The sequence below is a fragment of the Labeo rohita genome, chromosome 15 (assembly GCF_022985175.1).
Source record: "Labeo rohita strain BAU-BD-2019 chromosome 15, IGBB_LRoh.1.0, whole genome shotgun sequence".
In the NCBI taxonomy this organism is placed as follows: domain Eukaryota; kingdom Metazoa; phylum Chordata; class Actinopteri; order Cypriniformes; family Cyprinidae; genus Labeo; species Labeo rohita.
In genome coordinates, this window is record NC_066883.1 from 1841038 (window position 1) to 1913126 (window position 72089).

The window sequence follows — 72089 nt, forward strand, 5'->3', positions numbered from 1 at the left end:
TACAAATGTACCTGTGCTACTCAAGACTGGTTTTGTGGTCCAGGGTCACATATCCTACTGGATTGATTATTCTAAATGGATTCTAAATTCTGAATGGATTTTCTTAAGTAGTCCACATTAGCCATTCTGACTATAAATAATTTTGCCACTACATGTAAACTAACTCTCAGTAGAGTATTAGTAGACTGTTAGGTTAAGTTAGGGCTAGTAGAATAAGTTGACGTACATGCAAAGTGATGTATAGTCAGTAGAATGTGGACTATCAAAATAAAGTGTCACCTTCTAGACTAATAGTCATCATTGGTAAAACTACAGGACATTTAAGACATTTCAATTAATTTGAATTCACTTTCCCAACCACCAGAGGGCATCAATAGCAGACAGCTGACAGCTTGACTAAAAACGACAAGGTGTTCTGTGTATCAGTCCAACCCAAAATAAATTATATTGCTGTAAGTATGTAAATATGCAAGGAATATAAATCATTTGTGTTTATGGTTATGATTATGAGGAGAAATGATTTGAATACAATATGTAGCAAATACCAGAATAAGAGCTCGTGATACTATATTGCATTAAAATTTGAGGTTGTATAGCGTGCATCATTTTACAAAGAGCAACATCATAAATGCATGGAAAAACTCATCATATCTTCAATTCAATACACAACGCTGTATCTTTTTATTGACTGGTGTCCACTTCGGACTCATGCCAAGATTTTTTGGCCACAGTTTATTTTAAGCTCCAGTTCTCACTATTAACAAACCATTGACTATGACTTTTGCCTCAATAAACTACCAATTTGATGCTTATTAATAATTAGTAAGGTAGTTGTTAGGTTCAGATACTGGGTAGGATTAGGGATGTAGAATATGGTCATGCAGAATATGTGCTTTATAAGTAATAATACATAGGCAATATGTTAATAATGGGCATGCTAATAAGCAACTATTTAATAGTGAGAATTGTTCCTCATACTAAAGTGTTACCATTTGCTTTTTTTTTTTGCTTTTTTTAAAATAATTGATTCATATGCCTTAAGACACTGTTTAATAAAAATCAATAACATCATAACAGAATTGCACGGACCTCTATGAATAACTGTACATAGATTTGCATTCGAAAGCTCTGTTTGGTTGGGTGGTGTTTACTCAGTAAAAACTTCAGTGTTATCATATCATGAGCAATCAAGATCTTAAAGTCAAAATGGACAATTCTTCTTCTCCTTTATTGTATTTTTTATTTTTTTTTTTCCTCGTTTGAAAAGCTATTTCACTTTCACTTATGCAGTTGAGAAGTTTCATACAGACTTTAATTATCGATCCACATATTGATCTTCTGGGACCAACATTTCTGACTATTAAATCCTGGAGCTTTCAAGCTACATCCACTAAACTTTGTACAGACCTGTTTTCTAACTGATCTTTTGTCATGTAAATTGCATTCATGTCCAACTACAACTGTCCAACAAATTTTCTATTCTTGTTTCCTGGTACTATGTACTGTGTGTTCTTGCCTGTTTAGACAGTACACTGTTGTTTTGCTGGAGACATACTGACATACTGAAGCTGGTTGAGAGAGAAGGGGAATGGGATCGGGACACGGCCAGCGTCCCATGAGCACAGCTGCTTTTATGTGCACTACAGTATCCAGTAGATTGACGCTGTTATTCGCTGGGAGATGAATCAATCAACATGATGTTTTTCCGTTTCTGTGGTTTGTGACCGTCTGACCTGCCCCGCTGACCTCTCGCCTGTCCACTCACCGCTCTGTTTTTTTGTTCCTCTAGAAGAAATGTCTCTCGCGGAGCAGGTGAGGAGGATAAAGGACATCGAGGCCATTGAGAGCGACTCCTTTGTTCCTCAAGCTTTCAAATCATCTCGGGATGGCACCAAGGTACATCTCTGTCTCTCTCCTTCTCTATTCTCTTTGCCTTCCTTCTCATATATATATATTCTTTTATTTGATTTCTATTCGCCGAGTTACTTTCCGTTTGTCTGCAAATGAAATGATTGCCATTAAATTCCGTTTGGTCTGCGGCACCTGTCCGCTTGAGCTCGGGCTCTTGAAAAGCGTCCGGCTGTCGGTGGGCCGTCAGCGGGCCACGTTCACTGTCTCCACAGAGAACATTGCTGAATCCGGTCCCGCCAGCATTCGCATTCAGCGCTCAAATTAGATTACTAACAAATGCTCACAGATCTCTGTGGTCTGAGACAAAAGGTGACAGTTGAAATGAGTCCGTATGATAGATTACGGCCCAGAAGGGCCGGGCCGATCTCCCGTGCTGATCTCAGGTCTGTCTGTACGGACTGCAGCACTGCACTGGGAACTGCTGAACTGACACTAGACCAGCACTTAACATCACTATGTTTTTTTTCTGAATGACGTAGGAATAGCTCTATAGATGGAGCAATAAAAGCATACATGGAGGAAATTCTTTGGACACCAAACACAAATGCATACATTAGATTTTTTTAGTAATTTCCATTCCATGTACAGTAATTGGATCTCACTGAGCAGAGCATGGTCTTGACATTAAAATAGGGGTCTGCTAGACCTGGATACAGATGTTATAAAGGACTAGGGAGAGTTGATGTGTCCTGCAAGAGTGAGCACAGTTATGATTATACTATACAAGGCTCTATGGGTTCTGTTGAATCTTTTAAAATTTAAATTTTTGTGGTATTTGTACAGTTAGTACTTTTTGTTTTGGTTATATTTTATTGTAAAGCACTTTGTGACTCCTCCTTGTCTGTGAAAGGTGCTACATAAGTAAATTTTACTTACTTAATTACTAAAAAGAACAGCAGAACGTCTATTTAAATCAAAGGGATGGTTCACCCAGAAAGGAAATCTCATGTACACATCTCTGTCTTCTGTGGAACACAAAAGAAAATATTTTGAAAAATGGTGGTAAACAAACATTTTTGGCTTCTCTAAATATCTTCTTTTATGTACCACAAAAAAAAGGAAAGTCATACAGATTTTGAGTAACATGAGGTAAGTCACCCAAAAATGAAAGTTAGTCCATTATTTACTCACCCTCCAGGCATCCTAGGTGTGTATGACTTCCTTCTTTTTCAGACAAATGCAATCGGAGTTTTATTAAAAAAATAAAATAAAATTATCCTGCCACTTCCAAGCTTTAGAATGGCATAGATGGGTATTTCTTTTCATCAATCCAAAACAAGTCAAATAAAGTGCATACATCCATAATAAAGAGTGCCTCACACGGCTCCAGGGGGTCAATAAAAGCCTCCTGCAGCAAATCAATGCGTTTTTGTGAAAAATATCCATATCTAAAATGGAATAATCACTTTAATCTAGCTTGTGCTCACAGTTGTACATTGAAACAGCACCGGGCGGGTGGCGTAATAGGTCGGCATTGTGCCGCTCAGACTTCACAAACGCGAACGCGCCTTGGAGAAACCAAAACAAAACAACGGTCACAAATTAGAAGTACCAAATGAGGATTGGTAAAGAAACTTGTCAAGAGTATTTCGATACAGGAGACCTTTATTCACCCCCCAGAGCCATGTGAGGCACTTTTTATTATGGATGGATGGACTTATGATGGACTTGTTTTGAACTGTTGAAAAGAAACACCCACCTGTTGCTATGATAGAGCTTGGAAGTACCAGGATAATTCTTTAATATAGCTCCAGTTGGATTCATCTGAAAGAAGAAAGTCATATATACCTAGGATGCCTGGAAAGTAGGAAAATAATGGGCTAATTTTCATTTTTGAGTCAACTATCCCTTTAAGGCAGAGGCTCTTCAGCCCAGTCCTGGAAGGTTAATGTTTTGCTGAGTTTAGCTCTAACCCTAATACCTCAAACAAGCTAATCACAGTGTTTAGAGTTACGTGCAAATTACAGACAGGTGTATTTAATTATGGTTGAAACTAAAGTCTACAGGACGCTGGAGCTGAAGAGCCCTGCTTTAAGGGCTCTAAATTGTGACTATTTATGGCACCAAAACAGAGTGGATCTCCAGTGAATAATACTGCATTCAAGACTAGGTCGGAAGTGGGAACGTCTGAGTTGAAATGTCCCACTTCAAACTTCAGTGAATTCCAGTCACACGTCATGCTAACATATTGATCTCATGATGTTGCCTTGACTTCTTTTTTTTTTTTTTTTTGCTTAAAAAACTAACATAAAATGCTGCCATTCATTTTGAAAAAGAAAAAAATTAAGGTATCATTTTATAAGCTACAACAACGTTTAAGTGTCACGTTAAAAAATAGATTAAAGTCATAATATTTCAAGAATAAAGTCAACATTTTTTGAGAATTTAAACTGTAGATATTAAAGTTAGAATATTTTGATAGTATAGCCTATCAACCTTATTTTTCCCATAAGATTGGGTGCAGCTGTTCGTACATTTCTTTGTGTCTGGCCTCCGGTCTCATCCACTTTCAGCTATTTTTAGCTGCACAAAAAGCTCGTTTTGCTGCTTGATACTGCAAACTGGTGTGTCTTAACATTTAATATTTGATTGCATTATCTTAATTATGAACACACTGGTTTGTAGTGCAAACTGTTTTACCGTTTACTGCACTTCGATATTCTTCTTGTTATTTCCCTATGGCAGATTATGAAGCGGACGTCTAACACATTACCAGAAAACAGCGTACTTCCGCATTGTAAAATAAGGTGGATATTGCACATGCAAAGGCCCAGATTGAGAGCACCGGGAGAAGTTGCCAGGCCACCAGAACATATTTGAATATTGTGTGTCTGAGCGGCCACATCATTTTACTGGGATGAGGAAGAGTCAATTTTAAGGACTTGCGGAAATGGTTTAATAAGAGTTCATCAAGAGAATGATATTTAATAACAGACTGAACAGGAACAACTTTTTATCAGTTCATTAAATTATACTGTTTTCTTTGTGAAAATTCCAGCACCTACTCCACAAAAGGCTTCCACTCTTTCACTCCTCACATGTATTTAATTAAAAAACAATGAATGTTCTAAAGGTTGAAGTGGGCTTGTTATATATAACATACGTTATATTGTTGTCTTTTCTGAGGTATATAACATTAAGTGACTGAATTCCGTCATAATTTATTATTATCAGTGACTTTAATTTTCATATTTTAATTATAATAACACATTTAATTGCTTTTATTTTTGTCCACATTTTTATTTTTAATCATGAACCTACAGGACGATATATGCATTTATTTTGAAGAGCACAGATGAACAGAGACTGTGCGTCACTTTTCATGTTCAACACCACACCCACTAAAAACAACAAAATACGCTATTGCTGAGTTGAAAAAAAGATTTCTCGATTTTAATAGATTCTTTTAATAGACATTTTAATGAACCAATATCGATACTTAAATTCCAATCGATCTTTTGGTCTATGCTGTTTTCAGCTGATGAATGAACAGTAGGCTACATAGTGTGCTTCCCTTCCAATAAATCACAATATGCTAAGCTTTGTGCTTTGTTACTTTTGATATGAAACAAAGTCTTAGATTTCAAATTCTGTCCATTTCATTAGGAAATTCAAGCAATAAATACCGTTTGGCACTCTTTAATGTGGCGTGATAGATCACCTGTGCATAATCAAATGCATAGCACAATTGAGTTTCATTTTTGTTGTGGATCCAGTGCTCTGCTGACACACTGGAGCGCACTCGCCACCAACTGAATGGACAGCCTTTTTCCATCACTAATAAAAAAATTAGTGATGGAAAAAGATTTTTCCATCACTAATAAAAAAAAAAATCCATAAATGACGTACAATTTTCGGTTAAAGGAGAAGTCCACTTCCAAAACAAAGATTCACATATAATGTACTCACCCACCTGTCATCCAAGATGTTCATGTCTTTCTTTCTTCAGTCGAAAAGAAATTATGTTTTTTGAGGAAATTATTTCAGGATTTTTCTCCATATAATGGACTGATATGGTGCCCCAATTTTGAACTTCCAAAATGTAGTTTAAACGCGGGTTCAAACGATCACAAATGCGGTTGTAAACGATACCAACCGAGAAAGAAGGGACAAATGCTCGTCTTGTCTTGCTCTCCATGAACTCTGTGTATTCTGGTTCAAGACAGTTAGGGTATGTAAAAAAACTCCAATCGTATTTTCTCCTTCAACTTCAAAAATGATTTCAAAATCATCCTACATCGCTGCAGAAGTACCGACTCAGTCTTTGCAAAGTGAACGTGCAAAGAAGATCAAACACCCTTAACAAAAAAGGTAAAACAGCGATATAGGACCATTTTGAAGTTGAGGGAGAACATGAGATGGGAGTTTTTCCACATACACTAACTGTCATGAACCACAACAAAAACAGTCCAAGCAGAGTAAGGCAAGACGAGCGTTTGGCATTAAAAAGTATATAAATTGTATTATTTTTATTAAAATAACCGATCAATCTGCCCTGAGTTCACGGGTCGAATGTCCAAGTGCTGATCTAGAAGTTATTTCCAAGTTGTCTGGAATGTATCATAAGACATGATAGTAAAAAAGTTAAGGAATGGGGCGTTTCTCTTTAATTAAACACCTCATCATGCAAAGTGGGGGTGGATTTGAGTATTATGAATAAGATAAATGTTTGAAATAAGGGGCAAATGAGCACGCTGTGTGATTTCTTATGTTTTTGTAAATAACACAGCCTTTTATTTGTAGGTGACTGAAGCTTCAGAGATCAAGAAAGAGGCAGAGACTATAAAAGAGGAAGTCACCCTTTTGCCCACCGCCATCATGTACAATGACAGCAACACCCTGGCTCACCCTAACGTAAGACTGTTTTGTGTGTGTGTACCTACTTGCATGTGAGCTGACAAAACCTTCCAAAACCTTGCTTTGGAGACATCTCTATTTGTAAAAACAAAGTACCATTAACATTTTAGTCTAGCATGCGTATTATTCTGCTTTATTCTGCATGAGCATATTTCAAGTATGGTAGCCCATACCTAAACTTAACAGCTGCCTTACTAACTATTAATAAATCAGGAGTTTGAGACAAAGGTCGTAGTTTATAGTTAGTGAATAGTGAGAACCGGTCCCCAAACTAAAGTGTGACCAAAAACAGTATAAAAGTAAAGTATTTTTGTAGAAATAGAGCATTAGATTCTAGTATTTATACCTGGCTGTATATGAAACAATAGAGGTCTATTGAATGCCCCTATCTAGATAACAAAGTATTCTATAAAGTATAGTAATTTTTTAATGTTGTGGGGCCAAAGTTTCAGTCCCCATGAGGAAAACAGTTTAGAAATCATACTAAATTGGAGAATCCTCGCTGGTGTGTGTTTTAAAATCAGAAGGTAATCTCTCCTCCTCATGAACCTCTCTAATTCTTTTAAAGAAAAAACAATGTTATTCACAACATACATCAAATAAGGCTTTGGCGTCGCAGGCCCAGCATCCGAAGTTACACTTAAGCTTCCCAAAAGGCCTCCAATCGATATTTCTCCGCTCCCAAGGCTTCTTTTCCCCCACCCTAGTAGAAATTGCCTATTTCTGAAGCTCCACTTCTTGACAACCCACTCAGGGCCCTTCTTATGCACCCTCAGTAATATTGGCAGACAGAATTTCCTATGAAAGCGCGCTCCGTCTCTCTCACTCTGCAAACTGGGTTATGTGTGACTGATGCAGATGAGCTCGACAGGCTGATCTATTGCAGCAATATGCCCAAGGCGAGGGAGCCCTGATCACCAGTAATGATTCAATCATTTAGCCACCACCACTTACTGTATCTACTGTAATTTCAAACTCGTTAGCCGCGCTTCGCTAGGTGCGTTAAGAGTCAGAGGAGGCTCGTCGTCGTGTCGCGGAATCGCCTACAAAAAGATAAGGCGCGGGGAAGCGGGCGACGTACACCCTCAAGTCTATTAGCGCTACACGTGCACGTGTTTCCCAAGCAAACGGAGAGCCCGAACGAGCGCTACGGGCGGACCCTAACCCGATGTAAATGACACGCTTATAATGCGCACGCACATCCGCGCACGGCGGCGGCGGGATGGAAGCGATCAGTCTTTCCGAAGCGCAGATTTGATTTGGTGCCTCTCGTGTTTTTTGGATGAAGGAAATGAGTGATGAGTGTTGGAGAAGAATCCGGAACTTCCAAACTTAAGGAACTCATAAGCACAACTAATGTGGGAATCACTCAAATTCTCCCTTTACGCTGACATCCGAATCAACCGCGCGTATTACCATGTCTGATGTGTTTATGATGCAATACCATTTACACTTTCTCCAAATCTAATCGCAGCTGTGATTGTCCTATATTAAGCCAACCGAGACAATTAGAGCGCAGACTTGGAATCCATTAGAAACCAATAGGAAAGATTTGTTTCAAAAGGCTTACTTACATTTCAGATCTATAACGTCGGGCCGTTCGTAGACCTCGGCCGAATCCAGGCTTCCTCGTGCCTCTGAGTGGAGTAAACGACGAGGGAATTTTAAATCGCGCACACGCAGACAGTCACAGATTTCCCACTGTGGGCGCAGATTATCTGATCTCAATAACATCTCACTTCTCTCTGTAGGAGGACTCTGTAACGTTCACTTGTGCTGCACAGATAGGGATCACAGTGTTTACTGTAATAATATCCAATGGGTTGTGCATTTCTAATCCAATATACAGCTCTTTCAGTTCTTAAAAAACAACATTGCATTTGTCGTCAGCATATTCTCTCACTAAGACTCGTGGCAAAATAAATTGAACCGAACTGATTCGGTTTTCATCATTTAGCAAAGAAAGAAAAATCATTTGATCAAGTGGTTTTAGACCAAATATGTGTCATCCCAACTAATCATAACAGCATTGACATTTATATTTTCTGCTGTTCTGCCTAATGAAGACATCAGACTTACATCCTTCCCTGTGTATCTGCTCTGTTTTTGTGTCTATGTGAATGTATTTCCTGTATTCACATCAAAATCATCCACTGCACACCTGTGAATAAGGAATAAAAAGCACTGCAGCCTAATGAACATATTCACTATTAACTAGTGCATACTACTAGCATATTGGCTGTTTATTAGTACTTATTCTTGTTTCATACTTACCCATAACAGTCACACTTTATTTTAAGGTCCAGTTCTCGCTATTAACAAACTATTAATGATTTTGCCTCAATTAACCCCTGCTTATTAATAGTTAGTCAGGTAGTTAGAAGTAACGTATTACTTTTTAATTGAGAAGAAAATATCTGAGTTACTCTTTTCAAATAAGTAATGCCAGTTACTTTTCCCCCCATTTATTGATTAAAAGCTCTCCTGTCCACATGTTGAGAGACTTCGGGAGTAAGATGTTAGTTCTAGAATAAATGTGAACATGCATTAATTCATCTCACTAACAGAAAACAGATTCAGTATTCCTCAAAATGAATAAAAACAGTGAAATTCAACTCAGAATATGATGCAAACCTGCAATGTTTAAATATCTTAAATAATACAAATATCCTTTATGCATCCTTTATGTGGTTAATATAACACATTTTATTAACCAATGTCTTTGCTGCCGACCTTCAATGATCCAATTTAACCATACTAATAAGCAAAAATTACTCAAGATAATCTAACATTTGTTTTCCTTTTTTTATTGCTGAAGAGTTGACATGAGGCTTTTGGTGTGAAAAGGCATTACTTTCCATAAAAAGTAACTAAGTAATGTAATTAGTTACTTTTAGGGAGTAACTCGATATTGTAATGCATTACTTTTAAAAGTAACTTTCCCCAACACTGTGTATATATGTATATGTGTGTGTGTGTGTGTATATATATATATATATATATATATATATATGTATGTATGTATGTATGTGTGTGTGTGTGTACTTGTTTTTACTACATTGTAGTCCTACATTGTTTTCTACATTGTAGTTATTATCCAAATGTCCCCACAAGGATAATAAAACCTGTTGTCCCCACAATGTAAAAAAAAAAGATTAAAAATAGTAAGTGATTTTTTCTGAAAATTTAACAATGCAAACATGTTTTCTGTAAGGGGTAGGTTTAGGGTTAGGGTTGGGTTAGGGGATAGACAATATCGTTTGGTCAGTATAGAAAGTATAGGAAGTCCTATAATAAGGAAGTCAGTATAATAAGTCTATGGAAAGTCCCCACAATTCACAAAAACAAACGTGTGTGTGTGTGTGTGTGTGTGTGTGTGTGTGTGTTTTACCACAGCTCTTTTTTTTCACTATTTGTTTCTTTTAAATATTTATCTTGCCACAAAAATAGCCATAGATTGCAACAATGCGTTGCAAGGATTGCAATGATGTAAAGTTTTTGAGTCTATGACAAAAAATGTACGATCAAGGGCAATAAATGTCTGAAATTTCAGTTTTGCACTGTAGCACCCCTTTTAGGCCGATTGGGACGAGACTTTGTGTCTGAGTAGCGAGCCAGACTACTACCTTCTGACCAAGTTTCAGCTCTCTAGGCCTTACAGTTTGGTCTGCATGATCAGTTTTAGCGCAGAATAATAATAATAATAATAAACGTCCTATCAATTACAATTGGGTTTCAGCACTACGTGCTTGAACCCCTAATAAAAAAAGAAAGACACTGAGACAGAGTATAATTGTGCTGAATAAAAAGGCATTGGTATGTTTTATAAGTACTAATAAACAGCCAATTTTTATTAATGATAATAAGCATCTAGTTAATAGTGAATATGTTTCCTGATTGAAAGTGTTACCAACAAGAGAAAAAAGAAAAAAAAAACTACACTATTAAAACAAAATTTTCATTCCTCTGACAAAAATGTGGATGATTCAGAGTTTGGCACAGTGAGGTTTTGGCTGTTCCTGTAGTGATGCTCTGTGATGGACACAGTAGTAAAGTTCTTTGGAAGTTCATTGTAATTTAATAGTCTAAATGAATTGAAGTTAACTGGCTTTCTCACTCTCCTGCAGCTCTTCATGGATAAAGAGGAGGCAGAGCGGTTGTGGTTGAACAGACTGATTTCTCTGCGTCAGGAGAGACTCATGGGGAGTCCAGTATCCTGAACAAATCCAGCTTCCTCAGACCCCCAAACCTGTGCGGATGTGGACTCGCTGTAGTCTTAGCCTCTGTAATTCCAGCAGATCTCAAAAAGGAGCAAGTGCTCCACCTGCTGGTTTCTATCAGAAATGTGATCCAAAATTGAATTTCAGCATGTGCTTATTCTGAATTTTTAAATCTTTATTCTACTTCATACTAACTAATAATGGTAGTATTGAGGTTTTAGAAGTGATTTACACAAAATGTGTCCTTTTTTTTTTTTTTTTTTTTTTTTTTTTTAAGTTTGAGCAGACGTTCTTCTCATTAGCATAGATGACAATTGTATTTAGTGTGTAGTAGGGTTTTGTTGTTTTTCTTTTTTTTTGTTTTCTTTTTTCAAAATAAATGGTTGTAAATCTTGGATAAAACTTATTAGTCATAAACTTTGTATAGTAAAGAATGACAACGTGAAAGCCTATTGAGGAATCACGGTACAGTTTCTGCATGGTACTGTTCATCATTTTTAATGTCTAGAGTGTTTTCATGACCAGTCTTTAGTAAGTGAGGTTGAGGGAGCTGAAGTGAGATTAGCAGTTACTTGTGAAACTTGCTGCATGTCAGATAGCCAAGAACAGAGCTATGAACAGGGGTTTTCAGGGGTGTTCTCTGATTTGTTAATTAGATTTGAGTGAACTAACGTTTAGCCAATCACAGCACGAATCTCTTGGGCGTCTGCCATGAGCTTCAAATCTTGTTGCTCTTGTGAATTTAAAATTTATTATACTGTATGAACACCCTTGGGTCACATCACCATACTGTCCCCCCCACTTTTAAATTGCCTGCTACGCCCCTGCAAACAGCCTTCTTTATTAGTAATCAAGTCTACAGCAGACTACAAAGAGACTTATTTTACTTATGACTATTCAGGGCCATTTCTATATACATACAATGCATATAATACAGTTGAGATGATGACTGATGCATTTGGATAATGAAATATTTATTATGTTTCATGAGAGATCAGGTGGTCTGCATCCCCACATATAGGGGAGACCCGAGATGGTTGTAATACTTTTTTGCTTTAATGTCTGTGCCTCAGCATTTGTGCTGTTTATCTCTCATTACATGAATGTTCTTAAATTTATCTATAAAACGAGGTTCTTTTGTAAACATACCCCAAAATTGTGGAAGTTAATGTTAAGTACAACAAGTGCTTTTGTTACAGCGGGTTGTAATGGACATGGACAGTCTGACCCTTGGTTCACAGGATCCAAAATTCTATCAAATGTTTAACAGGGTTCATACGGGTGCTTGAAAATGCGGTTGAATTGGTTTCATAGTAATTCACTGGATGATACATTTTTTTTTTAACATAAAATAAGCCTAACAGTTCCTCTCGAGTCTGCGCGTGTGGTTATAGTGTGATCAGAGGACGCACATTGAGACTGACAGAACAGAGCGGGAGATAAAACATGCTGGGAGGTTGCCACTTCAGCCAGCGCTGGGTTGAAAATGACAAATACAAATTATGGTTAAAACCGGAGGTCTTCGGCCCTGTTCCTGGGGACCCACTATTCTGAAGAGTTTAGCTACAACCCTAATCAAACACACCTGAAGTGGTCAATCAAGCTCCTCTGCTTGAAAATTGCAGAAATAAACTTTCCAGGAGAGTGGTTCCTCAGGAGCAGGGTTGAAGACCTCTGGTTAAAACTAAATACTTGAGTAGCCTCCTGTAAAATTCCTGATAAAAAAGAGTCTGCATTTCTGAGCCATATAAAAGGTAAACAAAAATGCCTGTGCTCAGTTAAAATAAATCCTTTAAGACTGTCGCGATTAAAGTGAAATTTTAAAATGAATGAAAATGTTTTATTGAGGCATATGTTTAGATATGCTCACAATGCATTTTCTTTATGCTTGTCTTTCCCCAGTGTTGAGCATTATAACAAAACACACACACGCTACAGTTGTGTTCAGTTCATGCGCTCACGGAATGCATTCTGCACTCTCGCGAATGCTGTCATCGTAAACAACAGTGCAGAAAAAAGAAATTCATTTTGTGGTTTAGACAGAAAGATTCAGTGAGCTTGTGCTAGACTGAAAGCATCCGTTTTAGTGAAGGGGAACTTTTGTTGCTCTTTTTCTGTTATGTTTTAATCCCAAATTCAGTGACCATTTTGTTTTTCATGCTACTAAAATAACCAATGAGAAAAATGTCATGAATATGACGTGTCGTTTCCCCCACACAAAAACGTAATCTACATTATTCATCATTGTCACATCAACTTGTATCAAGTTTAAGGAAATAAAAAGACACAAATGCCTTTAAGGTCTTAAAACTTGAGGACGGAAAGACAAGAATCATGATATGGCTTACTGTGATGATTAAACTTCAAAAGGCTATGATTTAATTGAATAAATAAAGTCAAAACGCAGCATAGGTGTTTTGATATGAAATTATGGTAACACTTTATTCTTAACTAGTTATTTATTAGCATAAATATTCCTATAATATTAGCCATTTATTAGTACTAATTAAGCACATATTAATGCCTTATTCTACATGACCTTATTCTACGTCCCTAACCCTATCCAATACCTAAACTTAACTTCCTTACTAACTATTAATTAGCAGCAAATTAGGAATTTATTGAGAGAAAAGTCGTAGTTAATAGTGAATAAGTGTTCCCTATTCTAAAGTGTAGAGAAATGATCTCTGAAGGGAACCGCCTGTTTTGATGGCATTTTCATTTCATTTTGTCTACGTATATAATGTCTGATAATGTATAGTTAATTAGCCTCATTCATGAAATGTGTAAATATATGTATAAATTCTGAGTAAAACGATTACTGAGTAATGTCCAATTTGATAGTTAAACGTGTATGTTAATGAATTCCAATCATTCATAAATAGGGCGCTCATGCACGCTCATTCACAATTAGCATAATCCCCCTCAGTGAATTACAGCTGTGCAAATTGTGTGTCCAGGAATGCAGTGGAATATTCTGGTGTACTTCTTTGGGTTTGGCTCCAGTATATTGCATAAATGCAAAAAAGACTAATAGAACATATGGCTAACGTGTGTCCACCAAAGAGTTGAAAGTCTACATCAAAACGGCTTTACGAACGATTTACACAAAAAGTGTGTGTTTTAAAATTAAGACAGTTAAGAAAGAGTTCGTATTTCAAGGACACGTTTTGTCCTCAGTTGTCTCTAGTTAGTCCCTTGTGGGATCCAGGGAGCAAGGTTAAGTGCCACTCCATAGTCACTGGCTCTGCTTCTGGGTTTCATTGTAAAGAAGAAAGGTGAGGGGGTTACAGCCAATCTTGGATCAACAAGTCTTGAACCGGGCCCTGTACAAGCTCCTGTTCAAGAGGTTGACACACAAATGCATTGAGATACGCGTCCAACCGAAGGTTGGTCGACCTGAAGGACGCATACGTCTATGTCTCGGATTTTTCGCTCTGCTTTTTGAGGTGTACCATTACAAGGTCCCCCCTTCGGGCTGTCTCTGTCTTCCTGCGTTTTCTCAAAGTCACGGAGGGTGCCCTTGCCACATTAAAGGCAGTAAGCATCAGCTTCCTCATCTCGTCAACTGGCTCATTCTAGCACACTCTTAAGATCTGTTGTGTGAGCACAGGGACCTTGTGCTCAGGCATCTGAGGTTTTGGGTAAACCAGTAGCTTGTCTCGGCAAGCTCTTCTCCCTGTGCAGAGCATCTCTTTTCTTGGTATTGGAGTTGGACTTGGTCAACATGATTGCACATCTCATGAATGAGTGCGCCCAGTAGGTGCTGAACTTTCCATTAATTATTTTAAGGGGAAAACAGTGGTTCCACTGAAGCAATTTCAGAGGTTTCTTGGGCATTTGGGATCTGTAGCTGCAGTAACGCCACTACTGGCTACACAGCCGAGTCCTGAGACAAGCATGGTGCCATTGCACGCATCGTGCAGACCTTTTGGCACACTTTCAGCCCATGGTTGGACCTTGCCTTTCTATGGGCAAGAGTGCCCATAGAACAAGTGTTCAGGCCTGTTGTGGTTGCCTCCAGATGACTTGCTGCAACTTGCCCATTGTCTCCTCGTTTGAAGTCAGCAGAATCTCAGGTCGCTCCCTGCCATCCACATTCTGAGTGAGCTTACACACTCGGGAGAGTGGAGACTCTATTACCAGCTAGTTCAGCTGATCAGGAGTTGATTCACAGAGGCCCAGATAAGACCTGTTTACTTTCCAGGAATTCTCCCTTTGCCCACTGTTTTACTCCCTAGCTGAGAGGCTCCTTGGTACAGACACACTGGCACACAGTTGGCCCTGAACCTATGCAAGTATGCGTTTTCCCCAATCTACTTGCACTGTGTCCCCCAGCCACTGTGCAAGGTCAGGAAGGACAAGGAGCAGGTTGCACCGTACTGAATGGCCTAGACCAGTTTCTTGAACCTCATGCTCTTCGAGACAGCCCCTCCCTGGCGAATTCACCAGAAGAAGTATCTTCCTTCTCAGAGATGGATCACTATCTGGCACCCATGTCCAGACATCTGGAACCTCCACATGTGGGTTCTAGACAGGACACGGAGGACTTTAAGCCATTTAAGCCAGAGCTCCCTCTACCAGGCAAACTTAAGTCTTAAATGCTGTCTGTTCCCTGAGTGGTTTTCTTCCACCCAATAATTTTTTTAAGAAATCCATATAAATTATAACCCCTTTTTCAAATCAAGATTCTTGGCTGTGTGACATCACACAGACCATAACCGCTCCCACGATAGTTGATTGACACTGACATGTTACCTTGAACTGTCTGCCATGGGTTTGACGCCATTGCAGGAGTAGACAACAACATCTACGAATGAGCGATTGAGGTGTTCTGTTGTTGGATGTAATAATGATCATAGCAGTCATCATTTACTCCCAACATCTGAGCCGCTACCTAACGTTACTTTCATTTTTGAAGGGAATGTGCCTGGCGATCTACATAAAAGCATCTAAAATCACACAAATCATTCGTGATCCAGCTTCACCTACAAAAGAAGTGAGTAATAAGGGTTTTTTTTAATGAATCTTCACAAATTGCCTTTCTTAATAATGTGCTAGTTAGCAAGGTTCGCGGCTTAAGTTTACGATCTGCTCGTCATGCAAAAAGAGGCAGGGTGAGCAGAGCTCATTAGCATTTAAAGAAGTGGGTTGCTGTAAACAGGAATGATTTTGACAAGGTAAAAAGGGTGTTGTTTTACATTACCATTGAGAAATTTTAACCAAAGTATGTTATGGACTTTTCATTAAGACCCTAAAGAATCATATCAACTTGTGGAAAATGGGCATCTGATGACCCCTTTAAGTGGTAATGCAAATAACAGTCCAACTGAACAACAACAGGACCAGTCAAGTCAGTGATGCTGAATACTCAACAAATAATTCCTGGTAAAATGCCAGTCCAGGGTGTGCCACTAGGTGATGGTGTTGCTCCACAAATGCGACCACAGAAACAAATCAGACTGCCAGAAAGAGATTTACAGACTTTTTTGAGTGTGCACACATATTTGACTGTGTTCTCAAAGTATACTATAAAGAGGCCAACATCAATGTGTTTTCAGGTTAAAGAAGAAGCTATGGGAAGATATTTGTCTATAAAAAGAAGAACAAGAGAAAGTTTATGATCTGAGTTTAGCTCCTTGCATCTTATCTCACACTTGACTGTCAACTGAAGCATCATTCTGAAATTCACACTCAGCAGCTTCTGTGAACAGTAAAGCCAGACTACTTTGATTTGATCTCAAACGTTAGACTGTTAATCTGCTGGGAAACCTCATGAGAAAGTCTGTTAATATAAGGCAAATGAGTTAATGTAAGGCAATTGTTTCATAACTTTCCTTATGTATACCTCTGAAAAAATACAGCGGCCTGAACCTTGGGGATCTCAGTGGTGGGTATGACCATGTTTATAGCAGTCCGACAAGTTATAATAATAGTTTTAGAACTATATGCAATTACCATGACAAGACAAAATGTTGCAACCAAAATGTGGTTGTGTTTGATAAGGTCCCTTCTCTCACGGGTGGGAGACTCAGAAGGTTTTTTTTTTTGTTTGTTTGTTTGATTTCAATTGTCTCCTAGCAAGCTCTGAACCACTCTTCATCTGCTCCAGCTGAAGAAAAAACACCAAACCTGTGAGTACTGGAGATAACAGCTCACAATGATGTGTGGGAGGTCCCTGTTTAACAGCAGTGACATTCACAAAGGTTTCCAGAGTAACTGGGAACACAATGTGTCTTTAGGCCTTCCTATCTAAGTTTTGATAATTAAAGGACAGACAAAGACCTGTACAAATTGTACTATAAATGTATCTGCTACCTATTAGATGTCACAGCAACATTGTTATGAAAACGAAAACAAATCACTTATGAACAAATCATTTTTAGTCGATGTTATCTCTACAAACAGTTTAGTTTTTTATGTTTTAAATGAAATTTGACTAGATGACCGTTTTAAATGAATCCGCCCCTCCAAATTTCACTTTTGTGGGGGTGTGCATAACAAATATCCCTTGGAGATCTCTTATATTTTAGTATTTTGGTATTGTGTAAAACACAAGGCACGCCTTGTGTTTTATTTCTAATTATTTACAGACCATCAAGATACTCTCAAACATTTTTTGATGACTTTACAGAGCTTCTGTCTGCAACTAACACTGAATTTATGTATGTTTATGAATATTTATGAATGTTAATTCAAATTAATTGTTAATTGTATATAATTATTTATAAAAAGTAATTCATTGTAATTACTGGCAATTTTAATATACATATAGATAGCCCTAATAAAACTAGCACCATTTTTTTTTTTTTTTTTTTTATCTCACTCAGCATGTGGAAGGACCCACCCACAGTCATGGACACATTAGATCTGCTTATCCGTAAGAGCCTAAACATCTCAAACACTGTTAGAAAGGATGTAGCTCTGTTTAATTACTTTTGCTTTGTCTTTGATAGAGTATGTTATTCTACATATATGTACGCTAGTGTTTTGTTCTTAAATGTTATCTCTATGATGCTGTATTTGACAAGTTGAACTTCAATTAATGCATCAATTAATAAAATTGCACCTATAAAGATCAGGAAAATGACTGGCAAGTGTAAGGCACTATGGAGAAACAAAAGCAGTGCAATGCATGAAAAGTAATGCAGAAAAACAGAGCTTATGTGGCAGAAAACAAAACTAGAAATCAATTGTAACATCTTCAGAATGTCTTAACACTTACAATGCAGAACTTCACACTTCTATATAAACCTTCTTCAAATGTTATCAACAAGAACATCAATAACACACGTGCACTGCTCGCCATTGCTGACAGGCTAATTAACCCTCTAAACCAGCTAACCAGTGAACTGTTTTCTACTCAGAAATGCAAAGAGTTTGCATAATTTTTTAGTGATAAAATGAATAACACTAGAATAGCGATTGATAGGTCTTCTTGTGGCTATGAAATTAGTCAGACTCACCCCCCACTACAGCAGCACAGGAGGATAGTCACGATGACTAACTAACTAAATGCATAAATGAATCAGAGCAGCACCTTAAAGCATCCGCCTGTTGTCTGGACACTTTAGTATAGACCTATCACGAACCTCCCCGCATTAGAAAATTCCTAACCCCCCCCAGAGCTCCTAACCTCAGTGTTCCTGGAGCCAAGGCCCACTACCTGGTCCTGTCCAGCTTGTTGGTCACTCGTTCTGTTGAGTTTCCTGACCCTTCCTCCTCTGCTCGTACTGTTCGGCTCCCTTGCCCCTTTTGGTGCTACTTGGTCCACCAAGTCCCCTGGCCCTCCTTCATCCTCTTACTCATCTGGCCCTCTCCAGTCCTTCGGCTTCACCAGAACAACCACGGTGTTCTAGCCAGCCACAGCCACCGTGGTCTTCTGTTTTTTACTTTCATAATATTTATATAGTGACTATTTAATAATTCCATATATATTCCATATGTAACAGCATTGTTATCACAACATGCCATTGCATAAATCAAGGGTGGGGAACGTTGATCCTTGAGGGCCGGGGTCCCTGTAGAGTTTAGCTCCAACCCTAATCAAACCTGAACAAGCTAATCAAGGTATTCAGGATACAGGTTGGTATTTTATTTTAATTTTTTTCAGGGTTGGCGCTAAACTCCGCAGAGACACCGGCCCTCCAGGATCAAGGTTCCCCACCCCTGGCATAAATGTAAACAATTCATCTGAATTCATAGCAATAGTTTTATATAGTATGTAAAGTCATTCGTGGGATTTGGTGCTTATGTGTTCCCAGTAAAGATCATGATATTATTGCCTTAAGTTTTTTTTATTTATTTTTTTTAATAATTATAAAAATTTTACAGCATTTTAAACCACTAAATATCATTTGTCCCAGGGCCTGTGTCTGCCCTTTTGACGATGAATACAACATTTAATATGAGCGATTTTTTTTGTTTGTTTGTTTGTTTGTTTTGTTTTTCCCACATTGTTTGGTATATCAGTAATTGTTTTCTCTAATGTATATATATTTTTCAACTATTACATTCATTAAAAACGTAAATTGCATAATAACAATAATAATAATAATAATAATAATAAAGGTTTTTAGCTTGTCCCTCAAAATATTGTCCACCCTGTTATATTTGACTACTGGCCCTTTAAATGAAAGTTGAAAAAAGGAATTACATCATATCAGACGGCTGACATAATTTCATTAGAGGGAAAACATTTTTTCTTTTTTTTTTTTTATTGTTATTGTCTGTTTTTACTTATTTCCTTTCCAATTTGATATGGTCAACTTCAATATGCCCACCCTGTTAAGGGGAATATGAAAAAAAGTAAACAGAAATTCTTATTTGTAAAAGTAGCATTTTAAAAAAAAACATTAAATTTATTTGACAGACCTTGTTAGTGTCCACCCTGTTAAGTCAGACTAACAAGGTAGACACATTTAGTAAATGGATCCTTAAATTTATATACCTAAGATTGTACAAAATTATTTTCATGTTTTACATTACTTTTTAAAGTGTTATGATGTCCAAATGGCAACCGAATACTGGGAATGACCCATTCCCCTTAACAGTGTGGACATGGAAAAATTGTGATATTTGGTGGTTTAAAATGCTGTAAAATGTTTAGAATTGTTAAAAAAAAAAAAATAAATAAATAAAAATTAATAAAGATGATTAACATTTAAAAGGTGTTATTCATGTCAAAGACAACTTTAAAATTGATGTTGTTGAAAATTCTAAGGCAATAAGATCATGATCTTTGCTGGGGACACAAAAGGCACCAAATCCCAGGAATGACCCATATAGTATAATTTAGGTTTAAAGTTGACTGGGATTCTGTCTCATTATCTGTCTCTTAATAGTTATTATTAAATTTTAATGTAGCATATCAACAACCAGTGACAGCTGCACACACATACGAGCAATTTTCTTGTTTCCATCACTGGTGATGTCTTCCTAACACCTCATTTAAATAACTATAATAAGCACAAATAATTCAACATCTTTCCAGGTGGGGATTAAACGTACAGGACAAAGTTCGTGTCAACTTGAGGTTACCTGGATGACACTAAAGGTCAAAAGCTAGTATGTTTGTTATGTTCATTATCTTTTATAAATTCATTGATCTTCATAAACACTGTAAAAAGAGTTTAATGGGTTGATATAAATCTTTCATATTTGTAGTAATATGCTCAAGTCACAATTAAACATTCAGCATGGGAATCACTACAATGGTAACAGTTCAGTTTTATTTATTTGTATTAACTGTAACAAGAACCATATTATTTTGCTCTTTTTATTGTGCTACTACTGACACAAGACAGCAAATAAAATTGGCAAATAAAAACAACAACGGTAAAAAGCAATTGCATCATTTATTCATGCAGCAATGCACTCTGGGAGTCAGTGAGTAGCTATACTGAGTCAAGAGTAAACCTAAAGTAAAAGATCAAGTGCCCCTACAGATCAATTGCACTGTAAAATAACAGTAATTTACTGGCAGCTGTGGTTGCCAGCATTATACTGTTATTTTATAGCTCTCTACCGTTAATTTACAGCTCTTCATTTTTACAGTATGTTACCGTTATTATACCATGTGGTAACTCATTTTATTTTTGAAACCGATTGCTTCAAACCATTTGAGTTTTTAAAAAACTATTGTTTATATGGTGTTAGTACAATGAACTTATTTAATTTGAGTCCACTAAGAAGAATATTTCTTAATATAAACCCACAAACACTTAAAGTGTAATAAAGAAGCAGTTGATTTTTACTCAAATCTTTATAGATTGTAATTAACTAACAAAAGCACAAATTTGTGTAATAAAGTGCTTAGTAAAGAGATTGTCACTATATCAGCAATTCCACAATTACTGTCTCTAAATAAAGCAGCAAAACATCAGTGTTTGTGGCTCATCATTGGCTGAAGCACAAGCTCTACTCTCCAGCACAATGGTGACCCACAAAACTAAATTAAACTGACAGATCTCTCTTGTACAAAAACACATCAGTTAGGCACAATCAAATATTTACTCTCCTTACCAGTTAATGACTTTGCATAATTGTTTTTCTATGAACATTCACTAATATTTTAGTGAAAATAACTTGATTTGCTTGGTAAATCTGACTGTTATGTTTTACAGTATATTACTGTTTTTTCTTGAATTAACAGTAATCTACTGGCAGCTCTTCATTTTTACAGTATGTTACCGTTATGTTACTGCTTACTGTTTTTAGGTTACTGTTACTGTTTTTCTACAGTGTGTTGCCGTAAATTAATTACAGTTTATTATTGTTAAATTACATTTCATGCTGGGGTTTTTTTTCCATCGTACATCTTTAACCCTTTAAAACCCACAGCAAAATCCTCAGTTTTAAATGAACACTTATAATGTGTCAACACTACAGAGTGTTTGAGTAATACTGAATTAGTGCTGAAGTTAATGAGATAATTATATGATTGATCACGTTCTGATTGAGCATTAGTGATGAACACCAGCTGTTAACAAACAAAATTGCTGAATGAAAGAATAACACAAGAACAACTGACTTCAGCCACAGCCTTAGATGACATCAACTGACATAAAAGAAGACATTAAATCTCTCAAGATCTGATTAAACTCCTAAAACAGCATTACCAGCTTCAATTATTACCACACTGACTTTATTTCTGTCAGATGTCTACAGAAGAGAGTTGCAGAGATTTAGGTTGTTTTTTTTTTTTTCTTTACTACCACAGTGGAGAGTGGAGAAAAAAAAAACTTCAACATAATTTAGATACACACATCAAGAATCATGGTATGAATCTCAACAATGGTGAGAACAAGTCATAGGTGAGGTTTTTTTAGTGTGCTGATACCCAGCATGCATTGCAGCATGAAGCTTTCGATTGTCACCATTGTTGAGATTCATATGCTGATTCTTCAAGTCTCTATTTGAGTATAAATGCTGCAGTAGTTTTAAATTTTAACTATTAAATCCTTCTTTTCTGGTTGCCGCATTATCAAAATATCTCATGCTGTAATACACTTGGCAAAAAAAAAAAAAAAACTGCAACAAATAAACACACACTCAAAAACAGACTCTTAACAAGTCTCACAAAACTCAGAACTAGTTCAGTAGATGACATTTATGCCCAACTAGACATAACTGACATCAACTGACCAGCATTGCTGTAACTAATACATCATAAAAACCCAGTTACAACAAATATATATGTGTTTTAATATGAAGAGTCAGGAGCCCAATTAAAGCAAACACTGATCTCCACAATGGTATCGTCAAACAAAACTAAAACATCATCATCTAAACATCTGTTCATTCTCAATAAGATCTTCTATAGACATCTGACAGAAATAAAATCAGTCTGGTTAGAAATGTGTGAAGTTGGTAAAGCTGTGTGTTGAGTTGTTTAAATGTTCAGTTGATTTCATCTAAGGCTGTGGCTGAAGTCAGTTCTATAGTTCTTGTGTTTGTCTTGTTTCTCTTTCAATCAGTGATTCTGCTCATTAACAGCAGCTGTTCGTCAGTGTCTGAAGTCACTCATTAGTTTTCATTATCTCTGTAAGGTGGACTATATTAGTAAACTCATGTAGGGAATAGTGAATGAGGGTGTAGAGTTTGATTTTAAACACAGTCTCTGAGTGTCGATTTTGAACGCTGTTAATTGACGATACATAGCAGCAGGCCACTTTTTCGAAAATGTCAAATAATACCCAGAATGCACTGTTTTAATGGAAAACAGCATGTTACTGTCAAAATGTGGCCGTTTTTTTACAGCAATTTTTAACAGTGTAGTTACTAAACTCTTGTGTAAATAAACTATACTAGGCATTTGTCAGTACAAGGTACTATTCCTACTATTTTTTTAAAGTAAGCCCAACTAATTAGATTTTACAGTGTAGTGTATTGACTACTGTTATTTTTTGTTCTTTCTTTTTTTTTTTTTTTTTTCTTCTTCTTCTTGTTGTTAATTGCAGAACTTGTAAAAAGCATACAAGAACAGGGAAATGAGACATGGATGTATTCCTGCATAGAACAATCATAAAAATAAAGACAGAAAACTAATATTCTGGGGTTGCGTACATCAAATTATGGTATTATCCATACAGAATGTTAGCTAATGGTAAACACTGCAGATTACAGTTACGTAAGGGATAAAGCACAGCCTGTCGGAGCAGAAACATTAAGCATATTTCATTTTAAAGAAAGCTGGCAGTTTTATTTTGTATTTTTAGATTTATGTTTTAGAATTTAGGTAAAAGGCGCGCATGAATGTATGTTTCACGGCAGAACACAACGCCATTGCGACTAGGCATTTGTGGATACTCTGTTATGCTTTTATGTTTTATTATATATATATATATATATATATATATATATATATATATATATATATATACACAAGCAACATGAAACCAGTTCTTCAAGATTCCCGAGGCCCCGCGGAATACTTCAGTTCGAACTGAACTTTCGATATTAGTGTTACCGCACAGACAGTGAGGTTTTTCTTTGTCTTAGCCTATATTTTGAGCGCGAAGTGGCATTTTGAGAGTAAATACGTGTTTTTTTCTTGACTCCAGCTCAGATATCGGTTATACTTATTGGTTTTGTTCATATGATGAAGTCTGTGTTGTGCGTTTTTATCACTGCCATGATCGCGCTACCGCCGGCCGAATGTCTCAAGAGGACCTATTATATTGGCATAAGAGAGGAAGACTGGAATTACGCACCGACCGGCCGAAACCTTATCAATGGGCGAAGTACTGAGCAAGATGAATAAGTAATTACACATTTTTACCAGTAACAGTAAAAGTAATAGGTCAAACATTTACATTACTCTGTTCATTTTAATGAACTAATAGGCAACTAAAAACCACGTATTTCTATACACTGTTAAAACGGATATGTTAAAAACAACACAACCTGTGTTATCTTAACACATCTGTGTGTCTAGTTAAGGACAACACATTGTCAGTTAATTTTAACTCAATCACTGTGTTATTCTTTTTAACACAGGTTGCTATTCTTAAAATATAAAACACACTGTGTCATAAATCACAATTTGGGTCAAAGATGTGCTAGTCTTATAAGAATGACACAAATTGTGTGATTTATGACACATTAGTGTGCTAAAAAAAATGTATTTGCTAAAAACAACACAACCTGTGTCTGTTGTGTTAATTAAATTTTAACACAGCCAGTGTGTTATTCTTCTTAACACAGGCAGTGTGTTATGTTATATATTTAACACACTAATGTGCCATAAATGACATAATGTGTATCATATAGCCTTAACATGTTCAAATGAATGCAGTGCAATTGTAATTGAGGTTTCAAATTTTAATACTGATTCGGGTAGATTCAAACCCCTGGAGACAGTCGGTCAGAACTGTATAATGACATCTAACTTGAAGAATTCACCCCAGACTCCAGAATCTTAGTAAATCGTTTACTGAAGGTAAAAGTTGTGGTTCTACAACAGAATACAAAAAGAATCTTACATGAGCAAATTATTAAATAACATTTACAAACAATTATCATGCAATAACAATCCTTTCGAGTATAAAATAAAATACAAACTAAGGCAATTTAACATCTGTGCAAATAATTACAGCAGTTATTCTAGGACAACCCACAAGATGGCGCTATTACTACACTAGACGTGACTGAGGCACGGGTTTAAGATATAGTAAACCGCGAGTTATTAGTCACGAAATAGCCAGTAGCAGTATTAACATTAAGTGACCTGACATCTGACGCACGGAAGCCATTGGCACATGCCACTGCTCAGTGACACGTCGAGTCAAAGTTTACAGTAACGGATGCGACTGTGAATGTGATGTGTGCCGATGGATTGTGTCACTTTGTCGCGGTACTGACTTAATTGCGACAACATCCTAAATAAAAAGCCTAGTTTATTTATTTATTTATTTTTCTTTTTTAAAAATAAATGTCAACGAAACGTAACTAAGTCAGTAATTTTTTTTCAAACAGGTCAGTTTGTGGCATATCTGTATTTGAGTGGTATGTGCACGCTGCAATGCATGCCGGCAGGTGGCAGTATAACTAAGTGCATTATTGCCACTGCACTGTAAAATCTAATTAGTTGGGCTTATTAAAAAAAAGCATGCAAACCGATTGCCTTAAAAAAACTAAGTAAAGTGAAATAAGAATAGTATGTTGTAGTGACAAATGCTTAGTATAGTTTACTTACACAGGAGCTCTAGTAACTAAAAAAGAACTGTAGGGGGTTAGGGTTAGGTTGATCATTTACTTTAGGCTTACACTTGACTTAGTATAGCTACTCACTGACTCCCAGAGTGCATTGCGGCATGAATAAATTATGCAATTGCTTTGTTTTACTGTTGTTGTTTTTATTTGCTAATTTTATTTACTGACTTGTGTCAGCAGTAACACAACAAAAAGAGAAAATAAAATAATATAATGGTTATTGTCACAATTCATAAAAATAAATAAAACTGAATTGTTACCATCGTTGTGATTCACATGCTGAATGTTGAAGTTTGTGACTTGAGCACATAATCACAAATATTAAAGGACTGTCTCAACCCAATAAAGTTTCTCAAGGTGTTTATGAAAAACAATAAAATTGTAAAAGATCATTAATAAATATAAAAAAATACATTAGCTAAAGAATTGGAAAGATTTAGCTAATTGAAATATCAGAACTTGAAGGTTACCTTCTAAAAGCAACCTCCTTATTACATTTCTTCCCTTGAAATCAAAAACTATGACTTCATGTTGCATTGCTGCATCAATAGGAATAAAATTATAATAAGAAAAGCAAAGTTCCAAGTGCCCAACCAAACAGAACATTAATCACTATAATGGTAAAAAAAAAAAAAAAAAATAAAAAATAAATAAATAAAATAAGACACACCAACAACATTTTACGAAAATCAACATCAATTTATGAAGTCAGCTTATGTGATGTTCTCTCAAATATATAGTTGTATTGAAACAACATTCAAGATGACTTTGGGAAATGAGTGAATGTAACAAGTGAATAACTGCAGATTAACAATTGCCACCTCAAAAAAAATTGCTTTTCTTCTTCTTCTGTTGTTATTTTGCAAATTAGCAACATATTAGTGCACTGCTGCCTCTCACTGGTTTATTAATGTCATTGGTTTCTTTGTGGCTACTTGAATATTTTAAGTAAGCGTCACTCAAAGTAGTAAGTAAACTGTTTTACTCGCTTGAAAGTAGCTGTAACTTAATAAAACCTAGTAAGTATAGCAACTAAGTAAAGATAACTAATTATATCTAAGTAAGGTAAACTATTGGATTTTACAGTGTGACATTTATGACATGCGCTGATGGATTGTGTCACTGAAAACTGTCCATTCTGGGAAACACACGGAATTAACCTATCATGGGTCACTATGAAAACCGCATTTACAGTCGCATCCCTTACTGTAAACTTTGATTTTGGTACCGACATCTAGTTGGCCAGAGCAATCTATCTCATCTATGGCTTTAACATTAAAAAAAAAAAAAAAATATATATATATATATATATATATATATATATATATATATATATAATTATGCAATAAGAAATGAAACAATGTTTTATTAACGTATTTGACAAAACATTCAAGCAAACAAAGGGACACAAGACAAATAAAAAGAAGCCTACGTTGTATTACAAATGAACTCCGCCATGTAATTAACAAGCTGGACAGAAACCAAAACTGTCATCAATTAAATACCTTAAGTGCGTGTGTTTCAGTCTACGTTTTACTCCGGCTGTCAGCGGCAGTGTCACCGGAGGAGTCGCAACACAGAGTGACATTCTGCGACTAATGTCAGTGACACTGACACAATCCATCGACACATGTCACACAAGCAAATACAAATGAATTTCGCCGCGATGAAAGGAATGCTGTGTTTGATAGAAGCGTGTAATAAATACAGTTCAGCAGTTAAGTGCTTGTGTTACACGGTTAAACTCCAGCTGACAGCGGCAGTGTCACTCGAGGTGCCACAGCGGTGACATGTTCCGCGAGAGTGACAGTGACACTGACACAATCCATCGGCACATGTCACAAGTGTCACTGGCACATGCCACTCTGCGGTGACACGTCACTGAAAACCGTAAGTGTCATGTCACTTAATGTTAAAACTGCCTCTCGAAATAGCTCGATATAACAATGACATATCTCACAGTAAACACTTGAAATGACTTGCATCAGCTATGATGAACATGAAAGCAAGCTTAACGGTGAAAAATTCAATATATAATGCCGTAAACACGCACATACATATGGCGCAATAGGGCTAAATGAGTCTCACTCGCGGCATGAAAACAATTGGCCCATTTAAATAAAGAACAACAAAATACATTTACTTTCTTTCTACGCACGCACAACTATATTACACCAGTAAGAATTAGGGATGTAACGGTATGAAAATTTCCTATCACGATAATAGTGACCAAAATGATCACGGTTATCAGCAATATCACGGTATTGTTAAAATGTGCTGGAAGTGTTCGAAAAGTACTCACACAAAAATCACTTCACCAAATTTTACATTTAAAAATCAACAAACAACATATAAAATGACTTTTCGTTTACCTAATCAGTAAAACAATAACAGTACCAATGTCCGGATTTTAACATAACTGATCGACAACATGACTGACAACCTATATGGCATGTTCAAATATCTAAAGTAAATGATCGAATAAAGCTTTGAAAACGTTTCATAAAAGGCAAACCTCACATTTCAGCCTTTAAATAAAGAAAAGAGTTAAGTCAAAATAATAACTGTTTAATAAATGATTATATGTTTTTTTTTTTTTTTTTTTTTTTTTTTTTTTTATCTGCTCCATGAATCTAGATAACTTATCTGATTTTTTTAAATGTGTAGAATCCACATAAGCTTGTTTTTCATCAACTGGTCAAAATATAGGCTACAGCAAGGGTATGACAATTCGGTCTGTTTTTTGGCCAGACAAAATCTGCACACAAGCTGAATGTAAATGTAAGTCTCTGTAAATCCACTGTATGACACTAGCAGTATTCCGATCAAAAACACTACTTTAGATGTTACATGGAGTAAAGATGATAACAAAATGACATCGAATCTTTTCTGAAGATAATTTCTGAAGAGGTACATTCTTATAATTAATTCATTCATATATTCGTTTTATTTGTATAATTCCCGATTTATGTTTCTGCCGGTGGGCAACCCCCAATTGCAAAGTGAAACGCACGGACTGCAAATACATTGTTACCAAATATACAAACACTTTTTCTATGAGGGTTGCGCTTCACTAAATAAAATGATTTAATAAATACCTGTTTATAATAAACACTTATTCGCGCGTACACAGGACAAAGTTTGAGGGCGCATTTGTAATATCTGAGGGAGCGAAGAGCCATGATCACTATATATTTGGGAGAGCAAGCCCGCTGCAATCCGAGAGATTCGTGCCGGCACCCTCTCGTATTACAATAATGCACTCTTTGCATTTGCTAATAAAATCCAAAAACCGCTTCAAATGAAGGATGAAAATGAGAATTGAGTTGTAAAAGCTGCAATCCATTTTTTCTTGCTTAAAATGAACGGAGACTATCTCGTGTTTTTCCGTGCGTGCTCGATCATTTCCGTGGGGATCGGCGCCAATGCCATTAGCACCCTTTTAAAACATCCCAGCTTTTCCGCCGTCTTTTCACACAGAACGAAACTACTCTGCGTGTCGTGCGCAAATGAGTCTGTTACTTAACTCTGCTTTATGCTGGACAGTATTTATTTATCATCGGTTATTCAAATTGTGGTAACTGAATACGGTTTTAATGATAATTAAAATATGAAACGGTAATACTAACCGTGGGGAATTTTATCATGATTTATCGTCAAACCGGTAATCGTTACATCCCTACAATGCAATGCAAAAAAAAAAATAAATAAATAAATAAATAAATAAAAAATAAAAAATCTGAGATTGTCATGATGGGAAGTTCTATAAAGAGTTGGGGGAAGTTATTTGGAGAATCTTCAGGGATTAACACTGATCACAGTTTATTTGGTCCCACAATATAGTGTTAAAGTAACATTAAAGCAGAGTTTCAACTCAATGAGAATGTTAACAAGCAGAATTACTGAAGGAAAGAGAAACAGGAAAAAAGAGAAGAGACGAACAGAAACACAAATACAACAAAATTACAGTCGCAGCCTTAGATGAAACCAACTGAAATAAAAGACATTCAGTCTCTCAAGATCTCAGCAGAGAATTAAACAACTCCACAAACAGCTTCACCAACTAAAGTTACTATTTAGAACAGAGGTTTAGATGTTGAATATTTCATGTTTACTTGTTCTGTAGTGTCTTGAATGACTGAGCTGATGAAAAGCTGGAATTTGTGGTTATATTTTATATATCAATATTGTTACATTAATTTTATATTATTGTTAAAAATATTGTTTAAATCAGATAAGTTGATGGATTTCAAAAATACTTTGCTCAAAACATTTTGAATACCAGTGTGATTTATATGCAAACATTCATCAAGAATCAGCATATGAATCTCAACGATGGTGACAATAAACAAAAAGCTTCATGCTGCAGTGCATTACAGCATGAATAAATTATGCACCTGAATTGTCTTTGTATTTTCTTTTATTCTAACAGTCTGCTTTACTTTTAGCTATTTTTGTTGTGATGTTTTAGTAATGTTTTGTAATGTTCAAAGATGTTTATCTGAATATTTTGTTGATTGCCACTATTGTTGAGATTCATATGCAGATTCTTCATGTCTATGTGTGCCTTAAACAAATTTTTTTTTGTTTGTAATAAGTGATGCTGGTGGAAAAAAAAAAAAAAAAAGAGGTACAAATTTGATAGCTTGTGGAGTGACGTGGGCAGCAGTGTGTTCAGATGATATTTAACACATATTGTGTTAGACACACTGTGTTGTTTCTCTCTCTCTTTCTTTCTTTGTACACATGATTGACTTAAAATTACACTAAATTTGTTAAAATGGCCATAACACAAAAATGTGTTAATTAACACATCCTTTTTGAGTGTATGTGGATAAAGCTTCTTGTAAATGTACATTAATAATATGATTTGATTGTATTGTGGATGTTACCGATTATTTAATTATCACGATAAACTTCTCTCCGTCTAAATCCTTCCCTTTAACAGACATGCATCGTTTTTTTTGTCAAATGGCCCTACATGGATAGGGAGTGTTTACAAAAAGGCTTTGTACAGACAGTACACAGATGAGTCCTATTCCACAGAGATACCTAAACCACATTGGCTCGGCTTCCTCGGACCCATTTTAAGGGCTGAGGTCGGTGATGTCATTGTGGTGCACATGAAGAACTTCGCAAGCAGACCTTATTCTCTCCACCCTCATGGAGTGTTCTATGAGAAGAATTCAGAAGGTTGGATATGCATTAATTAAATAAACTGTTAATTAAATGTTTTGGATGACCTTGGTACATCTTTGTTTTTATCCATGTAACAAATTAAAGCAACTTCAGTAGTTTTCAGATGTTCATTGTTTGTTTGTTTGTTTTTTTTTTTGTTTTTGTTTTTTCCATTAATTTATTTATGGTTGTTTGAGTTTAACTTTACAGTGTCTACTTCCTGCTTACTTCACTATCACTGTACAGGCCAAGTTACTGAATAGGCATTATTGTGTAAACATATGTTATTGCAGTTGGTCAAATCATAATATGACTCTTTGAGCATTAGACTGGAAAAGCTCTTTTGCTTTTACTCAAATTCATTACTGTGTATTTTAGGAGCGTTGTATCCTGATGGCACCACTGGTCGTGATAAGAGCGATGATGCGGTGGCTCCAGGTGAGAGCTGTCAAACCAGAGTACGCTCCTACTGAAGCAGATGCCAGCTGTCTCACCTGGATTTACCATTCACATGGAGATGCACCAAAAGACATTGCATCAGGACTAATAGGAGCTCTGCTCACCTGCAAACAAGGTAAAGTCCACACACAAGCCCTAATAAACTGTGTAGAATAAATTTAGTTTACATGCACACAGAAGATTGTACAGAATCTCACAGTACCAACTACTTCTTAGCATCAAGCACTCCTTCCTCCTAATCCTGATTATTTTTACTCTTATCAGTTATTTCTTTTTTTTTTTTTATTTTTTTTTTTTTTTTTGTTTTCTTAGGCACTCTGGACTCTAGACAAAAGCGTTCTGATGTGGATAAAGATTTAATTCTCATGTTCAGTGTCGTGGATGAGAACCTGAGCTGGTACTTGAAAGAGAATGTTGAAAAGTTCTGCTCTGATCCAGATAAAACAAAACAACTTATGTATGACGTAGATGAGGAGTTCAGAGAGTCCAACCTCATGCACTGTAAGTCTCAGGGTGTCTCAAACTTTTGCCTTATCCATACAGATAATGAGGAATCTTTTTTATCATAGAAAAAAAACCCTTTATGTAAAATGTTAACCATTTAAATTAAAGGAGAAGTCCACTTCCAAAACAAAGACTCACATATAATGTACTCAAATATTCTATATACTTCTAATAAAAGTTTGGTATCACGGCAAAGACTACTGCATCAGAACTGTAGCTTTGGTATTGGCAAATGCACAGCTACAGTAATGTCTGTACCCAAGGGTAATAGATTTTATAAAAGTAAGACCATACATTTCCATGTTATAATTTTTAGCTGATGACACTGATTTTTGGATACTGTACATTGCTCGAAAGTATCTTCTTGATTATGTTCCACTTTGGAACAAGGGCTTTCAGAAATGCTTAGTTTTCCTTTTCATATCCAAAGTTCTCTACACTGTAAAAGACCATCAAGGTTATTTGTGATTTTAATTTGTAAGTCTGATACTTTATTATTTAAACAAATAATAGGCAGAGTTATTGTTTTCTTTATGTATTTATTAATATATATTTAAGTTGGCTTGAGAAAGTCAACTTACTGATCTACTATTTAAGATTATTATTATTATTCTTTTTCTTCTGAGCCAAATTTCGGTAGAGCTTTCAAGCTAGAACCACCAAACTCGGCCCAGACCTTCAGACTGGTCTGACTCGGTGTGCTGTATCTTTTCTAACTGATCCGGCTTACGGTTTTCGTGAACCAGACTTTCAAAACCACCAAAAATCCCATAGACTTACATTGACGGAATGTTCAAATGAGCCAACACTCTTTAAACTCCAACTGACAAAATTCAAATCTAAACTCCCAGAATCCCTTGAGCCTTAATCAAGCTTCCCTTCTATGTTCTATTTCTAATCCATTTACACTCATTTAAGCTTCCACTCTAATATTTCTAATATTTCTAATCTATCTAGCAGTCTAAATCATGCTAGCAACACGCTAGTAACATGTTAATCATGCTAACATCATGCTAATAACTTTGCTAATCATGCTAGAAACATGCTAGCAACTTTGCTAATCATGCCAGAAACATGCTAGCGACATGCTAATCATGCTAGAAACATGTTAGCGACATGCTAATCATGTTAAAAACATGCTAGCAACTTTGCTAATCATGCTAGAAACATGCTAGCAACTTGCTAATCATGCTAGAAACATGCTAACCACATGCTAATCATGCTAACAACATACTATTACCTAGGCAATCATGCTATCAATATGCTAGTAACTTACTAATAATGGTAACAACATGCTAATCATGTTAGTAACATGCTAATCATGCTAGAAACATGCTAGCAACTTGCTAATCATGCTAAAAACATGCTAGCGAAATGCTAATCATGCTAGAAACATGCTAACCACATGCTAATCTTGCTAACAACATACTATTACCTAGGCAATCATGCTATCAATATGCTAGTAACTTACTAATCATGGTAACAACATGCTAATCATGTTAGTAACATGCTAATCATGTTAGAAACATACTAACAACATGCTAATTGTGCTAACAACATGCTAGTAACATGCTAATCATGCTAGCAACATGTTAACAACAAGCTAGTAACATGTTAGTCATGTTAAAAATATGCTAATCAGGCTAGAAACATGCTAATAACTTGCTAATCATGCTAACAACATTCTAGTAATTTGCAATTTATGCTAACAACATGCCAATCATGCTAACAACATTGTAATCAGCCTATAAAACTACAAGCAACAAGCTAATCATGCTAAAACATGTTAACAACATGTTAAATCATGTAAGCAATGTGTTAAATCATGTTAGATGCTTTCATACTTTAACAACTGCTTCAAACTTTCAGGCTAGGCTTTCTCAAGCCAACTTAAAGTTTGTTCTCAAACTTTACTCATCTAGTTTATTATAAAACTAATTTCATGTTCTTTATTTCTCAGTGTCACTTGTTGAGTTTGTTCTTATCTTTTTCCATTAGCAATCAATGGATATGTTTATGGAAATTTGCCTGCACTGAAGGTGTGTGTCGGACGTCCTGTGTCTTGGCATCTCTTCGGCATTGGTAATGAGGTGGACATTCATTCGGCTTATTTCCATGGACACACCCTCATGGATCGCATGCACCGCACAGATGTTCTTAGTCTGTTTCCTGCCACTTCTGTCACTGCAACAATGATCCCCAGAACAGAAGGAAAATGGTTGTTAAGTTGCCAAGTCAATGATCATGTACACTGTAAAATCCAATAGTTTACCTTACTTAGATATAATTAGTTATCTTTACTTAGTTGCTATACTTACTAGGTTTTATTAAGTTACAGCTACTTTCAAGCGAGTAAAACAGTTTACTTACTACTTTGAGTGACGCTTACTTAAAATATTCAAGTAGCCACAAAGAAACCAATGACATTAATAAACCAGTGAGAGGCAGCAGTGCACTAATATGTTGCTAATTTGCAAAATAACAACAGAAGAAGAAGAAAAGCAATTTTTTTTTGAGGTGGCAATTGTTAATCTGCAGTTATTTTTCACTAGTTACATTCACTCATTTCCCAAAGTCATCTTGAATGTTGTTTCAATACAACTATATATTTGAGAGAACATCACATAAACTGACTTCATAAATTGATGTTGATTTTCGTAAAATGTTGTTGGTGTGTCTTATTTTATTTATTTATTTTTTTTACTTACCATTATAGTGATTAATGTTCCGTTTGGTTGGGCACTTGGAACTTTGCTTTTCTTATTATAATTTTCTTCCTATTGATGCAGCAATGCAACATGAAGTCATAGTTTTTGATTTCAAGGGAAGAAAAGTAATAAGTAGGTTGCTTTTGGAAGGTAACCTTCAAGTTCTGATATTTTGATCAGCTAAATCTTTCCAATTCCTTAGCTAATGTATTCTTTAGATTTATTAATGATCTTTTATAATTTTATTAGTTCTTCATAAACACCTTGAGAAACTTCATTGGATTGAGAGAGTCCTTAAATATTTGTGATAATGTGCTCAAGTCACAAACTTCAACATTCAGCATGTGAATCACAACGATGGTAACAATTCAATTTTATTTATTTTTATTAATTGTGACAATAACCATTATATTATTTTATTTTCTCTTTTTGTTGTGTTACTGCTGACACAAGTCAGTAAATAAAATTAGCAAATAAAAACAACAACAGTAAAACAAAGCAATTGCATAATTTATTCATGCCGCAATGCACTCTGGGAGTCAGTGAGTAGCTTTACTAAGTCAAGTGTAAGCCTAAAGTAAATGATCAAGTACCCCCTACAGTTCTTTTTTAGTTACTAGAGCTCCCGTGTAAGTAAACTATACTAAGCATTTGTCACTACAACATACTATTCTTATTTCACTTTACTTAGTTTTTTTAAGGCAATCGGTTTGCATGCTTTTTTTAAGTAAGCCCAACTAATTAGATTTTACAGTGTACAAGGTAAAAACTGATCTATTGACTTTGTGTGAAGTCTAATATTTGCTCCTAGATGTTTGGATGCATTGTTTTTGTCTCTAATCAGTGTACAATCACTTTCATTTTTGATTTGTAGCTTGGCACAGAGCTCATTTTTTACGCTTGTTGTAATTCCTACTCTGAAAAAGAAAAGTCATCATGTCATACCAACAATTTGAATCCATAAATGTAACTTGTCAGGATCATTTCCATTATTCTAAACTGAATTCATTTTTCAGAGCTTGAACTCTGTTATCTTTATCAGTAATCATATTCAGTAGTTCAAAAAAACTGATTAACTGATTAGCACTACTTATAATGTTTTCTTTGGCTTTTCTTAAGTTTACCTAAGGGAAGCAACTAGAATTACAATTTCAAGATATCTGAATCTCTCTCTGTTCTTGTGAGCAGCAGGTATGCAGAGTTTCTATGAGGTCTTGGCCTGTGGGTCCTCAGCCTCTCCAACAGAGACCCCTGGCAAAGAGAGGCATTTCTACATCGCTGCTGAGGAGATGGTCTGGTACTACGCCCCTTCAGGGGTGAACTACATGACAGATGCAAGCCTTACTGATGACAGGTAAAAGTTTATTTAGAATGTATGTAATTAATGTAAATATTACATATAAATGCTGCTGTGGGTCTATTATTATCCCTCATTCATACGTAAGTTTACTTTATGTTTCCTGGTGTCTTTCTTTTTCTGCAGTGACTCTGAATCGTACTTTAGTCGTGATGGTGGTAAACTGGGTGGAAAATACCTGAAGGCCAGATACATTTCATACACCGATGATACATTTACTACCAAAACACATATTGCGGGCTCAGATGTGCATCTTGGAATTCTGGGTAAAATCCTCACTTGTGTCTTACATGTTTATGAATGCTGATATGTCTTTGATAATATTTTAATGTTGGCATGAAACAAAATTTGCGCTTACGTGAATGGCTTAACTGCAATGTAGCTTTGCAAATGTCATCAAAGAGGATTCAGTCATTTCACAGGAGTAGCACAATTTGATTAAAAATTAAGGAGGTCAAAAAATTTGGGGGGGAAAAAAAGGTTAATAATTATGGTTAATAATTTCAAATGTGGTTAATTTGATTTCCTGTCAACTTTAAAGTTCCTGAATAAGAAGTGTAGTAATATGCCCTAGTGGTAATGCCATGCTGTGATGTATGAATGCTTTCAGTTTTATTCATGTAGTTTAATTGATTGATTTTTTTTCTATACTCTTCACCCACTCTCTCCCCAGGTCCCGTCATCAGAGCAGAGGCTGGTGATGTTATCATTGTGACATTCCATAACAGAGCTACACGTGACTACAGCATTCAGCCACATGGTTTACATTATGAAAAGGCCTATGAAGGAGCGAAGTATCAGGATGGTAAGTCATATACAACTACAGGTAGACACATATATACACATAGATCTTCAATCTAGGAGCTCTAAATAGGGTGAAAGAAAAGTAGGGGGGCATTCATTTAACAAAGCTTAAGAACCATTGCTTTATGCCTTTGTTAACAATTTAATTTGGAAACTGAATATCAATGAACAGAATAATATTTGATAACTCCATACACACACACTACATAACATTTGGAAACAATATGATAATATAAAGCAAGTCTTGAAAGTAGACAGCATAAGTCTAAGTTGTAAGTCAAAAGTCAAAAGATTTTAGATTCTTTTTCTTTTATTTATTTTGCTTGTCTCCTCCACAGGTACTCAGAAACCTGGTGTCTCTGTGGCTCCTGGTGAAAAGTTTGTCTATCGTTGGAGAGTAATTGAAGGTCCCTCCAGCAGTGATCCTGCTTGTCTTTCATACTTGTACTATTCTGCTGTTGATCCTGTTCGGGACACTAACTCTCGGGTTTATTTGGGGCCCATACAAGTGTGCAAGAAAGGTGTTCTCGATGGAAGTGGCCATCAGGTAACAAACACACAAAGACCACAGACAATATGGTTCTTTTCACAAACAAAGTTTAAAGTAGGGCTTAAAAAGGAAGGATTGTTTTGTTTCAGTGAAAAGGGATTGCTTGATTGTTAACCTCAACTTATCAAGATTTGTTGTTGTAACGGGACTCTTCAAAGGCATGATAGATCCAAATGCGAGCTTTATTGAACAGATCGTAGTCAGACAGGCAAGGTCGATCTCCAACAAACAGTGATATCCAGGGCAAACCAATAGCGTAATCCAGTAAACAGGCAGAACGTCAAAATACCAGTGAGCAGTCCAAAGTAACAAATGAACAAGGCAATGAAACTAGACAAAACTATGGCAATGGAAACAAGGCAAAACTATGACTATGAAACAAAACGATAACTGTGGAAATAACAAAAACAAGGCAATGAAACAGAGAAAACACTTGGTAGAGTCCGCACAGCCAAAACAATACTTTGCAATGCCTGTTTGGCATGGCCTTCCTTATATGGCTGCCAAACAGAAAGTAACCATAGAAGCAGCAGAGGGAGCGGTAACAGTCAGTCCATAGGTAAGGGCTCCCTCTGCTGGCGTGGCATTACAGAATCCCCCCCTCTAGGAGTGACTCCTGGCACTCAGGCAACAACAGTCCAGGAGGGTGGGGGAACAGAGGCAAAACAGGGGGAGCAGTGGCAGACAGTGAAACACTGGAGCAGAAGTCCACCATGGTAGATTCTGAGGAGCCTGGAGCCATGGCGGAGCAGGGAGCCATGGTGGGGCAGGCAGAGCAGGCAGAACAGGGAGTCATGGCGGGGCAGGCAGAGCAGACAAGAGCAAAGATACCCACAGTGGAACAAATGACATCCATAGCAGAGCAGACAGTTCATGATTGCCCTCCTTGGCCATGACATGACGGGCAGAGAATTCATGATTGGCCTCCTGGGCCGTTACATGGCAGGGAGACAGTTCAGAGGTGGCCTCCATGACTGTGACAGGACGGGCAGAGAGTTCATAGGAGGACGCCGCCCCCTTAGGACGTTCTGCAGCAGGAGCCACCACCTCCGAGGGCATTGGCGCAGACTCATGGTCAGACGAGATCTCTGGAGTAGACTCATGGACAGATGAGACAGTGAGTTCATGAATGGACACCGCCTCTTTGAGAGGTTCTACATCGTACGCTGACACCTCTGGAGGCATTGGCGCAAATTCGTCGACAAGAGAGGCCTCTGGCACAGACTCGTGGACAGACGAGGCCTCAGGAGCAGACTTGTGGTCAGATGAGGCCTCTGGAGCAGACTTGTGGTCAGACAAGGCCTCTGAAGCAGGCTCATGGACAGACGAGGACTCAGGAGTGTAGTGTGTAGCCCACACGCTCAAGATGGCGACCGGCATTACAGGTAGCACAGTAGACAGTGGGATGCCTGCCGGTTTTGAGGGTGTGGAGGTTGTGGGCATGTGGCTTGGGAGCATGGGCTCTGGGTGGCTTGGGAGATGAGACGAGACCTGGCGAGGCTTTGGAAGGACGGCTAAGACATGACAAGGCTCTGGGATGTCAGCTGATACATAACGAGGCTCTAGGAGGTCAGCTGAGATGTGACGAGGCTCTAGAGGATCAGCTGAGACGTGACATGGTCTTGGAAGGTCAGACGGGACCTGGCAAGTTTCTATACCAGCAGCCATGTCGTGAAGAGGCTCTGTTAGGAGCGCAGCTGTGTCTTGACAGGATTCAGAAAGGTCTGTCTTGACTTGACTTGACTCAGGGAGGTCTGCCGTGACTTGACTTGACTGAGGGAGGTCGGCCGTGACTTGACTCGACACGTGAAGAACAGCTGTGACTTGACCTGGCTCGTGAATACCAGCTGTGACTTGACTTGGCTCATGAAGGTCACCTGTGACTTGACTTGGCTCATGAAGGTCAGCTGTGACTTGACTTGGCTCAGGAAGATCAGCTGAGGCTTGACTTGACTCGGGAACAACAGCAGTAACTTGACTTGGCTCATGAAGATCTGCTGTAACTTGGCTTGGCTCATGAAGATCAACTGTGGCTTGACTTGGCTCAGGAACAACAGCAGTAACTTGACTTGGCTCATGAAGATCTGCTGTAACTTGGCTTGGCTCATGGAGATCAGCTGTGGTTTGGCTTAACATAGACAACCCAGCTGTAACTTGACTTGACTCAGGAACAAACACTGTAACATGACTTGACTCCGGAACAACAGCTGTAACTTGGCTTGACTCAGGAACAACAGCTATAACGTGGCTTGACTCAGGAACAACAGCTGTAACGTGGCTTGACTCAGGGACAACAGCTGTAACTTGACTTGACTCAGGAACAACAGCTGTGACTTGGCTTTACTCATGAAGAACAGCTGTGACTTGACTTGATTCATGAATAACAGCTGTACCTTGACTTGGCACTGAAAGTGCTTTTCTGACTTGACAGATTCTGGAAGGGTGGCCATGAGCGGTGCAGACTCTGGAAGGGCAGCCATGACAGGTGCAGACTCTAGAAGGGCGGCCATGAAAGGTGCAGACTCTGGAAGGGCGGGCATGGCGTGAGCAGGCCCTGGAGCGGTGGGCATGGTGTGAGCAGGCCCTGGAGCAGCAGGCATGGCGTGTGCAGGCTGTGGCTTGGCAGACGTGATGAGTGCAGGCTGTGGCTTGGCAGATGTGACGAGTGCAGGCTGTGGCTTGGCAGACATGACGTGAGAGGGCTCTGGCTTGGAAGACATGACTTGAGTGGGCTTTGGCTTGGCGGACATGACGTGAACAGGCCTTGGCTTGGTGGACATGACGTGAGCAGGCTTTGGTTTGATGGGTATAGCGTGAACAGGCTTTGGCTTGGCAGGCTTGGCATGAGAGGTCTCTGGCTTACTTGAGATGACGTGAGCAGGCTTGGCAGGCATGGCATGAGAGGGCTCTGGCATAATGGTAACAATACCGGACATGACATGTAGGCTCTTTGGTGTGGCAGATACTGGAGGATGGCAGAGCCACTCAGAAGCAATGCAAAGTCAATTTAACGTACCAGAGACCAATGAGGGTGATGACCTGGCATTCTACTTGAAATGTCCTTACTCAATCCAAAGTAAAAAATGTCCTTAAGGAAACTTTCCTTAAAGTCCACCAAGTGACATAGTTCACAAAAGTCCATAACATACTGCTCAATAGGCCGGTTACCTTGACGGAGTTGAACGAGGCGTGATGCTGGATCCATGGTGATCTGTGTTCCAAAAGCTGCTGGATCTGTAGTAGGCGAAGTATTCTGTTACGGGACTCTTCAAAGGCATGATAGATCCAAATGCGAGCTTTATTGAACAGATCGTAGTCAGACAGGCAAGGTCGATCTCCAACAAACAGTGATATCCAGAGCAAACCAATAGCATAATCCAGTAAACAGGCAGAACGTCAAAATACCAGTGAGCAGTCCAAAGTAACAAATGAACAAGGCAATGAAACTAGACAAAACTATGGCAATGGAAACAAGGCAAAACTATGACTATGAAACAAAACGATAACTGTGGAAATAACAAAAACAAGGCAATGAAACAGAGAAAACACTTGGTAGAGTCCGCACAGCCAAAACAATACTTTGCAACGCCTGTTTGGCATGGCCCTCCTTATATGGCTGCCAAACAGGAAGTAACCATAGAAGCAGCAGAGGGAGCGGTAACAGTCAGTCCATAGGTAAGGGCTCCCTCTGCTGGCGTGGCATTACAGTTGTATATGGGCTGTTTTTTATTATTGGGTAACAGGGGTGACCTAAAATAAGCAGTCACTCAGTTGGAGGTAGAAAGTTAGTGCCAAAATGTCAGTTTGTAGTTATTAATAAACTCCTTAAATTAAAGGGGGGAAAAATCAGGATTGATTGTTTGAAGAATGCAGTCAACACTGCAGTTTGTGGAAAAAGTGAGAAGTCATATTTAGTTTTCTTTACAATATTAGTTTAAGCAGTAAATAATAATAGGGTTGTGCACAACACAGCTACATATTGTATTTTGTTAATTACATTTATTTAATAGTTATCTATATTTTTTCACTACAGTGAATCAAATATTGATTTAATAGATTATGCAAAAATGCTAATATTATAAAATGATTTTTAATACTGTTGCAAGGGTCAGTTCAAAACCCCAGTTTAATGGCTGTTATTCATATATTGAATGTTTGAAACTAGTAACTCAAACTAGTATCTTATATATGTTATGTTCAATTTCTAATAGGTATCATAACAAACAGTGAGATTTATGCTTCTAATGCTTTTTAAAAATTCCAGTGAAAATGAATATAATGGCTTATATGTTTTTTTGTGTGTGCTGTTTTTCCATCTTGTGGGTGTGTCTCTTAAGTATGCCAACAAAATTCAGCATGAGTTTTTTCTGCTGTTCTCTGTGATGGATGAGAATGAAAACTGGTATCTGGAAAAGAACATTGAAGAGTTTGGCAGCAGTGATTTAAGTGTCCCAGCTAATGAAGAGTTTCAGGAGAGCAATAAGATGCACGGTATGTGTTTGTGTTTTAATCTCACAAGCATGTACATTTACTTCCACACTTTTCGAATGTACAAGTTTATTGTTCGACTGTATTCTAATTAAGAATGTTTGTGTTCTTTCTCAGCGGTGAACGGCTACATGTATGGAAACCTGCCTGGTCTGGACTTGTGTAACGGGGAACACACTATGTGGCACATACTTGGTTTGGGCACTGAGGTGGATATCTACGGGATCTATTTCGAGGGTAACACGTTTCAACGAGACGGGATGAACCGTGACACTCTCAGTGTTTTCCCACATACCACAGTGACTGTTAGCATGACCCCCCGACAATGATGGTAAGTCACAGCACTTTTACACCAGGGATATGTAAGTGTGTAAATGCTTATCCTGTATCCTGTATATGACAGGCTTTAAAACGGCACTTGTAATGCTGGTAAGACTTTCTATGAAGTCCATATTTATAATACATTATAAGGGTATTCTTAAGGCATTATAATGAATGCATAATGCATTATAAAAAACCTTATAATATGTTATATCATCTCATAGATAATTATAACAACAATTATGATACAATTATAATGCTTACACATTTTTGGTTATAACTTTTAAGATTATGATTATTTATAACACACAATGAACACCATATTAAATCTTATTTTACATTTATAATGGGCTATATATCTCGATATTGTTTATTTAAGATCTGCACAGTATCTTACTACATCTGGTTAGGTGTGGAGTGTTATTTGAGTGTTCCCTTTGAGGGTAATATTTATACTGATGTGAGCTAATTAATAATTTCAGCTGAAAAAAATTGCAATGTTTATATGTTACATTTTATTTTAATGCTCCCCTTAGTTTACTGACTATAGTCGACTATAAGCAACTTTGCAACTACATGTCAACTAAGTCTCAGAGTATTAGTAGGCTTATGTTAAGGTTAAGCTAGGTAGAATATTGATGTACTTGCAAAGTTACTTATAGTCAGTTTGTCTTGTGGGGAACCATCAAAATAAAGTGTTAGCACATATTTAGCAGACATAATACTAATACTCCTATGACTGCTAGTTGACAGTTGCAGAGTTACTAATCAGCAGGTGACTAAAGGGTACCATCAAAATGATCAAAGTGATATTACAGTAAAAATAGTTAAAAGCAAATGTGTCATATTACACATTCATCTGATCTGATATCTGATCTTATGGCTCTTTGAGAAAAAAAAATATATTTTTATAACTATACTTATAAGTGTTCATTTGTCCACATCCATTGTAACTTAAGTGGATGCAACATGTTCATTGTGTGTTATAAATCATCATACTCTTAAGGTATAACTTCAAATAAGTAAATATTATAATACTTTAAAACTGTTCTTATGAATATTCATACGATGATATAACATATATCATCTTATGAATATATATATAAGGTTTTTTATAATGCATTATACATTCATTAAGAATACCCTTATAATGTATTATAAATGTGGGCTTTATAGAAGGTGTTACCGTAATGCTTTACTAATGATATTTATACAATCAAAGTTTTGGTACCTGTTCTAATGATAAAGATGAATTAACAATATTAAGAAGTTTCTACAGTTTAAAGTGAGTCACACTTTATTAGCCCTATAGTTTTTGTGTTTCTCTTTCCTTCAGTGATTCTGCTTGTTAACAGCAGGTATTCATCATTAATGATTAATAATCACATAATTATCTCTTTAACTCCAACACTGCTTTGATGCTAATTTAACACTCTGTACTGTGGAAACACGTGAACACTGAGCAGGGTTTACTGAACACTTGGAACTATTACATAAATCTTACCCATTTCATTTATGTATGACTGATGCATATGAATCACAAATTTTATTAATTTGTTTATGTTAAATCTATGTAATCTAAATGGATGGAAAATTTGTATGTAATTTAAATACATGAAATTTAAATTTAGACCGAAACATTTTTTGGAGCGTTCCATCAACACCTCATAGCTCCACTGTCGTAAACCACTTCCTGGGTCGATATTTTGTTTAGCTTTTTATTGCACCCCTTACCATATAATAGTGACAACACAGAAAGGCAGAAAATATAGTCAATGATGAGGAAAGAGTTAAAGAAAAGCTGTGTGTATTTACTAGGCTGCTTGCAACATGCTAAAATAAAATTTAAAACACAAGATAAAGTGAAAATCAGTTTTGTTCTCATGAAAGAATTGTGGCACCTAATACAACATTGATACAACCATTAACATATTTCAAAATTGTTACTTTTTTGTAACATATATCGTCAAATTTTTATATAAGTGCTACCAATATTACAACATCAATATTGTAACTTATTTGTAACATTTGACATTTTAAATTAGTGCAATATTTTGTCATTGCTACATTTTAGTGTAATTTTCACTAACAACTGCAATTGGATTTATATTGTAAACCTAAATTCACTGTTATCTCACCAGACACTATTGTGACCATCAACATGTTTAGTCATTCTATGACAGCACTTAACAAAACAGAATATATGTGAATTCATATATTAATGCTAGACACCTTCAAGAAAATGTTTACCAAAAATAATGTTAACATACTTTACTAGCCTTTCGTTTTGAAGTCTTGATGCAGTCATCATCTTCTCAAAGTGCAAACAGGAAATTAACTGCTTTGGTCTTTTGACGGTTTGCACTAACCATGTGAAACTGCACATATTTAATTGAGACTTATTTTTTTCCCATAATTGCAGAAAGTACACTTAAATATCATTCAGTAAGGCTTTTAGAGCTTTATCAATGAAAACCTTTTTTACAGTCACTATTGTGACTGGTGGGAAAAAAATGGGTTAATGCTGACTTTAGGTAATCTTACCTCATGTTGAGGACAGATGAGTGTTACAGGGAAGACGTCAAAACTCTGATCCCTCAAGATTTTTAAGGGTTTTACAATTAATTTTTTTCAGTTTATGAGTAAAATAGGTTTTGCGTACCCACTCCCCAAGTTAACACTTGGTGTAGTATATGCCACCATGGGTTTATTTCCAACAGTATGTGTGAGTCACGTGAGACACGACTCCATATCATGTTACAACCAGTAAAACAGCTACCTGCTATTTGTAAACATTAGACCTAAAATGATATCATCATGTTAATCCAAGTACTTTACCATTCAGGATGTTACCCAACATATGCTCTCAGACAGAAATTAATACATATACAAATGAAATGTATATATAAAATGAAATGAAATGAAATAAAATTAAATACAAACCTTCCTTAATGGGTTTGTAGAGGGTGTTTTGGAAGGGGCTACTAAACATGGAGTTTGAGGAAAACATTTGTTACTCAATCCTTGACTGAATACACACATCATCAATTTATGCCAGGCACACTCATTCAGTTCAGGGTGGTTCAGAACTCACTTGATCAGAGCTAAACTAAACAAAATATTTCCTGACCTCGCTTCAGCCTGCCTTCACTGAACCATCTGCATTACTAGACTCTTTATAAGCCTGTTCTATCGTGTGTTTCTGGGGGAAAGTTTTATGTGTCTTTTTTTTTCAACATACCCAAACTCCTTATAGCATTGTTTGCTATTCTGCCTAAAATGCTTAAAACTAACACTCTGTCTGTATAACTACTGAAACTTCATTAGCTAGACGACAATAATAGGAAGTCAGCAGTCCCTCCTGTTTACTGCCACTGGGTTTTAGATTTTTTTACATGCTGTTAAATAAAGTGACAGTAAGACAGAAAACTGACTACGTCTTAAAAATCTGTAAGCTGTTTTTAGAATACTTTCATTGGACAAATATGTCCTAGTGTTATCTTCATCTTCTCTTTTTTTTAATACCCCCTTTTTTTTATGTCGGATATCAAGATTATTTGTGTTGCCACATATCAAATGTATGATAATACTGAAGTTATATTTAGCCATTTAAGAAGCAAAGCTGTAAAGTGCTTTTACAAACTCAGCAGCGACGCAGACAGGAATATAAATACTTTGAAACATCACAATAGAAAAATACTACCACAAATGTAATATCCAGGCAATCTATATCAAACATACTGTATTATCTTTTTTGAAGTAGTTTAATCATGACTTAATCATATATATATATATATTTTTTTTTTTTTTTTTTTTTGATCCGCTACATTATAATCTTAATATTATGGGAATTGCCACCCATTGGGGTCCAAGGGGGTGTAGGATTTAGCACAACAATGGTTTACCAATGGTTTATTTGTTACTGTTGTATTAAGTAATTAAAAGATATAAACAAAACATGTATTATTCTTTTTGGCAGTACATTTACTCATCAGTATGCTCTTCCACCTCAGGCCAGTTTGAGCTGAGCTGTCTTACGGGTGATCACTATCAAGCTGGCATGCGTCAGCATTATGAAGTCAAGTCCTGTTCAGCAAAGACTCCTGCAGCAGAACATTTCACCTCCACAGTACGGTACTACATAGCAGCAGAGGAAGTTGAGTGGAATTATGCCCCAGACCAAATATGGGAATTAAAGAAATACAAAACTATACTGAAAGAAAGGTATACACACAAACTTATAAGCATATCACTCTTAAGGCAAGTTGTAAAATGTAAGGATGTGGGGGGCAGGTTTGGGTAGAGTTAACACTCCAACTGAGATGTGTACACGTTTTCTTTTATTTTTCCTGCTTTACTCAGCCCTGGAAGTATTTACCTCAAACAATCAGAAAATCAGATTGGTGCTAAATATAAGAAGGTGGTGTTTTGTGAATACACAGATGAATCATTTACCAGAAGGAAACCCAGGATTCCAGAGGAAGAACACTTGGAAATAATGGGTATGGCACTTATGACTTTGGAAACACTTTTTTTTTTTTTAACCTGAAAACACTCCGGAGATTTATTTGTAAATTTTGAAATTCTGTAGCTCTCTAAAGTCATTTCAAACCTGCTTCTCAATAATCATACATACATACAAGAGTTGAAAATAGTAACAATACTGTGAAGCATCATTTATAGGTGAGTGTTAAAAGAAGAATCACTATTAATGAAGCAAGTCTCTTTGTTTTAGCTCTTTACCTTTGCTTTTGTGATTGTATAGTGACTCTCATTTTATCTGCAGGACCCATCATTAGAGCTGAGGTTGGTGAGAGGATCCAAGTTGTGTTTAAAAATAAAGCCAGCATGACTTATTCTATTCATGCCCATGGAGTGAAGACCAGTAAAACCCATCAAAATGGTGTTCAGCCAGGTTTGCTATCACACACATTTATTTATTTATTTATGTGGACAGGAATGATTGTATGGTATACTTACAAACATACCTTTCTGTGTATATGTGTTATGTGTGTTATAGGTGATATGCTGACTTACAGCTGGACCATTCCAACACGATCAGGTCCAGGTCCCAAAGATCCAAACTGTATAACGTATGCCTACTACTCCTCTGTCAGCTTAGTTGAGGTATAAAGATGAAAGCAATAAGTGAAGTTGATAATGTGAGTTTTTACAGTATAATTGTAGATTAACAGGTCTACTATGTAAATGTTTTTCAGGATTTGATGAGCGGTTTGGTGGGTCCACTGATAGTGTGCCGCAAAAACACCCTGAACACCAACAGACATAGAAAAGACATTGATAAAGAATTTGCCCTCCTTTTTATGGTGTTTGATGAGAATATGTCTCATTACCTGGATGAAAACATAAAAACGTACCTCAACACAGACCCAGAAAAATTTGACAAATATGATGGGGACTTTATGGAGAGCAACAAAATGCATGGTAATTATGTGTGTGTCAATGTCTGTGTTACAAGTTTACTGGAGAAAAACACGGTGTCTTCAGTTCGACTTTTTTAAAGAAACTCTCTCTTTTTCTTCCACAGGTATTAACGGGAAGTTGTATGCTAACCTCCATGGGTTAAATATGACAGAGAATGACAAGACTGAGTGGTATTTGATAGGACTGGGGAATGAAGTGGACATGCACACTGTTCATTTCCATGCTCAAAGCTTCATTTACAGAGTATTTACATAAACACACCAGGGCGGATCAAAAGAGGGTGGCATGTGGACAATCAGGGGTGTTGACATTAAAACAAGTGTCAATGTGTATTTCTTGTTCATTTATGGCCTGACATACACATTCATGTCCATAAATACGTGAATCAGTTTAATTTCCTCAAAGCAATCATTTTATTGTCTAAAAATAATTGAAAATAAATATGAATATCTAGGGCACACATTTCACACATTCAGCCTATATAGCCTTTAGTAATTTACAATACAATATAGCCTTTTCCAGTAAATTTATCACATGTGCTTTTCACACAAGCAAAAACATTTTTAAAGTTTTTCTTATTAATTATTGAATTGATTTACTTATTTTGTTTTGCTTACTAAAAATGTATGTATGTATGTATGTATTTATTTACATTGAATGGTAATGAATAATGAAAGCAGACACTTTGATAATTCACACATACTAATGCTGTAGTCAGTAACCTGAGTGTTTGCAAGCCTTTTTAAACCATTCATTAAAAGAACCAGCCTTTAAGCAGCATTTTACGTTGGCTGGGTTACACCAGTTTTTTATTTATTTGTTTATTTATTTATTTATTTTTTTTTTTGATGTACAAAAAATATTCATTTTAGACTAGGAAACTCTGCTTACATTTACATGTTATATTTTGGGATACTAAATGGGTTCCCCCACCCCATGCCACCCCATGCCACCCCATGCCACCCCAGTAGATCTGCTCCTGAAACACACTAATGTATAAATACAACTTAAGTGTTAAAATGTCTCTCAAACACTCTCATTTTCTCTCCACAGATGGATCATCCTCATCGTGCTGGTGTATACGGCCTGTTCCCAGGAACATTTCAGACCATAGAAATGACTGCAGGAAGTCCTGGACAGTGGCTGCTTCACTGCCATGTGACCGACCACATCTATGCGGGCATGGAGACGCTAGTCACTGTTTATCCGAAAGGTTAGTAGTAAAAGTTTTCATACAATGCTTCTAAGAGCCTTCAAGGTTAGCATAAGGACATGCATTAGTGTCCAATTCTGCTCCTAGAGGGTAGAGTTTCGCTTCAGCTTGCTTCAACATCTGCATGGAAGTTTCTAATAATCCTGAAGACCTTGATGAGCCGGTTCATGTTGGACACCCCTTCAGTAGTGAACCATACCACTTGAAAAGGTAGTTAATTGCAGTTCACTGTTGTTATGAACTAGGGCTGCACGGTTATATTAATTTAATTAATTAAATATATACTTGGGGATTGAAAACTAAACTACGATGCTGCTTGAAAGTTTGTAAACCCTATAGAATTTTCTATATTTCTGCATAAATATAACACAAAACATCATCAGATTTTCAAGTCCTTAAAGAAAATCCAATCAAACAAACAAGACAAAAATATATACTTTGTCATTTACTTATTGAGAAAAATGATCCAGTGTTAAGTATTTGCGAGGTGCAAACGTATGTGAATCTTTGCTTTCAGTATCGGTTATGACTCCTTTTTGAAGCAATAACTGCAGGTAACGTTATTGGTAACCAAAACATTATCTTTGTTCTTGTTTAACCATGTTTTGGTAGAATGAATGACTTGGGATCGTTGTCTTGCTGCATGACCCACTTTCTCTCTAGATTTTAGTTGATGGACAGATGTCCTGACATTTTCCTTTAGAATTTGCTGGTATAATTCAGAATTCATTGTTCCATCAATGAAGGCAAGTCATTCTGGCCCAGATGCAGCAAAACAGGCCCAAACCATGATAACAACCACCACCATGTTTCTTCATTCGGGTTTTAAGAAGCACCATAGCACAGAAACAGTGTTATTGAAGGTTTTTAATGACATTTTTTTGGCAACCGATCAAGGGAATGTGACTGTTCTATTGCTGTTGGATCTCACAGCAGCGTTCGACACGGTTGACCACCACATTCTTATTTCCCGGCTTGAAACATGTGTAGGCATCTCTGGAAATGCCTTAAATTGGTTTAAGTCCTACCTCTTAACTAGACGTTTCTATGTTTGTATGGGTGAGTGTACATCAATTTCATCACCTTTATCATGTGGCATTCCACAAGGGTCCGTTTTAGCACCTCTTCTCTTTTCTTTTTATATGCTTCCTTTGGGTTCAATTTTGCGCAAATACAGTGTGTCATTTCACTGCTATGCAGATGATACACAGCTGTATATACCACTTAAGTCAAATGACTCCACTGCCATAGAAAGATTGTTGGCCTGTCTTAATGAAGTTAAGGCATGGATGTCTACAAATTTTTTGAGCCTAAATGAATCGAAAACAGAATTGATTATGTTTGGTTCCTCCGAACTTGATAACGCAGTTGAATCTAAGCTGGGTCCTCTGAGCCTGTTTAGAAAACATCATGTAAAAAATCTGGGGATGATTTGTGATAGTGCACTTAAATTTGACAAGCAAATAAATGAAATCGTTAGAACGAGCTTTTTTAAATTGAGGATGATTTCAAAAATAAAGCCTTTTTTATCCAAGAAAGATCTGGAAAAAGTAATTCATGCATTTATTATTTCGAGATTAGATTATTGCAACTCGCTATATTATGGTGCTCAAAATAAAGTTTTAGATAGACTGCAGATGGTCCAGAATGCGGCTGCAAGACTGCTTACAAGCACTTGCAAATTCGATCATATTACTCCGGTGTTAAAATCATTGCATTGGTTGCCTGTTACTTTTAGGATAAATTTTAAAATTGTATTATTTGTATTCAAATCTCTACATGGTTTAGCCCCATCTTATATTGCTGATCTAATCCAGGAACAAAAGTCAACGAGATCATTACGATCTCAATCACAGAAACTTCTTGTTGTTCCTCGGTCTAAGATGCGGTCTAGAGGGGGTCTTCTATTTGTCTTTAGAAATAAATTTGAACTTTGAACTTTCAACAGATGGGATAAGGTTCTTCTTAAGCTGGAATGCAGTGTTTTTCTTTCTACAAACAAAACCCTTTTATTTAAACCAAAAATTATATTTTGATCTCATTCATCAACAAAACATCTATCCAATAGCCTCTGACTGATCTTTATTAAACTGCAGACAGGCAGCAGTGTTTTTTGGAGAGTTGTGTTTTTCTTGTCTTTTCTGCCATGCACACCATGGTTGTTCATTGTTCTCCTGATGATGGACTCATGAACTTCAACGTTAACCAATGTGAGAAAGGCCTTTAGTTGTTGGTCGAGCACTTCTGTGGAGGGTAACTGTGGTCTAGAATTTCCTCCATTTGTACACAATCTGTCTGACTGTGGATTTGTGGAGTTCAAACTCTTTAGAGATGGTTTTGTAAACTTTTCCTGCCTGATGAGCAACAACAACTCTTTTGTTTGTGCCATGATTCACTTTCAAAAATATGATCAGACTTTAATTGAATTTTAACTGACACCTAATTGTCATCCTATTGACTGAAAACACTTCTGAACAGATTGACTCTAATTTCACCTTCAAATGAACTGCTGATCCTAGAGATTTACATACTTTTGCAACTCACAAATATTTAACGCTGAATAATTTTTCATAATAAACAAATGACAATGTATATATTTTCATCTAATTTGTTTAACTGTGTTCTCTTTGTCAATTTTCAAAACTTGTGTGAAAATCTGATTAACTTTTTGGTCAAACTGCCCACATGGTTTAGAAGCAGGATTACAAGGTTAAGGTGTAGCCATCATATTATGATATATTCTGATAACTAGTTGTTAAAATTAATGTAACTGTTAAAGGTAACACACATTTTGAACCTGTATTTGAAACGGTGTTTACCGAAAGCTTTGAAAATTTGCACAAGGAGAAAAAAAAAAAAAAAACGGGGACAGTTAGAAGCAATAGCAACTATACATTTTTCAGTACTGCTTACACTGCAGACAGACATTTGCGCACACTGTTAGACCTTATCAGGCATTTGTACAGTAATATGCCAGCTAGTTTCTGTAAATCATACATCCACAAAAGCTTTTATTGAGGCTAAAGTTTTCAATGTTATTTTTAGTTGTGTTGTTTGCTCTCGGTTTTTAATATTAATTTTACCTGATTTTTTGCTCTAAACTTGTTTGTTTGGGAAAATGACACGAAGCCAAACTGTAAACTTAAGATGGAAAAATTGTCATCAAGTGGTTTCAATCTGCCAAATAAATGTGTTATAACACTAGGCCATTTTTAATTATCTTTTTATAAAAGATAATTAAAAGATTTATCTTCTGCTTCAGAAGGATGAGATAATCAACAATGGTGACAATCAACTGAAAAGCTTCATGTTGGAATGCATGCTGGGTGAATAGTACCAAACTCATCTGTGATTGTTTTTCACCACTGATGGGGTTTGTGTGTCAAGTATATAAGCAGGGCCTAAAATTAACACTTGCTAAATGCCAGTTGGCAGATAAAACTTTTACAAAATGTAACATGTGTAAGTAACATAACATTTCACATTTACTAAGTACATTCTAGACTTGATTAATTAAGTGCTGGTTGAGCATTAGTGATGATCACCTGGTGTTAATAAGTTGAATCGCTGAAGAAATAGAAAAACAAAAACTATAAGTGATTTCAGTCATAGCCTTAAATCAGCTGAAATAAAAGAAAACATTAAATCTCTCAAAATCTCAGCACAGGATGATTAAACAACTCCACAAACAGCAATACCAGTTTCACTCATTACTAACCAGGGCTGTATTTCCCAAAACCAACTATGGTCGCAAGTTCCGTCATTACTAATAGATTTCAATAGACCTAACCACCATAGTTAGCTAACGATGCTTTTGGGAAACGCACCCCAGATTGACTTTATTTCTGTCAGATGACTACAGAAGCTGTTTTAAATGTTGATGTCTTATGGTTTAAAAATGATGCCACCATCATGGAGATTAATATTTGCTTTAGTTGGGCTCTTGACCCTTGACTTTTATTTGATTGTCCTTTGCAATAATGTATGTGTTGTAAAGTGGTGAGGTCAGTACTTTATGTTGAATGCATAGTAGCTGCTTCTATGTGATGAGATAATCATCATGGACTGGTCTGATCACATACTATCTGTTTTTCTTTTCATTTGTATATCTAGGTTTTGTACAACTAACTCTGTGAAACTACAATATGAGAAATGAAATGTTGCAGCTGACAGTTGTCGTGAATGGATTTAAATCCATGCATCCATGCATATGTTGTTAAGACTGTTTTTATTTGTATTTTACTCATCAGGGTCATCAAGCAGAGATGGGACACATCCAGACAGTGGTAAGTAAACATTTGTATTCACTGCATGGTTTATATTTTTAGATATTGATTTGACATTTATATACAACGTAAAAACTTGTTTTAAAAAATTTTTTCCCCAGCTTTCAGACATTTTGGAAGCCTGTCTACTGTGATATCATGTCTCTTTGGATTGGTTCTGTTACACTTTGTATCAGACTAAAAAAATATTGAAGTATCAATGAACCCAACAGAATGGATATTTATTGCTGCGAAGTGTTGTCTCACTCTAAAGCTGTTAGGAAAACTTCTCAGCTTTTAAAAGGAAACAGCTATTGAAAATAGCTTCAAGCAGCAATGACAGGCCCAAGCCTCAGTGGCACCACAACCCCGGTGGCTTCAGGAAAACTGCACAGTAGGCAAATGCACTTTAAAGCTGTCAGTCTGGCTGTTGAGTTACAGCAATGAAAGGGTTACTGTGGGATAGCAAGAGTGTGAAAGATACACACACAAAAAGAGAACGATATATAAAACTGTCATCTATAAAATGTTTTAATGATCTATAAGCATTTGTAAAATGATTATATAAAACTGTATTGACAGTACAGTACAGTAGAGCTGTTTCTATGCATTTATTTGTTATTTTAACTCATAAAAACAGAAAAGATTAGGCCTATAATTATGTATTACAGTATTACAGCCTTCAGCAATCAGCTGAATTCATGAAATTCTAAACATAGTTAACTGCCTCAAAAACACCGGAAAAGAATTAAAGTTTGATGCGTTGACATGGCAACAGTATTTAAGACTGAATTATTTTAAGACTGTGAATTATTTTTTCACTATCTTCAACTGGAATGTTACCATGACAATGGCATCTATCATACAACAGGAATCTCTTTTTATTGCTGTTAATTGTTGCAAATAAGTAAGAGACAAAGGTTGTTTGGAATTTACCCCAGATTTTGCAGTTTACACTAATGATGTATTAGATGAAGCAGACATTAAAAAGTGCAGTGCTGGGCTGTTGAGGACAGGTTTGAGCACCAGGGAAACAGTTGATCGAATTAATCCCAACAAGTAAGACATAATGAATCCTTAGCTGAGGTAGGATTATAAACAAAATACATCAGATGTACCTGCAGCAGAATTGCAGTCTTTCAGATCCTTTCAAATTCCACACCTGTGGAATGCACTGATGGTGGCCACAACTGCATCTGCCACCTTAACTGAGTAAGAGTGTGTTGAGTAATGAGTGAGTGGATGAATAAGTACTCAATAAATTATTTGTGTTGTTTGTATGGTTGTACACATTAACTGTTTTTTTCATATGCATATTTTATTGTCTGTGTATTGTTGTTGTCTCTGTGCACTGGAAGCCTGTGACACCAGAACAAATTCCTTGTCATTCTTGGCAATAAAGCTCTCTCTGATTCTGAATTCTATCGAAGGAAACTATTGTCTGGGGTTAGTTCACAGACATTCTGACATCCATTCCGGTTGTTGGGTGACAGGTTTGTTGGGTTATTTTTAAAATAAAATATAACAATGTGTCTGATTTGTCCAGCTGTTATGGTATTGTTTGAACTTTTGTTCTTAATGGTAAAGCTCAGTGTGCTATGGCTAAAAAATCATGGGAAAGTTAGAGCTTCCCGATTAAATCTTTATTAGAATGTTAGAGGATAATGTTCTAACAATGTTATCAATAAACACTAACATAAAACTTGCAGCTGAAAACATTACCAGAATATAGCATAATGTTCTCGGAAGATTCTTAGAACAACAAATTTCTAGCTGGAATCTAGCATTGCGTTTTCAAGTTTTATTTTAGTTCCCAGCATATTCTGCTAAAAGGTAGGATAACATTCTCTAAACACATTGTACAAATGTTTATTGATAACATTATTAGAACATTATCCTCTAACATTCTAATAAAGATTTAATCCGGAAGCTTCCCACTGGACATTGGATGTGGACTCTCTCTAATGTTGCTCAGATGTCAAATTTTGGTTAAAAGTAAAAACCCAACCTTTGTTTGATGAAGCTCCAACTTCTTTAAATAACTCCAAAAACAGCATTACCAGCTTCGCTTATTATAGACCAGACTGAATTTATTTCTGTCATACATTTACAAAGGGTCTTATTGAGATTCACAGTGTCAGGATTATAGTCTTGTCTGTTCTGTTTTCCTTGTGTTTTTCCCCTGTGTTTCTAGTTCTTTTGGTTTGTTCCGTTTTTTCCCCCTTTTGGTTTAGTATTATTGGTTTAGTCTTGCCCTTATTTGTACTTCCCCTTGTTATCTGGTTTGTAACCACTCCCCTGTTTCTGTGTATATAATGTTCTTTGTGCCTCACTCCCCTTGTCTGTGATTATATTGTCTTCAGTGTTCTTCCGTTCGTCGTGGTTGCTGGTTCCCTGTGTTTCCCTGAGTTTGTGTTCATGTTGGATTATTTAATAAAGCCGCATTTGTTGGATCTCCGCTCTCCTCCTGTGTTATTCCCCGCACACGACAGACACACCCGTGACAGAATCACCGACCACAAAAATTCAAAGGATGACCTGGGCTGAGGACCTCCTCCTAAACCTGCAACAAGGTGAGCGTTTGCTGGAGGAGTATGTGGAAGAGTTTTTGAGTGTTTACCATCTGGTGAGATGGAGCGACAAGATGGTTAATGCATGTTTCCAGATGGGACTCAAAGATGATAGTTTGTTTCAATTGATAAGTCCTAATGATTGCTACCGTCCTGTAGCAGATTTTATAAATTTTGTTCTTGATTTATGTGGTTCCTCGTTCTAAGTCATGGTGGAGGATGGTAATCCTCCTCCCATCTGGAAACATGCCGTCGCCCCATCTCACCAACAGCCAGAGCCCTCCGCATATCACTCCAGTGACCTCACACCCTCCTTGTCTCCTGAGTGTCCCCAAGTCAGCCCAGCATCTCAGGCTGCCGGCAAGTCTAAGTCTGCACTCAAGATGGCTGCCACGCCAGAGTCTGCACGCAAGATGGCCGCCGCCACGCCAGAGTCTGCACGCAAGATGACCGCCGCCACGCCAGAGTCTGCACGCAAGATGGCCGCCGCCACGCCAGAATCTGCACGCAAGATGACCGCCGCCACGCCAGAGTCTGCACGCAAGATGGCCGCCACCACGCCAGAGTCTGCACGCAAGATGGCTGCCGCCACGCCAGAGTCTGCATGCAAGATGGCTGCCACGCCAGAGTCTGCATCTTATGAGTCTAGTCAAGTTGCAGCTGTGTTCCCCGAGTCAAGTCAAATTGCAGCTGCGTTTCCCGAGGCAAGTCAAGTTTCTGAGTCCAGTCAAGTTACAGCTGTGTCTCCTGAGTCAAGTCAAGTTACAGCTGTGGTTCCTGAGTTAAGTCAAGTTTCTGAGTCACGTCAAGTTGCAGATGCAGCGGCTGAGTCAAGTCAATCGGCTGAGTCAAGTCAAGCCAAAGCTGTCGTTCCTGAATCAAGTAAAGTCACAGCGGTTCCCCATGAGTCAAGCCAAGTTGTTGCGGGCGTTCCTGAGTCAAGTCAAGTCTCATTACCGCTGAGTCAAGTCACGTCACGGCTACATCTCCTGAGTCAAGTCAAGTTCCTGGTGCATCTCCTGAGACAAGACCAGTTCCTGAGCCCAAACAGCCTCCAGCGTGCACCCCAGAACCTGAGCTGTCTCCAGCGCACCCTCCTGAGGCGGTACTCTCGTCTGGTCTCAAGTCCACTCCCGAAACCTCGTTCGCCGGAGAAGCTGCGCCAATGCCCTGCTCGCCCTCCAGAGCCGGCTCCTCCTTCAGCGCGCCCTCCTGCGCGCCCTCCTGAGTCGGCTCCTCCTTCAGCGCGCCCTCCTGAGCCGGCGCTTCATCCAGCGCTCACCAGGGCTGGCAGAACCCTAAATTCCCCCAAGAAAATTTGGGGGGGGGCTACTCCCCTGTTCAGCCATGGCCCAATGGACTGTGTGCTAGGCCATGGCTCTCTGAACTCCCCGATCCGCCATGGCCCAATGGACTGTGTGCTAGGCCATGGCTCCATGAACTCCCCTGATCCGCCATGGCCCAATGGACTGTGTGCTAGGCCATGGCTCCATGAACTCCCCTGATCCGCCATGGCCCAATGGACTGTGTGCTAGGCCATGGATAAAGCGCATTTGTTGGATCTCCGCTCTCCTCCTGCGTTATTCCCCGCACACGACGACACACCCGTGGCACACAGAGGTTTAGATGGTGATGTCACTGTTATGATGATAAGTGTTTGCTTTAGTTTGGGTAAATTGACTCTTGACTTTTAGATGTTTTTCTCTAGCTGCTATAACTAAGTTTGTTATAGCAAAAATAGTAAGAGGAAAAAAGTCATCAGGTGATGTTGGTAATTTAGCATGTACTTACCTGTTTTCATTCAGTGTAATCTACAATGTTAGTTGTTAATTAATTTTAGCAGTGTTTCTACAGACTGAAATTCAGCAGAATTTTAATCAGATAGTTTCAAGCATTAAAAAAACAAATCAAAGAACATTCTGGGTGCATCATACAAAACTCATCCAGGGCTCCCAGAATGCATTGCAGCATGAAGCATGTCACCATTGTTGAGATTCATACACTGATTCTTGATGTCTTTGTGTGGTGTTGTGTTTCCGGCGAATATTGTACCCAAATATTAAACTATGTCAACAATGTTTGCACCATTATAGTGAGCTAGCTCCACTGTTATTGAAACAGCTCTCACCCAAGGGGATGTGTGCGTAGTCTGCTGTTCAATATTCTCTGAAGTTGTCCTGACTGGATCAGCCTGGTCCGGTCACTTGGGACTTGAGAAGAATTCTTTCAGGTTCAGATAATAAATAAATCACTCTGAGTCATGTTTTAATAGAGGTTAAAACGAATCACCATTTGACATGGTTTCGGTTTAATATAACAATAACTCATAAGCAATAAATTCAAAATAACAGCAAAAAAGTCTTCACCCGAAGTGTGGCAAGGAAGAAGACCAAGCACTGGCATTTTATAGTCTGCCACGAGCGTCACAAAGTCTCCTCCTTGCATGTCCATATAAGTCACACATTTTTGTACATACCCATACATATACACATACACATCATATCACTCTTTCTCTTGTGTGGGGGCCCCCGGCCTATTGCCATGACAACTCCTAAATATGTGTAGTTTTGCACTCACTCAGATGTTGCAAGAGTCAAAAGTTCAACCAGAGTATCACAAGTTCAAACTGTACATACACATTATCTTCAAGTGCAATCAGACAGAGGCTTTTCATTTTAGACATCTTTCATAACGCCTTTAGTATCTTAAGCAAAACATCTTTTTCCTGTGCAGCAACAGCATACTTCTGCAAATTAAATGTAACACACCTAGCATAGCCAAAAAAGTAAAATACAGGCAATTCATCTTTTAGAAGGTCCATCTGTAACATGCATCCCCTTTACAACATTTTGTTTAAGCTGTTCTCACCTCTCGCACACACACATTTCACATTTTAATAACCCTTAGAGGTGAGAGCAGTAGTTTGAAGTCTCAATGTTTCTAGATCCTCCATAACAGAATTCAATTCAGAATAAAAATCATTGAGAGCAATCATTTCCCTCACCAACTTTATTATTCTCTTGTTTATGTCCCCTTGTTTTCTGATCAATCAAATCAATTCCCTTAGTTTAACAATCATCCTCTGATGCTCCTCTGGGTCTCTCTCGTCCCTTCCTCTGACGTTTCCTCCTTTCCTCTTTCTTATCCTGCTTGATTTGTCGTTTTTGAAGCATTTCTACAAACAAATCGTCAAGGTAAATTTCAAGTTTTTCTGGTTCATTATTCCTCCTATAAGATTGTTCGGGAAATGGCACATTGCCAGCTGATACAACAGTGGTTAAACATTCAGTAGTTTAAAATGATTTATGAGCAATGTATTTTGAAAAGTACAGGTGAACTACAGATTATTTGATGAACACTACTGTGTTTTATGGTGTTGTAATGCTTTACCAAAGTAAATAATACAGAACTGATTACATAGATTAGACTCTAGATGAAGTCAGTTGAACAGATCACTACATGATGATACTGATAACATCAGCAACATCATCTGATTGCAATTCTTTTTCTTGTTGCTTTTGCCATAAGAAACATGGTTACAGCAGCTAAAGAAAAGCATTAAGACAAAAGTTAAATTGCCCAACTAAAGCAAACGCTTTAATGGTGCCATAATGGTGACATCAAACCAAACTATTACTTTCAAAAAGACATCAACATCTAAACCTCTGTTAATCTCAACAAGAACTTGTGTAAATGTATGACAGAATAATCTGGTTTATAAGAAGTGAAGCTGGTTATGCTGTTTTTGGAGTTATTTAATAACGCTGGAGCTTGACATCAAACAAAGGTTGGATTTTCACTTTCAACCAAAGTTTTGACATCTGAGCAATGAAAGTCCACATCTAGTGTGATGGGAATCTTTGTTAGAATAATGTTCTAACAATGTTATCAGTAAACATTTGTAGAATGTTTTTAGAGAATGTGATCCTACCTTTTAGCAGAATATTCTGTGAATTATAACAAAACTTGCCACTGAAAACATTACCAGAAAGTGAAACATTTCTAGCTGGGATCCTTGTAATGTTTTCCTAATGTGGTTTTCCTAATGTGTTCATTAGTTACCATGAAACATTGTGTCAATGTTTTATTAAGAATATTGTCTATTCTGTTACCTAAACAACACCCTCAAACTGATGCAGTTAAAATGTTCTAGTTTTGTTAACACATCACATTTTATGATATCCTTATAATGTTTTCCTAATGTGGCTGAGATAATATTCTTCTTTAGTTATCATGAAACATTGTGTCAGTGTTTTATTAAGAATATTGTATAATCTGTTACCTCAAAAACATTCCCAAAACTTCCTTGAAATGTTACAGTTAAAATGTGATATCACTGTTTACATTTAACATTATAGGAACGTTATTTGAAACTAAAAAAACATCCTTAAAACATTCATTAAACATTACAATCAAATGTTTTCTTTAAAACATTAACCAAACATGTACAGAATGTTAGCTAAAGTTTTGAGAACGTTCCCTGTTAGCTGGGTATTCTGGATTTGCCTACATCACATTATGGTATTATCCATACAGAATGTTAACTAATGGTAAACACTGCAGATTACGTAAGGGATAATGCACAGCCTGTCGGTACACTCAAAAAAATGTTTCAGCCTAAATTAACTTTATGTAATTCAATTACATACAAATGTTCCATGTATTTAGATTACATAGTTTTAATTTAAACAAATCAATTAAACTTAATATGATTCAAATGCATCAGTCTTACATGAATGAAACAGGTAAAGTTTATGTAATATTTCCCAGTGTTAAACAAACCCTGCTCAGTGTTCATGTGTTTCCACACTACAGAGTGTTCAAGTAGCATTGACACAGTGTTGGAGTTAAGGAGATCATTATGTCATGATTGACCAATAATGATGAACACCTGCTGTTTACAAGCAGAATCACAGAAGGAAAGAAAAACACAAGAATCAGCCACAGCCAAAGATAAAATTAACTTAAATAAATGAAGACATTAAATCTGATTAAACAACTCGTCAAACAACATTACAGTTTGACTTGATTTCTGTCATATATCTACAAATATAATTTGAGAACATCTACACAGAGGTTTAGATGTTTTATTAAAAAAAAGTTTCATTTGACCTCACCATCACGGCGATCAGGGTTTACTTTAGTTGGACTCCTGGCCCTTGACTTTCCTTTGGCTACTATAATTGTGTTTGTAAAGCACATTTGTTATAGCAAAACAACCCAAGAAAAAAAAAAAGTTTTATTAAAAGTTCTTAGTTAATTGTTATTGACAGTGTAGTCATCATTCAGTGGTCTGATTCACTCATCTCGTTCAGTGGTTTATCTGTAAGTTTTATGATATTTATAATAGTTGTACAAACTGTTATTATTACAACCTTAAAATCTCCAGTGTTACACAGACACAAGAAACAGCTTATGCATCTCAACAATGGTGATATTCAACAGCTGCATGCTGCGAGTCATGGGTGAGTTTTGTACTCTGCATGCTGGATGCAGCTGTTGAATGTCACCATTGTTGAGATTCAAATGATGGTTCCTGATGTCTGTGTGTGTCAAATTGATGCTGTAAATTTCAAAGTTTAGTATATAAGATAAACCGTGTGGAAATAGTTCATATGTCTGTTGTAAACATTATAAAAATGAATGAACTAACCACTGCATGAAATCAGTGCATCACACCACCAATAAAAATTAACCAAAAACACTCAATCAGACTTCTTTTCTTGACTTCTTTTATTTGTTCTTTTCTTTTTTTTTTCTTTTTTGCTGTAATAGATGTGCTTCATACACACAATTACAGTAGCCAAAAAAAAAAAAAAAAAAAATCAAAGGTCCAACTACAGTAAACCCTGATCGCCATGATGGTGAGGTCAATTGAAACTTTTTTTAAATAAAACTTCTACACCTCTGTTTAGATGTTCTCAAATAATATTTGTGGATATATGACTGAAATCAAGTCAAACTGTAATGTTTTTTGTGGAGTTGTTTAATCAGAGATTTAATGTCTTCATTTATTTAAGTTAATTTTATCTTTGGCTGTGGCTGATTCTTGTGTTTTTCTTTCCTTCTGTGATTCTGCTTGTAAACAGCAGGTGTTCATCATTATTGGTCAATCATGACATAATGATCTCCTTAACTCCAACACTGTGTCAATGCTATTTGAACACTCTGTAGTGTGGAAACACATGAACACTGAGCAAGGTTTGTTTAACACTGGGAACTATTACATAAACTTTATCTGTTTCATTCACGTAAGACCGATGCATTTGAATCACATTAAGTTTAATTGATTTGTTTAAATTAAAACTATGTAATCTAAATGCATGGAAAATTTGTATGTAATTGAATTACATGAAGTTTAAGTTTAGGCTGAAACATTTGTTTGGGTGTGTTATATGCTTTTATGTTGTTTTTTTTTCCACTCAAACAACGTTAAACCGGATCTTCAGGATTCAGAAAAATAATTTAGTTTTGACTGAACTTTCACTTTCGATATTAGTGTTAACACAGACTGTAAGGTGTTTCTTTGTCATAGCCTATATTTTGAGTGCGAGGTGGTACTTTGAGAGTGAATACGTGCGTTTTGTCTTGACTTTAGCTCAGATATCGGTTATACTAGTTGTTTTTGTTCATATATATACGATGAGATCTGTGTTGTGCGTTTTTATCACTGCCATGATCGCGCTACCGCCGGCCGAATGTCTCCAGAGGACCTATTATATTGGCATAAGAGAGGAAGACTGGAATTACGCGCCGACCGGCCGGAACCTTATCAATAACCTTAGTATTGATCAAGATAAGTAAGTAATGACATTTTTTTAAAAAACACTAACAGTAAGTAATAGGTCAAATGTTACATTACTCGATTTATTTTTATAGGCTATTAGGCAACTAAAAATCAACACGTACGATTTATATATATATGGATAAAGCTTCTTGTAAGTGCATGGTGATAGGCTAACACTCTTATTAGTTAGCTGATTCTAATAACATGTATTATTATCATTATTAACCTGGAACTGTACATTAATAATATGATTTGATTGTATGGTGGATATTACCGATTATTTAATTATTACGATAAATATCTCTCCGTCTAAATCTTTTCTTTTAACAGACATGCATCGGTTTTTCTGTCAAAAAACTCTACCCGGATAGGGAGTGTTTACAAAAAGGCTTTGTACAGACAGTACACAGATGAGTCCTATTCCACAGAGATACCTAAACCTGATTGGCTCGGCTTCCTCGGACCCATTTTAAGGGCTGAGGTCGGTGATGTCATTGTGGTGCACATGAAGAACTTCGCAAGCAGACCTTATTCTCTCCACCCTCATGGAGTGTTCTATGAGAAGAATTCAGAAGGTTGGATATACATTATCTCTCTGTCAGTTCCTTTACAATTTTGTTTCTACATTAATTAAATAAATAAACTGTTATCCATGATAGAACATCTTTGTTTCTATCCACGTAACAAGTAAACAAGTAAATTTCTCTGTGGTTTCTACAAGTTTTTTGGAGTTTTCAGAATTCTTTAAGTATAGCATTACAGCGTCTATGTCCAACCTATTACTACACCATTAAAGGCCAAGTTACTAAATAGGCATTACTGTATAAACATATGTTAGTCATACTTGTGATGACAGTACTGTGATAATACTCCAATGAGTTTAGCTTCCATAAAAATCTGTGTGGACTTGAGAGATGTTTATTGATTTTTTTTATATTAAAAGAAATATAAAAATATATTATTTCCAAGATGCAGTGTGTCCCCTGATGAGTGAGTCCTAGATGTATTGCAACTGATCAAATTATAATATGACTCTTTGAGCATTAGACCTGAAAAGCTCTTTTGCTTTTACCTGAATTCATTACTGTGTATTTTAGGAGCGTTGTATCCTGATGGCACCACTGGTCGTGATAAGAGCGATGATGCGGTGGCTCCAGGTGAGAGCTACACATACACCTGGCATGTCAAACCAGAGTACGCTCCTACTGAAGCAGATGCCAGCTGTCTCACCTGGATTTACCATTCACATGGAGATGCACCAAAAGACATTGCATCAGGGCTTATAGGAGCTCTGCTCACCTGCAAACAAGGTAAAGTCCACACACAAGCCCTAATAAACTGTTGACGTGTAGAATAAATTTAGTTTACATGTGCACAGAAGACTGTACAAAATCTCACAGTACCAACTACTTCTTAGCATCAAAAACACTCCTTCCTCCTAATTCTGATTATTTTTATTCTTCTCAGTCTTTTCCTAATATTTTTCTTTTTCTTAGGCACTCTGGAGCGTTCTGATGTGGATAAAGATTTCATTTTGATGTTCAGTGTGGTGGATGAAAACTTGAGCTGGTACTTGGAGGAGAATATTGAAAAGTTCTGCTCTGATCCAGATAAAACAAAACAACTTATGTATGACGTAGATGAGGAGTTCAGAGAGTCCAACCTCATGCACTGTAAGTCTCAGGGTGTCTCAAACTTTCGCCTTATCCGTACAGATAATGAGGAATTTTCTTTTAGGGCTGCCCCCTAATAGTCAACTAACCGTTAGTCAACAAGAAGAGGCTTGGTCGTCAAAAATTGTATTTGTCGCAGGCAAATTCCACAGGAAGTGGCGAAGTTACGAAGTCCATGACGGACAGATAGTTAACAGCTGGTTTATGTGGTAATACAATACATCGGGCAGGACATCCAAACGCTTATCTTTCATTGATCTCAGATATGGCTTATCATCTGAAATACTGTATGTAAATAGTATCAACTTTACATGGCCGCTCAGTCTAATGTTAACGTAAAAAATTTGAACCATTCAAGTGTCTGTGTGGAGCTGAATAGTAGTGTGCTTACTGTATGACAGATAAAGGCGCTGGTGTGGTCACTTGCTCTTAAAATACTCCACGTCATTCTTGGTCATACTGATAATAACATCTTTCGAATCTGTAAAGACTCGTTTATTGTTTATTTGTGGGCACACACAATAACACCAAAACATTGCGCTTTTGTAAAATAATGAAAGCGAACAGGATGCAAAATATCTACTTTCAAATGAACCAATTCAAAAGGGAAACAAATATTCTCAGATTATGTAATCCATACGAAACATGCATGCAAGTGCATCCACTACTGGGGAGAGATGACCAGTCGCTGACTTTTTCTCTTAAAGGACGCTCCACTTTTTTTGAAAATAGGCTCATTTTCCAACTCCCCTAGAGTTAAACAGTTGAGTTTTACCGTTTACCGAGATGCTAACGGTCTAATCGGATTCAATGATCTATGCTAAGCTATGCTAAAAGTGTTACCGCCAGACCCGGAGATCAGCTGAATGGATTCGAAAACGGTGAAACTCAACTGTTTAACTTTAGGGGAGTTGGAAAATTAGCCCAAATTTTTTTTTTTAAAAAGTGGAGTGTTCCTTTAAGCTGAAAGCCGAAGAAACCACTAGTTTATGAATAAATTATTAAAATGTTAATGCAGTGTTCTTACTGTTTTTCCGTGACACATTCATAATCATTACTTCTGCCGGTGTGCTGTGGCACGCTTTATGTGTGCGCTTGAATGCTTATTAGGTTATGTAGGCAAAGGCTCATTATTTTGATTTAAATGGTTTATTGATAAATGTGCGTTTAGTCGAGTAATCACTTAAAATGAATGACTACTAGTAGACCAAAAAAAAATCTTTAGTCAGGGGCAGCCTTATTTATCATATAAAAAATATAAAAGGTTAACCATTTGTATTGATGTGTTTTATTCAAATATTCTGTACACTTCTATTTAAAGCAGATTACATTGCATTGTATAGCAGTTAAGTAAGTGATTAATAACAAAGAAGTGATTAATAGTAATCTAATAGTATTTTTTTTAATTTTATTAGTAGTATTGAAATTATTACATTTCACTGGATTTGGTACTTACTACTGATATTTTGGTATTATGGCACCGCTTCAGTGAATCAACTTTGTAGCTTTGATATTGGCATGGCCATGCCTTGCTGTTACAGCTACTGTAATGTCTGTAACTAAGAGTAATAGATAGTTATAAAAAATAAAATCATACATTTCCATGATGTGATTTTTAGCTGATGACACATGACTGATTTTTGCATACATTGATGGAAAGTACCTTCTTGTATCTGTTTCACTTTGGAACAAGGGCATTCAGAAATGTTTAGTTTTCCTTTTCATATCCAAAGTTCTCTACACTGTAAAAGACCATCGTGGTTATTTGTGGTTTTAGATTCTAAGAGTGAAATTGTATTATTTAAATGAATAATAGGCAGAATTATTGTTTTTCTTGTATTTATTAATATATAATTATTAAACTCATGTAATTTCATCTCCTTTATTTTTCAGTGTCATTGTTGAGTTTGTTCTTGTCTTTTCCCAACAGCAATCAATGGATATGTTTATGGAAATTTGCCTGCACTGAAGGTGTGTGTCGGACGTCCTGTGTCTTGGCATCTTTTCAGCATTGGTAATGAGGTGGACATTCATTCGGCTTATTTCCATGGACACACCCTCATGGATCGCATGCACCGCACAGATGTTCTTAGTCTGTTTCCTGCCACTTCTGTCACTGCAACAATGATCCCCAGAACAGAAGGAAAATGGTTGTTAAGTTGCCAAGTCAATGATCATGTGCAAGGTAAAAACTGATCTATTGACTTTGTGTGAAGTCTAATATTTGTTCCTAGATGTTTGGATGCACAGTTTTTGTCTCTAATCAGTGTACAATCACTTTCATTTTTGATTTGCAGCTTGGTATAGAACTCATGTTTTAAGCTTGTTGTAATTCCTACTCTGAAAAAGAAGAGTCATGATGTCATACCAAAAATTTGAATCCATAAATGTAACTTGTCAGGATAATTTCCATTATTCTAAACTGAATTCATTTCTCAGAGCTGCAACTCTGTTGTCTTTATCAGTAATTACATTCAAAGTGGTTTAAAAGGACTAATTAACTGATTAGCACTGCTTATAATGTTTTCTTTGGGTTTTCTTAAAGGAGAAGTTCACTTCCAAAACAAGATTCACATATAATTTACTCACCCCCTTGTCCTCCAAGATGTTCATGTCTTTCTTTCTTGAACTTCTGAACTTCCAAAATGCAGTTTAAATGCGGCTTCAAATGATCCCAAATGCGGTCGTAAATGATGAAGAAGGGTCTTATCTAGCGAAACGATCGGTAATTTTCATTAAAAAATAATACAATTTATATACCTTTCAATGTCAAACGCTCGTCTTGTCTTTCTCTTCCTGAACTGTTTTTGTTCCGGTTCATGACAGTTCACTGTAAAAAATTGCACTGTAAAATAACGGTAATCTACTGGCAGCTGTGGTTGCCAGCATTATACTGTTACTTTACAGCTCTCTACTGTTAATTTACAGCTCTTCATTTTTACAGTATGTTACCGTTATTATACCATGTGGTAACTCATTTTATTTTGGAAACCGATTGCTTCAAACCATTTGAGTTTTTAAAAAACTATTGTTTATATGGTGTTAGTACAATGAACTTATTTAATTTGAGTCCACTAAGAAGAAATATTTCTTAATATAAACCCACAAACACTTAAAGTGTAATAAAGAAGCAATCGACTTTTACTCAAAACTTTATAGATTGTAATTAACTAACAAAAGCACAAATTTGTGTAATAAAGTGCTTAGTAAAGAGATTGTCACTATATCAGCAATTCCACAATTACTGTCTTTAAATAAAGCAGCAAAACATCAGTGTTTGTGGCTCATTAGTGATGGGTCGTTCTTGAACGATTCGTTCATTTTGAACGAATCTTTAATGTGACTCGGGACGAACGAGTCGTCTCGGGGAGTGATTCGTTCAGTCGCGCATGCGCAACATCCTATTAGGTTCTGTACTGGAATTAGTTCACCTGTTTTAGAGTCGTTCGTTCACCTTATGGGGCTGTCACGTGATGAACGAACGACTCAAACCCGAAGACTCAAAAGATGAACTAATCAATTCTCCTTCCGGCTCAGACTGCATAGGTTAACGTTACAGGGCTGTCACGTGATGAACGAACGACTCAAACCCGAAGACTCAAAAGATGAACTAATCAATTCTCTTTCCGGCTCAGGCTGCATAGGTTAACATTACGGGGATGTCACGTGATGAACGAACGACTCAAACCCGAGGACTCGAGAGATGAACTAATCAATTCTCTTTCCGGCTCAGACTGCGTTGGTTAGCTAATTGGGCAGTCACGTGATGAACGAACAACTCAAACCCGAAAACTTGTCAGATAAGAGGCGAGGTGAGCGAATCATAGACTAAAGACCCAGGTAAACAATGAATGAATCTTTTCTGTTTCTTATAGCATTATAGTTTTGTTTTGTTTGTAGTGTGATCAACGTTTGTGTAAGCAGTAGATGTGTTAGGGAGGTAAAACGTAACATTTTAATTATATTTTGCTAAAATGAACGAAATGAACGAAATGACTCGAAAAAAGATTCGTTCATTTTGCTGAACGAGACTCAAAGGACCGAGTCGGTAAAATGATCCGAACTTCTCATCACTATGGCTCATCATTGCCTGAAGCACAAGCTCTACTCTCCAGCACAATGGTGACCCACAAAACTAAATTAAACTGACAGATCTCTCTTGTACAAAAACACATCAGTTAGGCACAATTAAATATTTACTCTCCTTACCAGTTAATGACTTTGCATAATTGTTTTTCTATGAACATTCACTAATATTTTAGTGAAAATAACTTTTATTTGCTTGGTAAATCTGACTGTTATGTTTTACAGTATATTACTGTTTTTTTCTTGAATTAACGGTGATCTACTGGCAGCTCCGGTTGCCAGCATGTTACTGTTTTTCTACAATGTGTTGCCGTAAATTAATTACAGTTTATTACTGCTAAATTACATATCATGCTGTTTTTTATTTTCCATCGTACATCTTTAACCCTTTAAAACCCACAGCAAAATCCTCAGTTTTAAATGAACACTTATAATGTGTCAACACTACAGAGTGTTTGAGTAATACTGAATTAGTGCTGAAGTTAATGAGATAATTATATGATTGTTCATGTTCTGATTGAGCATTAGTGATGAACACCAGCTGTTAACAAACAAAATTGCTGAATGAAAGAATAACACAAGAACAACTGACTTCAGCCACAGCCTTAGATGACATCAACTGAAATAAAAGAAGACATTAAATCTCTCAAGATCTGATTAAACTCCTAAAACAGCATTACCAGCTTCAATTATTACCACACTGACTTTATTTCTGTCAGACGTCTACAGAAGAGAGATGCAAAGGGTTAGATTTTTTTTTCTTTCACTACCACGGTGGAGATCAGTGTTTACTTTAGTTGAACCTTGACATTTTAAAGTTAATTTTACTTTAGTTGTTGTAACTATGTGTGTTTACAACATGCTTGTTATGAAAAAAAAAAAAAATCTAGAATTTAAACAATTTTGTAATGACACAGGTTTTATCCAGTATCTCTTCTTTTATTGAATATTGATGCTAGATTTAAAAAAAAAAAAAAAAAACTGAGCATGCAGATGTAAAAAAACACCACTCACTTAAAAAACTAACTTTGGTATCATTTAGATACACACATCAAGAATCATCGTATGAATCTGAACAATGATGAGAACAAGTCATGGGTGAGGTTTTGTAGTGTGCTGATACCCAGCATGCATTGCAGCATGAAGCTTTCGATTGTCACCATTGTTGAGATTCATATGCTGATTCTTCATGTCTCTATTTGAGTATGCATACTACAGTAGTTTTAAATTTTAACTGTTAAATCTTTATTTTCTGGTTGCTACATTACCAAAAAATCTCATGCTGTAAAACACTTGGCAAAAAAAAATAAAACAACAAATAAAGACACAAAAATAGACTCCTAATGAGTCTAACAAGACTCAGAACCTGTTTTGTAGATGACATTCATGCCCAACTAGACATAGCTGACCAGCATTGCTGTAAATGCATCATAAAAACCCAGTTACAGCGAAAATATCTGTTTAAATATCAAGAGTCAGGAGCCCAATTAAAGCAAACACTGATCTCCACAATGGTATCGTCAAACAAAACAATAAAACATCATCATCTAAACATCTCTTCATTCTCAATAAGATCTTCTATAGACATCTGACAGAAATAAAATCAGTCTGGTTAGAAATGCATTAAGTTGGTAAAGCTGTGTGTTGAGTTGTTTAAATTTTCAGTTGATTTCATCTAAGGCTGTGGCTGAAGTCAGTTATATAGTTCTTGTGTTTGTCTTGTTTCTCTTTCAATCAGTGATTCTGCTCATTAACAGCAGCTGTTCGTCAGTGTCTGAAGTCACTCATTAGTTTTCATTATCTCTGTAAGGTGGACTATATTAGTAAACTCATGTAGGGAATAGTGAATGAGGGTGTAGAGTTTGATTTTAAACACAGTCTCTGAGTGTCGATTTTGAACGCTGTTAATTCACGATACATAGCAGCAGGCTACTTTTTCGAAAATGACAAATAATACCCAGAATGCACTGTTTTAATGGAAAACAGCGTTTTACTGTCAAAATTTGGCCGCTTTTTTACAGCGATTTTTAACAGTGTAGTGTATGTTGAAAAACTCCCATCTCATGTTCTCCCTGAACTTCAAAATCATCCTATATCACTGTTTTACCTTTTTTGTTAAGGGTGTTTGATCTTCTTTGCATGTTTTTTTTTTTTTTTTTTTTTTTTTTTTTTTTGGTCATTGAACTTTTTTCTTTTGGACTTATATTCCCCACACAACATTAAATTCACAAATACAAAAATCTATATATATATATATATATATATATAATATAAATACAAACAAATCATAATAATAAAATAATAATAATAATAATAATAAAACAACAACTGAAAAATAATAATAATTATTTGTTATAAAAATACAACAGATAGCCAAAATGATTTTGAAATGATTTTTGAAGTTGAGGGAGAAAATATGATTGGAGTTTTTCAACATACCCTAACTGTCTTGAGCCAGAATACACAGAGTTCAGGGAGAGAAAGACAAGACGAGCGTTTGAGATTGAAAAGTATTTAAATTGTATTTTTTAATGAAAATAACTGACTGTTTTGCTAGATAAGACCCTTCTTCCTCGGCTGGGATCATTTACAACTGCATTGTTCAAAATCGGGGGACCATATCAGCCCATTATATGGAGAAAAATGCTGAAATGTTTTCCTCAAAAAAGATCATTTCTTTTCGATTGAAGAAAGAAAGACATGAACATCTTGGATGACAAGGGGATGAGTACATTATCTGTGAATCTTTGTTCTGAAAGTGGACTTCTCCTTTAAACTTGAGTTTGCTTTTCTTGAATTTACTTAGGTGAAGCAACATTATGATTTCAAGATATCTGAATCTCTCTCTGTTCTTGTGAGCAGCAGGTATGCAGAGTTTCTATGAGGTCTCGGCCTGTGGGTCCTCAGCCTCTCCAACAGAGACCCCTGGCAAGGAGAGGCATTTCTACATCGCTGCTGAGGAGATGATTTGGGACTACGCCCCATCGGGGATGAACTACATGACAAATGAAAATCTGATTAAACCAGACAGGTAAAACTCAGATTTGGAGAATTTTTAATACATGATTGAGTAACTCAAGACCCACTAGAAGTGCTAATTTGAAATTGCTGAGACATTCTGAAAGCCCTTATGGTGGTGCTCAGACTCTTTGCTTATAATGTTATTGAATACATTTAGATTGGATAAACTTTTGCCACTATTCATTAGTACACAGACAATGTCTGAAAACAGAAAGAAGCAGTAAAACAATTATAAATATATAAAAATTTAAAGATAAATGAGGGGGAAAAAAAGTTTATTTATTTAGAGTTGATGTAATTAATGTAATTATCACATACAATGTGATTGGGTCTGGTATTATCTCTTATTTATACTTTAAATTTACTTTTATTTTCTTATTTATAATATGGATGTTAATGTTGTCATTGTATTGGAGTTAACATGTTAATGTGTTTCTTTTCCTGCAGTGACTCTGAATCGTACTTTAGTCGTGATGGTGGTAAACTGGGTGGAAAATACCTGAAGGCCAGATACATTTCATACACTGACGATACATTTGCTACCAAAACACATATTGCGGGCTCAGATGAGCATCTTGGAATTCTGGGTAAAATCCTCAGTTGTGTCTTATGTTTATGAGCACGGATATGTCTTTGATAATATTTGAATATTTGGCCATGCAAATGTCAAAATGAGGAAAGAAAAGGAGTTGCAAATTTTTTTTTTTTTTTTCCTGTGTCAACATTAAAGTTCCTGAAAAGAAGTGTGGTAATATAAAAATACATACATGAATGGTTTTCATTTTCATTCATGTAGTTTAAATGAAAGATTTTATCTGCACTCTCTCACCAGGTCCCATCATCAGAGCAGAGACTGGTGATGTTATCATTGTGACATTCCTTAACAGAGCTACACGTGACTACAGCATTCAGCCACATGGTTTACATTATGAGAAGGCCTATGAAGGAGCGAAGTAT

At 36.5% G+C, this 72089-nt stretch overlaps 3 protein-coding genes across 4 annotated transcripts in view; all 3 read left to right on the forward strand.

Moving 5' to 3' along the window:
* The window catches only part of rsrc1 (arginine/serine-rich coiled-coil 1), a 176348-nt gene extending 164212 nt beyond the window's left edge, over positions 1-12136 (forward strand). Inside the window, exons 8-10 of one of the 2 annotated variants that reach the window (XM_051128713.1) lie at positions 1790-1896; positions 6655-6765; positions 10896-12136. In XM_051128713.1, coding sequence (XP_050984670.1) covers positions 1790-1896; positions 6655-6765; positions 10896-10988 — 311 coding nt within the window. In that variant the 3' untranslated portion in view covers positions 10989-12136. The remainder of the gene's footprint in view (positions 1-1789; positions 1897-6654; positions 6766-10895) is intronic. The other variant, XM_051128715.1, reaches the window with a different exon arrangement.
* Positions 12137-24058: 11922 nt separating this feature from the next.
* Positions 24059-54202, forward strand: hephl1a (hephaestin-like 1a). The gene is given in 21 exon segments (XM_051129326.1): positions 24059-24272; positions 30652-30896; positions 31260-31326; positions 31328-31455; positions 31653-31841; positions 33843-34097; positions 35741-35906; positions 36036-36175; positions 36583-36714; positions 37052-37260; positions 41601-41754; positions 41869-42076; positions 46081-46296; positions 46435-46574; positions 46859-46987; positions 47093-47199; positions 47292-47517; positions 47621-47760; positions 48571-48730; positions 52981-53016; positions 53118-54202. Coding segments are annotated over 21 exon segments (3312 nt in total). The 5' UTR covers positions 24059-24087; the 3' UTR covers positions 53198-54202.
* A 7868-nt stretch (positions 54203-62070) lies between these two features.
* LOC127177194 (ferroxidase HEPHL1) overlaps positions 62071-72089 on the forward strand; it is a 22047-nt gene continuing 12028 nt past the window's right edge. Inside the window, exons 1-8 of the mRNA XM_051129325.1 lie at positions 62071-62365; positions 62683-62927; positions 63450-63662; positions 63849-64025; positions 65956-66210; positions 70974-71142; positions 71580-71719; positions 71965-72089. The exon at positions 71965-72089 is cut by the window's right edge and continues 7 nt beyond it. Of these exons, the coding sequence (XP_050985282.1) occupies positions 62208-62365; positions 62683-62927; positions 63450-63662; positions 63849-64025; positions 65956-66210; positions 70974-71142; positions 71580-71719; positions 71965-72089 (1482 nt within the window). The 5' untranslated portion in view covers positions 62071-62207. The remainder of the gene's footprint in view (positions 62366-62682; positions 62928-63449; positions 63663-63848; positions 64026-65955; positions 66211-70973; positions 71143-71579; positions 71720-71964) is intronic.